This window comes from Rhinichthys klamathensis, unplaced genomic scaffold (assembly GCF_029890125.1).
Source record: "Rhinichthys klamathensis goyatoka isolate OS25496 unplaced genomic scaffold, OSU_Roscu_1.1 h1tg000401l_1, whole genome shotgun sequence".
In the NCBI taxonomy this organism is placed as follows: Eukaryota; Metazoa; Chordata; class Actinopteri; order Cypriniformes; family Leuciscidae; genus Rhinichthys; species Rhinichthys klamathensis.
This window is the reverse complement of record NW_026606902.1, coordinates 16,688-88,776: the sequence shown is the minus strand read 5'-3', so window position 1 is coordinate 88,776 and position 72,089 is coordinate 16,688. Positions and strand designations below refer to the sequence as shown.

Sequence of the window (72,089 nt, the reverse complement as noted above, 5' to 3'; positions counted from 1 at the left end):
TCACTCCTATTGCAAAGCTTCTGTCAGTACTGGGCACTCATGCAGCGTAAGCAATGACGCACATCAGAGTGAACGAGACGGAGGGAAGTTAGCGAGTGAAGGGCATGACAATTTTGGACTGGAACGCAGCCATTAACACTTCAGCTACTATAACTAATATAGAAACAAGCTTAACTAATCAGTAAGTAATATCAAATTTAGGACTAAGATAGTTTCTTATTAGGTAATCAATAATTACTTAATGAGATTGGCATCATTAAGAACAAATAGGTAATTGTGACAAATTAAAAAGAATTACCAATTAATTACTACTAATAACATTAACGTGTCTGAGACATATTTTTCACCTTAAATTAATGGTCCATTAGGAGTTCTTGAAGATTGTCTTTTTGTTACTCAGAACATGGTCATAAAATGCATCACTAATTACTCAAGTGTTACCTAGACACTCTTCAAACACTACAAGCGATCTGGACCATTATTTTAAAATAAAAGTTATAATTTGTCTGTTAGTTAATAGTTCTTAATGAGGCAAATCTCATTCAATAATTGATTACCTAATAAGGAACTATCTCCTAAATTTGATTAGTTAAGCTTGTTTTTATATTAGTTACTAGTAGCTGAAGTGTTAATGTAGTACTAATCATTAGTCCTGCATTTCTTCCTGCATAGTTACTTATTAATGACGTCGCCTACCATTATTTTAAAGTGTTACCAATAAATGCTGTAGAAGTTTTGTTCAGTCTTAATTCATGTTCAGAGAATAAAATAGAAATATATAAAGTAGGAAGAATAGAAAATATCTGGTCAACTTGTAAAGGGTTACAGGAATCACTTTTATTCAGTATATCACACTTGTATTATGTTGTTTGTACTGTGTGACTTTGTAGCATAACATCTATAAAATTGCAACTACATTGGCTTGTAAAGTCACTTTAATTTATCGAATATTCAAAACCCGAATATTGTTCAATATTATTAAATTTTACTTGCTTAATCAAAAAGTGTTTCAAAACAGTATTTTAAGGCAGAACTATTTACATTATTGAAATGGTGAGGTCACCAAAGTTAAAAACACTTCTGACAGATGCCATGGAAAGAATCAAGATAAATTAGTGTTGTGTGTAAGACATTCAAACATTCTGCACTTACCTAACCATGACCAAAGGACATACTGACATGATTTAATTCAATGTGTTGTAAAGCTTTAGTGCCTTAACTGTCTTTCAGTTGAAAGCTAATATTACTCACAGCCTTTATTTTTAATTAGCCAAAGACAGAAATTGTGGATGAACTCCGTTTTACCCCCTCAGTCAGTGTCACTGCCTGGAATAAGAAAAACACTGGTTTAAAAAAAAAAAAAAAAAAAAAAAAAAAAAAACTTGCAAACAATACCTGCAGCATAATTAGTGACATTTAATATAAAGCCTAACATATTTATTCATTGATTTATTGATTGAATGATTTATTATATATCAGCAAGGCTGTTTTTTTCCCTAAGCTTGTTATTATATTATGTATCTGAAGTAATTACATGATACCGAATATGTCACGGTTCGCAGGTTTGTGTGTTCATCTTGCTTGTCTTGTGTTTCCTGTCACCTGTTGGCGGCTGGAGTTGCTGGGCAACACTTCTCAGCTGATGAGCTAATCAGCTCAGCGCACCTGAAGCTCGTCAGTACTGCCTTTAAATGTGCTGTGTTTGCTCTTGTCTTTTGTCAGATCGTTTTGGTGTTTATGCCTGTTGTTTCTCCCTATCCAGTTTTGTTTCCAGTTCTCTGTGCTGTTTGTTTCGCTCCCTGTTTGTGTCTGTATTATCTCTGCGTCACTTCACTGGGTTTTTCATGGCACTCTACCAGCAGACGACGCTCATCCCTTTGTCTCCTCACTGCCAAGGCTGGCCATTCACCATCTTCTACCCACAATTCGGATCATCTTGCTTTCTGTTTATAAATAAGCTGACTTTTCTGCATTTGCTACTGGATCCTTTCATTTCCTGTCAGAATATATATTAATTATTCATTAATAACCTTTGGAGTCAAGATAGCAATGTCTAGAAGGGTAAAGTGTACATATTGTGGATATAATTTGTATTCTTTTTCTTTGCGACTCGTCTGACAATACAGGTATAGGCCTAACCTAAAATCAGTCAACCGATCTCAGGCAGTGCCTCCAGTCAAATGTTTCCACCCTGTCTGAAACATTTTGAGATTGCTGTCACCAGACATGCCCGCTGATCTCATGATGCCTGAAACTAAGGCGAGAAAAGTAACTGCCTTTGTCAATTCTACTTGTGCTCATGTCAGGCTTTTTTTACCCTGAGGACGAGCATTGGTGGAAGTTTCTCATGTGTACGAGAGCTCAACAGATGGCCTTGTGTTTGTCATTGAGACTGTTGGCTGTCCACCCATGGACAATCCAGAGACACAGTCCTGGAGTCCCTTCTAACCTTCATCCAGCCATCACTAACAGAAACTCTGGAATGGCCATACACACCCCTCAGAGAGCTCTGCTTCATGAAACATTTGGAAAGGATTCCCTTTCAGTAAAATTGAAATGAAACGTTGCGGCTCTCAACACTTTCTAGATCTAAAAAAATCAATTTAATGGTAACAGATTTAAAAAATAAATAGGGTCAGAGTGGGGACTTTAATGGGCTGAATGTGGGCCCCAGCTTAGTTAAAGGTGAGGGTTAGGTTGTCCATTATTGTTTATTTGAGGGTACCATATGCACTTGCATCACTTTTCCCAAGAGCCAAAATGCTTGGTGTATGTGCAAAATAAAACAAACAAAAAACAACGCCCCTCACTCACCACACTATCATCTGCTTGTCAAGGGACATGAACTCTATCAAAGTAAGATATGTACAGTATATTTCATTTGATATTAACCAAGTTTTACTGTTGCTTTTATATAATTGGATAATTTTGAAAGATTTTGGAATTCAGTAACGGCAGACTCAAGAATTAACAAACCTATCGAAGCCAGCCAAACTACTTCAGTTTAACAGCTATGTAAAGAATGAAAATGATAATATTGGTAGTTAACTAGCACATTTTGTATGTCTCTCTTATCTGACACACTAAATTCATGGAGCTCTCATCTAACAAGATGATCTGAATCAGGTGAGTTAAATAGGGGAGACACAAAATCGTGGTGGGTCACCAGGACCAGGATAAAGAACCACTGCATTCGAATAAATGCTTTATGCTGTTTGCACATTTGACCAGCTGAATATTAATAATTCAATGTATTTTCTTTCTTTACTCATAAAGCTGAGGAGTTGGTAAGAGCTTTTCATGCTGGTGCATGAGTTCAAAAAACATAAAAAAAAAAAAAAACAGATTCTAAGTTGAAGGCATTTTCTTTACAGTTTAAATATTTTATCATATAATTTTAAATGTATAGAGAACCACATAAAATAAAGTGAAATTAGGCATTTTTTGTTTGGTCAGCTCCAGGTGGTTTGATGTGAATTCTGTATAGTAGCTCATTGTCTCCGCCGCCCAGAACCAGTCGGAGGCTATACGGCATGTCCTGCATAGGAGGCGGCCTGCTGCGGGTCCGTCTCCTGTGGCTGTACAAGCCCCGGCTGCTTCCCGTCGCCGAGGTCGCCCTCAAGCGCCAGCTCCTCCTCCAGCGCAGCCTACCACCCCTGGAACGAGGAAGTCTGGTCGCAAAAGGGCGGCCCAGCCCGCTCAGACGCCCCCGGCCCCTTCCCGTAAAAGGAAGGGAGGGAAGCGTTCCTGAGACGGGCGACCTGGTGGAGGATTCCGGAGCTGCTTAGGAGGGTGCCCCTGCACGCCTCCTTCCCCCGGGGGAGGGCCGTGCGGAGAATTTTTTGTTTCGTTTAAATGTTTCTGTTCCGCCGCTGGCCACCCGGAAAGAGCAGTGGAACAAAAGAGCAGTTTCCCCTTCCTCCTCCAGGTCTTCCTCGGTCGAGACTGACGGGCACTCAGTCTCCTCCACCCAAGAGGGTCCGAACGACGGTGGGTGCTGTCTCCGAGCAGCATCGCTCTCGTTCCCCTCTTCCCAGTCTGCGGATAGCGGCGACGCTACCCCGGTTGCGACGCTACCTCGGTTGCGTCGCTCCGGTCGGCGGCTGGGCCCAGAGGGGCAGAGACCAGCTCACGAGGAGGCAGGGCCTCGTACCTCGTCTCTTCCCCTCCCCTCGCCACGGGGCAGCCCGCAGCAGAAAGCCTACGAGCTCTCTCTGCCGTCTCCCCCACGGTGGAAGCAGGTCTCACAGGCCCAAAAGGCCCACCTGAACCTCCGGCGTACCCGCGGAGGGGCAGCGAGGTGGAAGGCAGGGACCCGGCCAATGTAGCCACTGGAGCCGGGTCCCTGCCTTCCACCTCGCTTCCCCTCCGCGGGTACGCCGGTGGTTCGGGTGGGCCTTTTGGGACGGTACCTGGAAGCCTGGCTAGCACTTCCGGGTCCGTCCCGATGGCTCATCCGCACCATTCGGTTCGGCTATGCAATTCAGTTCGCACGCCGGCCTCCCAGGTTCAGGGGCGTCCACTTCACCCGTGTGCGGTCAGTGGATGCCCCTGTCCTGCGGAAAGAGATCGATGTCCTTCTGGTGAAGGACGCGATCGAGCCGGTCCCTCCTGCCGAGATGAGGTCCGGGTTTTACAGCCCCTACTTCATTGTACCCAAGAAAGGCGGTGGGTTACGGCCAATCCTGGACCTGCGAGTTTTGAATCGGGCCCTGCACAAACTCCCGTTCAAAATGCTCACGCAGAAGCGCATTTTCGAGTGCATCCGTCCCCAGGATTGGTTTGCAGCGATCGACCTGAAGGACGCGTACTTTCACGTCTCGATTCTTCCTCGTCACAGACCGTTTCTACGGTTTGCTTTCGAGGGTCCAGCGTATCAGTACAAGGTCCTACCCTTCGGGTTGGCCCTGTCGCCCCGTGTCTTCACGAAAGTCGCGGAGGCGGCCGTTGTTCCCATGAGAGAACAAGGCGTTCGCATTCTCAACTATCTCGACGACTGGCTCATTCTAGCTCACTCGCGGGAGGTGTTGTGTGATCACAGAGACAGCACTGCAACCGCTGCGTATATCAACCGACAAGGTGGTCTACGCTCCCGCCGCATGTCGCGACTCGCCTCCCACCTCCTCCTATGGAGTCAGAAGCATCTGAGGTCGCTTCACGCCACTCATGTTCCAGGGGAACTCAACCGTGTGGCAGACGAGCTTTCACGGTTGCCTCCCCTGCCAGGAGAATGGCGACTCCATCCCCAGGCGGTTCAGCTGATTTGGAGTGTTTTCGGAGTCGCACAGGAGGACCTGTTTGCCTCTCCGGACACGACCCATTGCCAGTGGTTTTACTCCCTGTCCGAAGGGACCCTCGGCACGGACGCCCTGGCTCACAGCTGGCCCCGGGGCCTGCGCAAGTATGCGTTTCCCCCAGTTACCCTTCTTGCACAGACACTGTGCAAGGTCAGGGAGGACGAAGAGCAGGTCCTGTTAGTGGCGCCGTATTGGCCCACCAGGACTTGGTTCACGGAACTCAAGCTCCTCGCGACAGCCCCTCCTTGGCCGATTCCTCTGAGGAAGGACCTCCTTTCTCAGAGACGGGGCACTCTATGGCACCCGCGTCCAGACCTCTGGAAACTCCATGTCTGGTCCCTGGACGGGACGCGGAGGTTCTAGGTGATCTACCACAGGCAGTGGTAAACACCATCACTTCTGCTAGAGCCCCCTCTACGAGGCGCCTCTATGCGTTGAAGTGGAACCTATTCGTCGAGTGGTGTTCCTCCGGTCAGGAGGACCCCCGAACTTGCCCGATCAGAGTCGTGCTATCCTTCCTACAAGATGGGTAGGAGCTAAGGCTGTCTCCCTCCACCCTCAAAGTGTATGTTGCCGCAATAGCCGCACATCACGATGTAGTAGAAGGTAAGTCCGTAGGGAAGCACGACCTGATCATCAGATTCCTTAAGGGTGCTAGGAGGTTAAATCCACCTCGTGTTTTGTACTCTGTATCCTCTTGGGACCAAACTCTGGTACTGAGAGCTCTTCAAAGTCCTCCTTTTGAGCCTTTGCTGACAGTGGAGCTGAATATCCTGTCCATTAAGACAGCGCTCCTGTTGGCATTGGCCTCTTTTAAGAGGGTCGGGATCTGCAGGCTTTTTCGGTCGACGAATCGTGCCTAGAGTTTGGGCCGTGTTTTTCTCACGTGATATTGAGACCCCGGCTCGGATATGTGCCCAAGGTTCCTACCACTCCCTTCGTGGATCAGGTAGTGAACCTGCAAGCGCTGCCCCAGGAGGAGGCAGACCCTGCCCTAGCTTTTCTCTGTCCAGTCCGCGCCCTGCGGGTTTACATTGACAGAACGCAAATCTTCAGGACCTCAGATCAGCTCTTTGTCTGTTACGGAGGCCAGCAGAAGGGGAAGGCCGTCTCCAAGCAGAGGTTAGCTCACTGGTTAGTGGATGCTATCACCCAAGCGGACTGCCAGCGCCAGGTCTACTACCTCTAAGGGAGTTGTTGTGTAGACTGGGTGTTATGTCCAGTGTTCTCTTCGGTGACCCATTATGCCATGTGCAGTCCAGCCGTGTCTTCCCCTTGACAGACTCGTTCTGTCGTCCCTGTTGAGTACGCTCCCACTCCCCTTGCAGGGGACTACCTCAGGGACTGCCATATGTTTCACTATCCCCCTGGGCTAGTACATATGTGTATTCCAGGCCTTCATCAGGTACCTGGCTTCCGCAGCGTTCCCTTCCCCTTTTTTACGGGTTGGGCACGCTTTCCCAGTGTTATCCTATCTCCACTGTGTGGGTCTTGCGGAACAGCAGTGTGACTCCCTTGCTAGCTCCCGTAATTTTTGATACTGCTTAGGGTAGCTTAGCTGGGCGCTGGAAGGGGCCAGCACCATGGCGTTTTGTTAGGGATCCCAATTCGTCAGGGAACTCCCCGACGACACGTCGGAGTTCCCAGGACGAAAGGGAACGTCTCGGTTACGGATGTAACCCTGGTTCCCTGAGTACAGGGAACGGAGACGTGTCGTCCCTTCGCCATGTGGCTGTACCTTCGCGGAGGTCTGGACTCTGTTCGGCTCCTCAGCGAAAAGCGTCAATGCAATGTTTACTTCCGCTTTTTATACCCGCGCTAGTAGGCGGCTCACGGAATGCAAATCTTGCATGCCAATGTTTATTGGCTCGTTTATAATTCTCTCTGAGGCAATAGGCTCCCTAGCCTGATCCCAATTCGTCAGGGAACTCCCCGACGACACGTCTCCGTTCCCTGTACTCAGGGAACAAGGGTTCCATACGTAACCGAGACGATTCATCTAAACGACACTGTTTGCTAAAGGTATATTGCTGGTCTTGTATTTCAAACTTCTTTTTACCCCAAAGTGAAGAATGAAAAAGAACTTTGCAGTGAGTATATAAGGGCCTTAAGTTTTTCTTTGGTCATAATATATCTTACACAATTTTGCTTTTCAAGTAAATTAAGCTTGTTTTATGAGAAAACTAAGTAGTGATTTTATTTATTTAATTATTATTCAGTGGGAAAAGTGAAATGAAAAATTTGAGCTGTGGCCTAAGCAACTTATTTGAGTTCACAGACTTCTCTAAATGAATGTGCTATAGAGGCCTAGCCTAGAAATCTAGACGCACCCTAGCGGCAGCAAAAATCATTTCGCTGCCAGTGTGGTCTAGCAACTCTCCATAGACGTTTTAGCTGGAAAAACCAAAAACTGGTCAGGCCAATCACATCGTGTATAGAGTTGGTGGGCGGGCTTAACACAATGACGGCAGAGTTGCGACGGTCAGAGCAAGCTCGGACATATTCGGTTTGAAGTCATTCATCCTCGGATGCGGCGCCGCGCGCGCTGTTACAAAAAAGCTGTGGCGAAACGATCAACTTGTCATTTTTGCCGCACTCGTGCGGACGCGTCGAGTATAAAGGCTTTATTTACTCCGTGTCAGCGCGCGCTCTGATCGGTAAAGGACCTCCGAATCATCTCCAGCACTCCGAAGCACCACTACTCCGCCTCCGTTTCCCTCGTAAGCTGATATTAGGATTTAAACATTCTCTATGATATTATTATTTTAATGACAAAAAATGTTTTAATGACTCTTTCTCTCTCACACACACACACACACACACACACACACACACACACACACACACACACACACACACACACACACACACACACACACACACACACACACACACACACACACACACACACACACACACACACACACACACACATACTGTCTCTTTCTCTCTCACACATAGGCTAGTTATAAACTCTTTAGACTTTTAATGATTAGTGTTTTATTTTTAAAGTTTGTGGGTCGTGTAAAAAACAAAAAAAATCCCTTATTTTGGGGATGGATTCCTGGAAATCTCCCTTATTTTCAATGTTCAATGTTGACAGCTATGGACTGGATACGGTAAAAGTTTAATATATCAACTTGCTCCGCTGACTACGTCCCCTTGTTCGTTGCTCTGATTGGTTGTAGCGCTATCCAATTGCGTGCTGAGAGAATTTGAAAGACAACCGTTTATCCCGCCCATCAGATTGAGCCCTGTCAATCAGGAGTTCCCAGACCTAACATCTTGATGTAGGTCTGGCATGCCAGGCTAATAGAGGCCCAGAAAAAAAAAAAGCCACAAAACCTTGAATTAAAAACCAGATCTTATGTGCCCTTCCAGACAGCACTTAACCTTTACACAATCTTAACCCCTTTTGATCTCAGTGATTTTATTAAAATACATAAAACAAAGCCCTAAAACCCGACTAGAGTGATAAAATTTTAATCACTGCATTTCAAGGTTGAGGGGAAATTAAACTTCTCTTGTGAGTCAGATAATTTTTCATTTCCCATTTTATTTTACAGCTCTTAAAGGAGTAGTTCACTTTTAAAAAAACTTTTGCTGATAATTTACTCACCCCCATGTCATCCAAGATGTCCATGTCTTTCTTTCTTCAGTCGAAAAGAAATTAAGGTTTTAGATGAAAACATTCCAGGATTTTTCTCCATAATGCACTTTACTGGGCACCAAACTGTCCAAGGTCCAAAAGACCTTGTTCAAAGGGCTTTAAACGATTCCAGACGATGAATAAGGGTCTTATCAAGCGAAACGATCGCTCATTTAAAAAATAAAATAACAAAGTTTAAGTTTTATAAGCTCAAATGTCCGCCTTGCTCTGTTCTGTGTGACTCTCCTGTTCGAACTCGTTCATCAAAATGAACGAATCTTTTTTCGAGTCATTTGATTCATTTAACGAACGAAATCGACGAATTGACTCAGAAAAAGATTCGTTCGTTTTGATGAACGAGTTCGAACAGGAGAGTCACACAGAACAGAGCAAGGTGGGCATTTGAGCTTATAAAACTTAAACTTTGTTATTTATTTTTAAAATGAGCGATCGTTTCGCTTGATAAGACCCTTATTCATCGTCTGGAATCGTTTAAAGCCCTTTGAACAGTTTGCAGTTTGCACTGAAACTGTCTTTTGGACCTTGCCCAGTAAAGTGCATTATATGGAGAAAAATCCTGGAATGTTTTCATCAAAAACCTTAATTTCTTTTCGACTGAAGAAAGAAAGACATGGACATCTTGGATGACATGGGGGAGAGTAAATTATCAGCAAAAGTATTTTTAAAAGTGAACTACTCCTTTAAAGGTTCTCTAAGCGATCCTGGGTGACGTCACTTCTTAAACAAAACGGAGGCTAGCTAGACCCTCCCTCCTCCTCATTCGCACACTAACCCCCCAAACCCTTCTTGTCGGTCATTGGCTGGAACAGTTTGTTATGTTTTGGGGAGCTGGTCGCCGCAATTTGTTTTTGTTGCTGTTTGTGGAGCCTGGACTGTCTACAGAGATCGCGTTTCTTTACAGTGTGTTCAGGGGACAGGCAGCCAGCGGATAGTGAGGAGATGTTTGCTGTATGTGACAAAAAATGTTTTGGCCTAAAAAACGCGTGACATCGCTTAGAGCACCTTTAATTTTTAGGCTGCTGGATTGAACGTATATGCGATGTGACTAATGATGCTACAGTTACAAGAAAAATAATGTCATGGCAGATGACCCCATGAACATGGTGATTATTCTGAACTGTTAGATCAGGGAAAATTAACTCTTTCCGTGCAAGCATTTAAAATAAATAAATAAATAAATAATGTTGCCAGCCACCGCCATGACCATTTTCATGGATGTCATGGCCCCCAGAATATTTTGTTGTATGAATATCTGAACATGGAATATGTCAAAAGAAAGAACAGAGCCTCTGCTTTAAAAACAAAAAACAAAAACAAAACACGGTTTCATTTTAGCTTTATGCATTATTTTTTTATTAACACTTGAATGTGGGTATGTTTCATAGAAAAGCAACATTTTGAGCAAAAAGCTGAGAAAATGGTGTTTTTGTCAAAGACTACATCCAGATCGGATTCAGAACGATGATCAAATCGAGTCCATCAACACCCCTAATGCTTGCACAGTCCTGTAGCTCGTCCTGGGTCGACATTTCATTCAGTAACATTTGGCAGTTTTGGTTTATATGTGGTTTAATGTTGACGATCATGTTATTTTACGTATGCATGATTACAGATGATATCGGTTGTTTCTGCATATTCTTCGCATTTGTTTTGATCTGGAGATTCAGTACTCTTTTCAGAAGATGTGTAATAGCTCCCCCCTACCATATAACAGTGAAAACACAGAAAGCCAGAAAATTATTCCAAGTTCCAAGTCAAGTGAGTCAAGTTCCAAGTCAAGTGAGTCAAGTTCCAAGTCAAGTGAGTCAAAGTCAAGTGAGTCAAGTTCCAAGTCAAGTGAGTCAAGTTCCTAGGTCAAGTTCCTAGGTCAAGTTCCAAGTCAAGTTCCAAGTCAAGTTCCAAGTCAAGTTCCAAGTCAAGTTCAAGTTCCTAGGTCAAGTTCCTAGGTCAAGTTCCTAGGTCAAGTTCCAAGTCAAGTTCCTAGGTCAAGTTCCAAGTCAAGTTCCAAGTCAAGTTCCAAGTCAAGTTCCAAGTCAAGTTCCAAGTCAAGTGAATCCAGCCAAGTGAAAGTTTCAAGCCCAGTGAAGCGCCAGCGCAGAAGGAGGAGGAGGACTCGTTTGGCTCGCCAAGCTCCGGAGGGCGTTCCCAGATGCCTCGCCCTGCCGGCCCCACCTCTGCGCCTCGCCCTGCCGGCCCCGCCTCTGCGGTGAGGAGACCATGAGGGCTGCGCCGCCATGGTCGTCTGCAGGGGCTTCACCTCCATGGCCGCCATCACGTCCTGCTCCGCCCTGGCCGCCATCACGTCCTGCTCCGCCCTGGCCGCCATCATGTCCTGCTCCGCCCTGGCCTTCGCCTCGTCCTGCTCCGCCCTGGCCTTCGCCTCGTCCTGCTCCGCCCTGGCCTTCGCCTCGTCCTGCTCCGCCCTGGCCTTCGGCCCAGTCTGGTCCGCCCACGCTCTGCGGCCCAGGCCCGCCTTGCCTAGGTCCAGGTCCCGTTCCCCTGCATGGGCCTGGCCCCCCATCCCTCCCCCAAGACCGCCCTCCTGGACTTTTGTCTGTTTTATTGGGCTTCAGGAGCCGCCCTTAAGGGGGGGGGGGGGGGGGGTTATGTCACGATGTGGGTTTGTGTCCTGTCATGTTCTTTGGTTCCCTGTCTTGTTCATTAGTTTTCCCAGGTGTTTCTGATTTTCCCACGCCCCCTTGTTATCCTGTTAGCTCGTTTGTACTTGATTATTTAAGCCCTGTGTTTCTGCCCTGTCTTTGTGAGTTGTTATATGTTTCAGGATTAACGTGAGTGTTGGTTTCCCAGTGTTAAGATTCTTGTTCCGCGTTCTGAGTTTCTGTTTGAGTTTATTTAAATAAAGCGTGTAAACTGCGTTTGGATCCAGCCTCCTATCTGCCTTCACCGCATCACGTTACAATATGTCACAATAGGGAAGAAAAGACTATCGTAACTTCAAGCTGATCTGATTATGTAGAATCACATATTAATAACAATATACACATCACCAAAATCAGTTATTAATTACAATATAATTATACATATATACAATTAATTGTAATTGTAATACAATACAATTAAATATTAGCAAACATTTGGATATTTCCCCACAGTATTTCATTATCATTTCGAGTCTTGTGATGCTATCACATTCACTTTTGTCAATTTTTTGAGGGATGTACTGGCCAAAGTTCCCACACGTGCAGGCATTTTAGGAACAAGACAATTTGTGAAAATAAAATTAAACTATTTGCTGTCTTCTGGGAGTCAGTGACTTCTATTTAACTTGATTTAATTAAGCATTATTAAGCAGATTTAAACAAACAAACAAACAAACAAAAGATACCAATGCATGGTTATGAGATCATTTTGGATGTAGAGATGTGTTTGAAAGAAATGTGAGAAAAGAAAGCCGGAGGGACAGTAATGCAGGAAGACACTTGAAACATTTTAATCAAGTAAAGCTTTGACATTTGTGCCCAAGCCTATTAAAAAAGCTTTTACTTACTTTGCCATCCAGGGCCTGGAGCGTTATTGCAAAACAAAAAAGTTTTGTTTAAGTTTGAAAGGTTTTATGAAAATATTTTCTGTGGGTGTAATTGCTCAAACTGCATTGCACTTTAGATGTTATTGTCTAATTCTCTGCGGGTTGATCCAGTATTGCCCTTGCATTGATTAATTTTAAACTAGTAATACAGCATTTAGTTCTGGTCCTCAAATTTCAATGGCTGGGCTGCGTTCCAAGAGTGCTGATATACAGTCCAGCATTAGGACTTTTCACCATTTTCACACTGCGCTTGTCTGTGTTTGCTGAATTCTAAGTGAACGACACAGGTTGGAAGTGCAGTGGAGAGTTTGTCTAAGTGGTATTAGAACAAAGCAATTATTTTAAAATGACTTTTGTTGACAGGGTAAATAAATCCGACCTGCACCTGTCCAAACAGTTCTAGTGCAGTCATTTCATATTCAACTGTGGTTATTATCTTACTTTACTGTGAAATCTTCTTTTATTTTCTCTCCACGTTTGGGGCTTTGTATCAAGCAGTCATGCCAGACCTGTTCTTTCACAAAGGCCCGTAGAGGAAGGAGCTGTGTTACGAAATAGACCCATTTTGGTTATTTCTTTTAAATGACTCGTGTTGTGTAATGATTTGCAGGGGTCCATGAACCTTTCTAAAGGATTTGAAATGCTTAAATACTGACAGCAATAACTGTTTATTGATAATGAGGCTATTAGTATAGCATAAGTAGAATATCCATAATAATTATATAAAAAATATTGATTCCTCTTAATTGAAGTTCAGCAACTTTTATGTAAAAAAAAAAAAGAAAAAGAAAAAATAACATCATAGAATGATTTTTAATGTAGGCCTATTTATTTTTTCAAGTGAAGTTGTATCAAGTGTTTTTTCAGCACTGAAAAAAATCTATAGGCGGATTTTCACTCTGAAAGCTTTAATGGGTAATATATGGAAATTTATGGATGTGTGTGATAGAATGTGACACTGTAAAAATGATAAGATACTCGAGGCACCATTTGGAGTTACTCAGATCATGGAGCAAATAGGTTACAAGATCTAAAAAGATGGTCAATGGTTCCTCCAGTAACTGCCATGAGCATGTTCGCGCTGCTTCTCTTTTACACCTGTTCTCACTTTAATCTCATTACTTTCTCTCTACCTCTAGTTTGTTCCCCTTGTTCTTTGTCGGATTATTTCGTCTGTACGTGAGTCATGCCTGTGTTATATGTTATCTCCATTAAAGGGGTCATATAATGGTACATGCACTTTTACAAGTTGATTGTACTGAAATGTGTGTTGGCAGTGCCTGTACACAACCATCATAAAATGATAAAAATCCATCCAGTGTTTTTGTTTTAATCTCCTTATATGTTTTCCCCTGCCTCAAATTGAGCCGTTCGATTTTGTGACGTCACACGCTCGGAAGCCCCTCCCACGATTGTTGATTGACAGCATCGTTTCAACACAGACCCGCCCTCGCTCGTGAGCCAGCTGTCAATCATAGTCTGCGCGGACCGGCGCGGTCATTGTTGATATGCTGGAGCACTGTCTATGAGCAGAATGGCGTCTAAGCGATTGTGGTGTTCTTTTCTTGGGTGTAATAACGAACACAGCAGTCATTTTAATGTTCCTAAATCCGAACCGCTGAAGACGCAGTGGCTGTGTTTGTTTTCGAAGGGAATATTCCCCACGAGCAACATCAATGCTTTCATGTTTGCGCAAATCATTTCTCACCAGACTGCTTTATAAACGAGGGTCAGTATAAAGCTGGATTTGCTAAGAAGCTGCTCATGAAAAAAGGATCGGTACCAGCTATTCGTGTTCCTGCTGAACCTCTAGAACAACTGAAGTGAGTGTAACGTTTTATTAAACTTTATATTGATATTTATATTAATCTTTGCAAATCGCTAGCTGCACGCTTCACAATGAATGCGTCTAAGGTTTACACTCGGGGTACATTACGGCATGTTTTCTATGTATGATGTTCTCAATATAATTCATAATCCCACGTTTATACTGAACAACGCGTTATGGTTATTGTGTTATTGTGTTACAAACGGTGTACGCACAGAACAGAGAGGCGGGGTGAGCAAAGCTCATTATCATTTAAAGTCATATGCACTGAAACGGCGTGCTGAAAACAGAGCTGTTTTTGACCACGTAAAATAAGTGTTTTCTTACAATACTAATGAGAATTTGTAATTAAAGTATATAACAAACTTTTAATTTAGACCCTAAAGAATCATACTAGCTTGTACAAAAATGGCATTATATGACCCCTTTAAGAGTTACTTTTTATTATCTTATCTTGTCTAGTCTAGAGGAGTTGTGCTCGTCTTGTGTGCTTTCTCTCCCTTGTCATCCTGCTGCTGGTGGCCTTCTACAGTCTTCTCTCTGTGGCTTTGAGGCTACTTACAAGGACTGTGTTACTGCCACACGAATTATCAGCTCTGCTAACTATTACCAAGACAGGAGTCTTCCGTTTTTGCTAACCATCTGTAAAGTACACTAACTTTGAGTTTATTCCAGTTCTGTGTCGTTGCTCGACAGACTGCCATATGTTACTTCTTCATTAAAGACTATTGTAAGAACTTGCCTTTGCAGTTGGATCCTCTGTTTCTTCTGACAGTAACTCCATCATAAAAGAAAATAAATTAATCATAATCGATCATTTGGAGTGGATTTGATTTGAGGTAATTTTCTTTCTATCAATTTTCTTTTTTTATTTACTTTTTTTTTGTTTCTTAAAGGCACACTGTGGAATTTTTGGCCACTAGGGTGCGCTCGACCTGTAATTTTCACGTCTAGTGCCCCTAGAGGCCACAAGCGCCGCAGCATTGTCGCATATTTCCGTTATTTGTAGTCTACAGTTTGTTTTTCCTTTTACACAAATACAAACATATATGAGCTGAAAGGGAAAAAAAAACATTTACATTTGTATACGGCAGTATGTTGTGACTTATATCAGTTTTGTTACACTATTTCGCAGTAAATATTACATTATATATACACTTTTATGCCGATGTTTATTTTAAACTCTCCCTTTTTCTTTTTTTGGTCTCCTCTGACAAAATCTTTGCTTTCTTCGCTTTCTTCCGAGTAGCTGTTGATTCAGCCATGACGACAACATACAGACGCCGGCAATCAAACGCGAGTTGAGCTCTCACGTTAGAATAGGCTTTATGCACAGCTTCACTACTTCCTGAACTTCAGCCAGCCCTTTGTTTCCTGTCTGTCATTATTGGATAAACTGATCAGTCCAGGTGTGCCTGATTATTGTTACTGAGGCCAGGCACACCTGAATTAATCAGTTTGTCCAATAATGACAGACAGGAAACAAAGGGCTGGCTGAAGTTCAGGAAGTAGTGAGGCTGTGGCATAAAGCCAATTTGAGGAAGTTGGGGTGGTGGGGGAAGTGACGTATGCCGTAAAGCGGTCGAATTTTGTAGTTCTTTTTGTGCTCAGGTTCCTACCCGAAACCCGAAGTTACATAGTGCTGGTAAAAGCGATACAGACACCTTCAGGCTTCGGCAGACGTGTCATTCAACCTATTGTAAGTCGATGTACCATCTCAATGGGTTTTGGTAATATATTGTAAAGGTTGAAAAGTTCCACAGTGTGCCTTTAAATTTTAGTTAAACACTGCTGGCTTTTTAAGACTAAAATGTAATATTAACCAAACAAAGACTCTTAAACAAAAATGGGCCTTTATTGATCATTTTATTAGCTGGGTGAAGGCCATATTGCAGTCCCCAGGCAGCCATTTCAACTAATGTACCAGACCGTTTTCAGATACTTTAGGGTAGTATAAGGCGAGGTCACCCCTTGTTCGCCCTCTTGGTTACCACCACAACTGAACCCTTGACTGATGTCATTAGTCCTTCACCCTCTTTGTATGGCGTGCAAGTTTGATGGCATGAATCACAAGATAAGCCAGAGACATCAATGCCAGCTCTGCTTAGCATTGGGGAGGTTTCATGGGGACCTCTGATACCCCTTTTCCACCAAAAACGAACTGGTTCGGAACTGGTGCTGGTTCAAAGTTGGTTCGGAGTTGGTTCAACTTGCGAACCTTCTCAGAACCTGTTTGTTTTTCCACTGACAAGAGCGCCCAGCGAACGACGTCGTTACGTCACTGTGTACGTCGCCATACATCTTAGCTAGAAACGCTTGCAAGTATAACATTACTTTGGGATTATCTCTAACTCGTGAACCAAGAAGGCTTTAAAAACAATTGAAATATGTAAGTATTTTAATCTTTTCCTTTGATATGTAATCTTTTCTGATTAGTTATGTACTCCTGTCTTGTGTATTTTTTTCTTTCCATTTATTTGTTCTATATTGTGACTGTTTTCTCCTTTGTTTACATAACGTTTTCAATAAAAAAAATTGATAAAAAAAAACTAGAAACGCTTGCGCTAACTTCAAGCATAACAATTACAATGGCGGACTACATCGTGTTTCTGCAAATGTTTCTCCTGGCTTTGCGATCCTATATTATGTCAGAAAATATGTTATCTAAACCCGCCCCCAGCCCCCGACGTAAGCATGACGTGGTAAAAGAACGGTTCTAGTCCAGCAAAGAGTTGGTGCCGCTTTGGAACCAGTTTTCCTGGCCGAGAACCGGTTCTTTGGCTGTCGAAACACAAAGAACCGGTTCGCGCGCAGGCACCGGCTCCGAACCGGCTCTCAAAATGCGTTGGTGGAAAAGGGGTATGAGATATCCAGGTTAATTTATAACCCCTACTGTAATTTTAAGTAAATGTCAAAAAAAACACAAAGGTTAAAGTTAGATGTGTGTTGTTTGGATTACACAAACAGATAAACATTAACTGGCTCCTTTGTGTACTGCTGTCAGCTATGGTTGACTACAATATTAGCATTAACATGTATGAAATTCAGGTATTGATATTAGTAGTTCTCATTTCTGTATGATGTATTACCTAATTGGTCAAATGCTATAATTACTTCTTACTGTGCCAAAAACTATATATAGGGGATGACTCATTTTCATTATGAAATTTTTTTGTTACCTTATCACCCAGCCTGGTTTCTATTTATTTTCATTTGACTGCATTGTTTTAAATAATCTGAACTCTGAAAATTATTCATGCTGCTGTCTGAGGTAAAACAGTGTTTTGTTGGTCATTTAGGGGCTGTTTACACCTGGCCACTTCATGCGTTTTCTGTGATCGGATAGCTATCCGATTGTGAAAAGACCAGGTGTAAATGCCCTCTATGGCTGCATTTACACTGCAGGTCTTGATGCCCAAATCCGATTTTCTGACTGTATCCGATTTTTTTGACGACCCGCTTACATCATCTTTTAAAAGTGACCCGTATCCGATTTTTGCATTTACACTATACACTGCTGAAACTACCAAATGTAGACGTTCTGACCCGGAAAAGGAAGTAAAACAGCACGAAATACAATGGATGCAGATGCGAATAAAATTATCCAGTGTTTTGCTTTCCACAACATTTTTAAAAGTCATTAAGATTTTTATCTTACGGTGGCACTGTAGCCACGAGCGCTTAAAACCGTGCCTCCCCATATCTCATGAAATGTCTTCAAACACGGATTTATTTCTGCAACAACCCTGCATTTTTGCCTGCACTGTCTCTTCGCCCCAAACACTCAAAAGACATGAAACCTCCGCATTGCTCCAATGTGTGTATCCTTCGTCCTCCATCGCGCCTATAATAAGTCATGTGATCTCAGTTGGTGGTGTCCACCTGAGTTGACGTCACTTTTTTAATGACGTACGACTCGCATTTACTGGGGAATATCCGATTTGTCTGCTTACATGGCACACGCAAATGCACGTATCCGATTCATATCCGATTTATTACCACATATGAGTGAGGCCTGAATCCGATCTGAGAAAATCGGAATCCATGCGTTTTTTTCGTGCTTACACGTTCATGGGTCATATCCGATCTGTGCCACATGAGAGGAAAAAATCGGATTTGGGTCACTTGAACCATGCAGTGTAAATGGGGCCTGAAACGCATTCGAGACGGATTTGAATCCGATCGCTCAAACCACATCAGGAGGTGGTCTGGGCTGCATTCCAGACGAAACTGGACAAGTGTAAATGCATCTGGTTGTTGAAACCACATATGTAAATTTTACTCCACCCAAAAATGCTAAAAAAATAAACGTGTGAGAGCGTACGGTTATATGTCATGTTATAGTCAGATATGACGACGCTACTGCAACACGCATTACCGCAGCTGAGCGTCTATTCATCAAGCCAACGCGCCGCTAACTATTGCAAATAAAAAAGTAAGTCGCAGACGCTTAACACACAATCATCTTCATTAAAAGTAAAGAAACGAAATTATCTTACCAGGGCTGTTGCCGCTCTCTCTTATTGCTGTCTTTGATTTTGAAATTAGCTGATGATCAATAAAATGCAGCTCATATCTGTTGCTTTCGGTGACGGGCACTCCATTAAATCTACATATAGCGCGGGAATTGAAGATCGGATTTATATCCGTTTTTTCAAAAACACATTTATGTGACCAGGTGTAAATGGAATCGTTTTGATAAATCAGATGGCTATCCGATCTGAGAAAACGCATGAAGTGGCCAGGTGTAAACAGCCCCTCTAGGGATCCTGCATGTGCTTCCAGACACAGTTAAGTGGATGGATGAGGAATGTAATTCCGAGTGACATTCTTCCAGATTTGTACATTTAATTTTTCATTCGAAAGAAACCATGAGGTTCAGAAATAGCTCCAACATGTTTAATGCATTCCACTGATGTTAGGAATATAACCATCTCAGCCTGGATCTTGTCTATTTTCCCTCTTTGAAATGTTCCATCATGAGGTATCTGTTGATGGAATGTCAGTGTAAGTCTGTGTGGTACTAAAAGCTGTCTGTCAAAGCAAAGCAACACACATGTTAAGATTTTTCATGAATATGCTCTGGTTTGTGTATATATATATATATATATATATATACATACATACATACATGTATACTGAGCATTTTACTATATAAAATAATATAATAATATTGTTTTTATGTATTTATAATTGTATTATTTAAACTTATAATCACTATGGTAAAATCAATGTAACGTATGGCTTTAAATGGCAACATGATAAATGAATATGATAAAGGACACCAATGTTCAATAAATAATGATAATTGTTAATTAATTATAAGAATCCCAATAAACAATTCTGCTGAAAAGTAATACAGTTCAGCATAACTGTTGGTTTGTTACAAATTTGCAGTGAAACTTGGATTAATATAGAATTCAATAGATGTGCATTAGATTCCAAACAAAGGTGTATCACTACTTTTTCAGTGCTGTTAAATGATTTTCTTGACCAGACCTGACTTCCCATGAGCTTCCAGCTCCTTTCTCAACAGCTCACAGCATTATCTGACATTCTCCATCTGTAGCTATCAACCAACCACAGCAATTTAATCTATGAAGCAGTGTGTATCCTAAAGCACAACCAGGGTGTTTGGGTGGTTGGACAGATAAGAGGTGGTTTCAGAGCAAGGCCTGCACCATGAGCACTTAACCTTATCTGGACCTGAGCTCTGTGCAGTGTGGAGCTGATGCGCATGTGTGTGGCATCGCTATGAACCTAAAAGTTGGCCTGCATTGGATGATGGATGAAAAACTGCAATAAAAGATCTTTAAATGTTTCGATGCTTTACTAACATTTGTGTACAGCATTACACAAATAACAAAGAACACATCAATAGCAGCCAGATGTTCTTTTAGTCACAATGGCCAGATTTATCGGTCAATGTGAACTGGATGTCCCAGAATGGACCTGGAATTTAATGTAAAAATAGTTGCAGGGCTTTTAATGTTCATAGCATCTGTAAGGTCACAAAAGTTTCAAAATTAATTTACCTTCTCAGGTCCTCTTCTGGGCTAAAGTTTAAATATAGGCGTGGGAGGTGGAGCAGAGCTAGCTATTTTTAAATCTGACTAGTAGAGGAGAAGCCTGAAATAACACAGCTCAAGGTGACCCTACTGAGGGAAAAATATATAGTTTAAGTTGTTCAGTGAGGATATTTTAAGCTATATGTCATCCCAGCCCATTCTCATCCCTAGGCGTCATGAAACTGACGCCTTGGGAATCATTTTGTGTCACGATACAATTTACAAAAGTGGAGAGGAGGACTCAAGTGCAGTGAAGGGATGATTTATTAACTAAATAAAACAAAACACAAAGCAAAAACCCACAAAGGGGAAAACACAATAAATGAAACATAAAACAACACTGAACTAGGAGAACCAATACTGACTAAGAACATGACGACCATCACAGGGAAACCGGGGTGACAAAAGACAAAGATCCGACAAAGACAGCAAACAAGAGGAGACTTAAAAAGGAAGGCAAATAAGGTGGGTAACGAGGATAACAGGTGGGACAAATAAACCAATAATCAGATAACAAGGGGGAGGGACCAGACAATAACAAGAGCACATGGCCCAACATAACAAAACACTCAAGTGCATAACCAAGACAGGACAGACATGTGACACTACCCCCTCCCTATGGAGCGGCTACCAGACGCTCCATAAAACCGGGGCGGGAGCGGAAGGTAACACCAGGGCGGGACGGGAGGGACAGACCAGGGCGGGACGGGAGGGACAGACCAGGGAGGGACGGGAGGGACAGACCAGGGAGGGACGGGAGGGACAGACCAGGGAGGGACGGGAGGGACAGACCAGGGAGGGACGGGAGGGAAACACCAGGGCGGGACGGGAGGGAAACACCAGGGCGGGACGGGAGGGAAAGACCAGGGCGGGACTGACAGACCAGGGCAAAACAGAGAGTCCATCGACGGCCAGGGCGAAACACAGAGTCCATCTGGCGGCCAGGGCGGTGAAGACCCCTCGGGCGGCCAGGGCGGTGAAGACCCCTCGGGCGGCCAGGGCGGTGAAGACCCCTCGGGCGGCCAGGGCGGTGAAGACCCCTCGGGCGGCCAGGGCGGTGAAGACCCCTCGGGCGGCCAGGGCGGTGAAGACCCCTCGGGCGGCCAGGGCGGTGAAGACCCCTCGGGCGGCCAGGGCGGTGAAGACCCCTCGGGCAGCCAGGGCGGTGAAGACCCCTCGGGCGGCCAGGGCGGTGAAGACCCCTCGGGCGACCAGGGCGGTGAAGACCCCTCGGGCGGCCAGGGCGGTGAAGACCCCTCGGGAGGCCAGGGCGGTGAAGACCCCTCGGGAGGCCAGGGCGGTGAAGACCCCTCGGGAGGCCAGGGCGGTGAAGACCCCTCGGGAGGCCAGGGCGGTGAAGACGTCTCGGGCGGCCAGGGCGGTGAAGACGTCTCGGGCGGCCAGGGCGGTGAAGACTTCTCGGGCGGCCAGGGCGGTGAAGACGTCTCGGGCGGCCAGGGCGGTGAAGACGTCTCGGGCGGCCAGGGCGGAGCAGGCCCCTCTGACGGCCAGGGCGGAGCAGGCCCCTCTGACGGCCAGGGCGGTGAAGCCCTCTCAGTACCCGACACCGGCTCGATAACAGACACTGGCTCAGGGACAGACACCGGCTCAGGGACAGACACCGGCTCAGGGACAGACACCGGCTCAGGGACAGACACCGGCTCAGGGACAGACACCGGCTCAGGGACAGACACCGGCTCAGGGACAGACACCGGCTCAGGGACAGACACCGGCTCTGGAACAGGCATTGGCTCTGCCTCCGGCTCTGGAACCGGAATTGGCTCTGCCTCTGGAACAGGCATTGGCTCAGGAACAGACACTAGGACAGAAACAGTCACAAGGACAGACACAATCACAGACACAAACACTGGGTCCGGAACCGACATGGGCTCCGGCTCAGGAACAGGCACTGGCTCTGCCTCCGGCTCAGGAACAGGCACTGGCTCTGCCTCCGGCTCAGGAACAGGCACTGGCTCTGCCTCTGCCTCCGGCTCAGGAACAGGCACTGGCTCTGCCTCTGGCTCAGGAACAGGCACTGGCTCTGCCTCCGGCTCAGGAACAGGCACTGGCACTGGCTCCGCCTCCGGCTCAGGAACAGGCACTGGCTCCGCCTCTGGAACAGACAGAATGTGATCAGTCTCTCGCTGGGCAGACGGGACGTGAACAGTCTCTCGTTGGGCAGACGGGCATTTCCTCCTCCTCCGTCCGTGACGGCGAGAAGTAAGTCCTGAGCTGTCCCTCAATGGCCCGGAATCAAAGAGGGCCCCGGATGGAGCGTGGTGTTGAACCACTTCTCGACCCTCTCGTCCTCCCTTACAACCTCCCCGGGTCCCTCGAAAAATGATCAGGCGAGTCCCCCGAAAATCTCTCCTCTCCTGCTCCGTGGCTGGGGAAGAGAATCTCGAAAACCCCCCGCTGGACCCAGGGTTAGGCGGAGTCCTTCTGTCACCATAGGTGGACGAAAATTGGGTTGACCCAAATGTGGCGATGGTGTAATCCGGGCAATCCAAGTAATCGTCATCCATATAATTGTCATCCAGATTCGCCCAGTCAAACTCCTCATCCTCCATTCTGCTGAGTCCTCAAGTGGTCGGATCTTTCTGTCACGATACAATTTACAAAAGTGGAGAGGAGGACTCAAGTGCAGTGAAGGGATGATTTATTAACTAAATAAAACAAAACACAAAGCAAAAACCCACAAAGGGGAAAACACAATAAATGAAACATAAAACAACACTGAACTAGGAGAACCAATACTGACTAAGAACACGACGACCATCACAGGGAAACCGAGGTGACAAAAGACAAAGATCCGACAAAGACAGCAAACAAGAGGAGACTTAAAAAGGAAGGCAAATAAGGTGGGTAACTAGGATAACAGGTGGGACAAATAAACCAATAATCAGATAACAAGGGGGAGGGACCAGACAATAACAAGAGCACATGGCCCAACATAACAAAACACTCAAGTGCATAACCAAGACAGGACAGACATGTGACATTTTGACCATGCTTCAATATTCGACGCTTTAGGCACCCTTTAGCGTCAGTTACATGACGCGATCCTAGGGCGTCATCTTACTGACGCTTTACCTTTAACGTCAGTTAGATGACGCTATCTAATCCTAACCCTACCCCAGACCTAAACCTACCCGCGTCATCTAACTGACGCTTAGGTAAAGCGTCAGTAAGATGACGCCCTAGGATCGCGTCATGTAACTGACGCTAAAGGGTGCCTAAAGCGTCGAATATTGAAGCATGGTCAAAATTGTCATTTTAGTGACGCCTTGGGGTGAGAATGCGTTGGTCATCCTGTACCACACACCTCAACATTACAGTAAATGCAATTAAGACCCCATTGTTAAAAAACTGCATTAATTCATTATTATATTTACCCTAATGCTCAAAATAATTAATTGGTTTAAGTAAGATACATTTAAATTTAAACAAATTAGTTCTATTAAATTAACTTTTATGAATATTTATAACTTTCTTTTTATTTTAAATTCACAAAACTGACACATTTTAAGTAATCTGAATTGTTTCATTGTTTTGAGTTGTATGAACTTTGAACTAACAAAATTCAATTTAACTGAAACTGGGCTGTGATTTGTATTTCCCAGCATGCTTTGCCAATGCCACTCGAAAGGGAGAGTAAGGCTGTTATGTGGGGTTTTTAGGGGGTTACTAACATGGTGACGAGCTTAGTTTGAGAACGGTACGTGTTTAATTTGTTTAATGCCATTCTCATTCAGCAATTGCAATGCTATGCTATGCTTTACTATGTTATGTTGTTTTGTTATGCTATGGTAATGCTGCTATCAAAGCAGTGTGTTACTATTTAGTAAGTTAACATTTTTTAAATGATCTAATTAAAGCTAGACAAGTTACCACAACTAAAAATAGTTGAGATTAGTTAAATGTGTGAATTATCTTATACTTCAAGTTGAGCAATTCAAATGTACAGCGCCCCACAAATTTCCAATGTAAATCTGTGGTGAAAAATGGAACTGCCATTGGGGCAGATTTCTGGCTGCCTCGCTTATTTTCACATTATATAAACACACGTTATGTAAACCTCGCTCCAGACCAAGACGATATCAGTCCGCTTCAGCTATGTGCATCAGGTCAGTATAGGTGGTCTGTTCTTCCTATGTGGAGTAGCAAATCAAATTAATGAACGTGTTACGACCCTAAGGGTCATGTGTTTGGTTGGGGTGTGTTTCTTCTCTCTCAGGTGGTGGCCCCTCCATGTCTCGGCTGCATGTGTGAGTGGCAACAGGTGTGCCTGATTAACACTCAGTACCTGGAGGATAAGAAGACTGTTGTTTCTCATAGTTTGTTAAGTGTTGTGAGGAGTGTGTTTGTTCTGTTCATTCCTCTTCCTTCCAGTTGTGACCACATAGCAGACCAACGTTATTCAACCGGTGGGTTGAACAGCAACTTGCATCGTGTTGTAAGTTTAGAACAGTGTTTCGTGTTTGTTTGTGTGTTAACCTCCTCAGTGGAGCGAGGATTGTTTAGTAGGGGTGGGAATCTTTGGTCACCTCACGATCCGATCCGATTCCGATTCTGGGAGTCACGATCCGATTCCAGAACGATTCTTTATCTACCTTCCAAATTATTAATTAATTAGTTTACATAAGTAATTAAGTACTTTTTAAAAAATAATTACAAATTAATTTGTTTTTATTAAAACAGTTGTATGTTAAGAATGTTAAACTAATATAACTAATATAACAAATAATAAAGAGGAGCATAGAAAAATATAAAAAACAACAAACAAAAAGTGCTTTCAGTAGCCTATAGATGATCTGAACGTTTTCCATTCAAGAACTGTGAGTGATTTTTCTTCATCTTTACTGTTGTTTTTTACTATGACATCATAGACTGCGGGAGATCTATTAAGCTGCATTCACGCACGCATCTCTTTTGAAGTAAAAGAAGTAATGCGGTGTGTCCTGTCCGTTTAATCCCCTAAGATATAACTGGCTGTGTTTACATTAATTTTGCACAAGTACATTAAACCACTACACGGAGTCGCACAGCCGCATGCGCGAGCAGTCTCACAAACAAAGCGCGCGTCAGCATTTGAAATTGAAAGCAGCCTTCTGTTAGTGAGGTTCATATTTTAAATATATAAGTCCACTGCATTCCAAACCACATAAATGATGACTTCGTAGAGCATTTGTAAGGAAAATACCGACGGGCGAGACAGCACACTTCAAGTGTAACATCAAAGAAAGCGCGCGTCTCTCACAGCGTATCCTGTGCAATGAAGCCTGTGAATGTCCTTGTAATTCGCTTCAACCTATCCGAACTTTATGAAAGATTATTTTACGGAAGGTTCGAGTGGTGTATGTGTGTGAGGAATTGGAAGCAACCAGAATACGGGTGTTTCTAAAGTCAACTCAACGTCATCGCACATCTGGTTAAAAACTAAGCTCAGAATCGATTCTGGAATTCTCAGAATCGATTCAGAATCGTTGGAGAGAGAATCGCGATGCATCGATGGATCGATTTTTTCTCCCACCCCTATTGTTTAGTAGTTCAGTTAATGTTGGATCTTGTTTTTCCTCAGTTATTTAGTTTGTGTTTATTGTTTGCCTTATCTTGATTGTCTGCTGTCTCATCGTGAGAGAGTAGTTTTGTATTGGTTTTTCTTTGTCCCTCTTATAATAAATACACGTTTCAACTGCACATGACTCTGACTTCCTGATCTCTTTTGCCCTGGTTATTTTAAATTATTGTTGCTTCCCCTTCCCCTGGATTTACCATTTTGGGGGAACGTAACAATTTGGGGGCTCGTCCGGGATATAAAGGAGACTGGAGATCAGAGTTTTTGGTGCTAGTTTGTATTGTGTGGTTGTCATTGTCCAGGGTTGTGAACACATGATTAACTTCCCTAGTTTAGACTAGAGGTGCCCAGCTGAACTGTCACAGTTCTTCCTTCGGACACCATTTGTTATTTTGCCTTTTTAATGTTCGGAGTAATCCTGGGTTGGGATTAATTCCCTGGCGGGGGTAGGCGTTTCGGGGTTTCGGCCACCGAAGTTGTTGCCTTTAAAGTCGCCTCGAGCCCGGCACGCTCCAGAAGATAGACTAGGTAAAGAATTGATAGGCAGGATCTGGGGAAGTTGTGGTGTTGCACAAAGTGCTGGATAGTGAGTATTGTAAGTGTGTGTGTTCCGTTTGCATGTGATTTAGCTTGGTGGCTAGTGTGGTTAATAGCGGTGCTAGTGGGTGGCTAGCATGGCTGTCTTTAATCGGGAGGAGTTTTTAGTGAAGCCCACCTTAAATCAGCTTGACTTGTGTCAGAAAGTTGATTTATATTTTGTTGCTAAACATTTTAGTATTCCTGTCTGTAGTAATCTAGTGAAAAGAGAGCTGAAGGATGCTGTGGTGAGTGGATTAGTGCAGAGGGGAGTTCTTAGCTTGGTTGTAGGTGAGACCTCCTCAGATGGTCATGTAGAGGTAACCGACAAGTCAGAGCAGGCTGATGTTGTCACGCCCAAAGTGAAGCAGGGTGAGGTTGAACGGCAACATTTTACTTTGCCTCGTTTTGTACCACATTCTGTAGAGTCCTCTTCCTCGCCACAAGATGACGCCCGACTGAAAGTTCGATTAGCTCGCTTACAGTTGGACAAGGAGGAGCGGGAGCGGGAGTTCCAGCTGCGTAGAGAGTTACAGTTGAAACGATTGGAGGTGGAAACGGCTCTCAAGATGCGTGAGCTTGAGCTACAAGCTAATGCTGCCGTGCAGAGATCAGTTCCCCCTGAGACTCGGTCGTCATCCAACACTACTTTTGATGTGAGTAAAAACATAGCACTGGTGCCTGCATTTAGAGAATCAGAAGTAGAAGGCTATTTTAGCGCTTTTGAACGAATCGCAGTAGCTCTTCATTGGCCAAAGGACGTTTTGGCCATTTTGCTTCAGTGCAAGTTGACTGGCAAGGCTCAGGAGGCTTGTGCTGCACTATCAGTGGAAGACAGTTTGTGCTTTGATAAAGTTAAAAGCGCAGTTTTGCGGGTCTATGAGCTAGTGCCTGAGGCGTATAGACAGCGGTTCAGGGGTCTCAGTAAGGCTGTTAGCCAGACATACGCAGACTTCGCTAGGGAAAAGGTAACTCTATTTGATCGCTGGTGTGCGGCTTGCAAAGCTGAAGACTTTTCTTCCTTACGTGAGTTGGTATTGTTGGAAGAGTTCAAGAACTGTGTGTCTGAGAGGATCGTTGTTTACTTGAACGAACAGAAAGTGGCTACCCTACAGCAAGCGGCGATGCTAACTGATGAGTTTGCTTTAACACATAAGGGTGTCTTCAGTAAACCGATCTCTTCCTCTGTCTCTCCACCATATCTTAGTGCTAGCAAGAAGCCTAGTGACAGACAGGTACCTCGAGTGGGTTTAACTAACTCTATTTCAAGTGCTAAAACAGATGGAATATGTTTTTTCTGTCATAAACCTGGTCACCTCATAGCAGATTGTATAACTATGAAACAAAAGCAGCAGGGTCCAGTTATCAAGCAGCCGAAGGGAGTGGGATTAATTAAAACGGTCACTTCTGGAAGTGAGCCTACTTTTTTGCAAGAGCCAGATGAATGTTTTAAACCGTTCATCCTTCCTGGTTCTGTATCACTCACAGGGCAGGTTGAAGATCGGCAGCAGGTCAACATACTACGTGACACTGGTGGTTCGCGGTCTTTTATCCTTTCTAGTGTCTTGCCTTTAGATGCTAAGTCAGCCTGTGAGGTCAGTATGGTAGTTCGAGGTATTGGTATGTGTTATGTCCCAGCCCCACTTCATCGTATCCACATCCAATCTAAGCTTGTTTCTGGTTGGTTCCCTGTAGCTGTAAGATCATGTTTTCCTGTTGATGGAGTACACTTCATCATGGGTAACGACATTGCGGGAGGTAAAGTGTACCCTGACCCTGAAGTTGTGGATGTACCCATTTCTGAGAGTGAGTCAGATGATCTGGTTTCAAAACACTCAGGACTGTGCTCAGTCAGTGTGTTGACTAGAGCTCAAGCTCGGAAAAAAGATCAGGAGGTAACTTTGTCTGATTCCATGTTCCCTTCTGTTTTTTTCTGAGGACAGGATGTTTGCTGGTGGAGAGTCGGCAGAGGTGTGTGAAACAGTGCCAGAGACTGTTGCCACTCCTGAAGTACCATTGCCGCTGACCCGTGAAGGACTCATTGGTGCACAGGAAAATGACCCCTCACTGACAAAGTGCTTTGCTGCAGTTGTTGCTGACTCCAGCGAGTGTAGGAAAAGTCAGTGTTTTCTTGTGGAAAACGGAGTACTGATGCGAAAGTGGTCTTCGCATACAGGTGCAGTAACTGATAAGACTGGTGAGGTTTTCAACACAGTGTATCAGATAGTAGTTCCGGTTGGTTGGCGTAAGCATGTACTAGGATTAGCTCATGAACACCCGTGGTCTGGTCATTTAGGCATCACAAAAACCTATGACCGTGTCCTTAAACACTTCTTCTGGCCAGGAATGAAATCTCATGTAACTCGGTTCTGTAACACATGCAGTACATGTCAGATGGTAGGAAAACCCAATCAAGTTGTGCATCCAGCTCCACTGCAACCAATTCCTGCAGTTGGTGAGCCATTTGAACATGTTTTAGTGGACTGTGTGGGTCCGTTGCCAAGAACAAAAGCTGGTAACCAGTTCTTACTGACCGTTATGTGCATGTCCACTCGTTTTCCAGAGGCAATCCCTCTGAGGAAAATAACAGCCCCAGCCATCACAAAAGCATTGATTAAGTTTTTTACAACATTTGGTTTGCCCAAGATTGTTCAGACTGATCAGGGAACCAACTTCATGTCCAGAGCATTCAAACAGTCCCTGCAGTCCTTAGGAGTGTCACATTCTGTATCCAGTGCTTACCATCCAGAGTCACAGGGGGCATTAGAACGCTGGCACCAAACTCTGAAGTCAATGCTAAAAAAGTACTGTTATGACACAGGAAAAGACTGGGACGAAGGTGTGCCGTTTGTATTGTTTGCCATACGGGATGCCAAACAAGAGTCCCTGAGTTTCAGTCCTTCTGAGCTTGTGTTTGGCCACAATGTCTGTGGGCCGTTGAAAGTGCTGAAGGAGCAGTTAATGGCTGGCTCCTCCCCCAAGTCTAATCTGTCTAATTTTGTTTCACAGTGTAGGGAACGTTTGCATCGCGCCACTACCTCGGCTAAGGAAGCCCTCTCCTCTTCTCAGGCCCGCATGAAACAGCAGTACGACAGAAATGCTGTTGAGGGCAAGTTTCAGCCTGGTGACAAAGTGTTGGTGTTACTGCCTGTGCTCGGTTCTTCTCTTTCTGCTCGCTTCTCAGGTCCATATGTAGTGGAGAGCAAAGTCTCAGAAACCGACTATGTCATCCACACCCCTGAGCGCAGGAAGAAAAAGCGTTTGTCACATTAACATGTTGAAGGCTTATCATTCCAGGGAGAATTCTCAAGGGGAGCAGAAACTTAGCGTGGAAGCGGCTGTTCCTGACACCAGTTCTGCGTCCCTGGTTTATGGTGGGGTCCATTGCTGTTGAAGAGGATGATGGTTTGACCGTGGTATCCGAGGAGCAACAGTGTGGTAGGCAATCTAATACAGAGATCTTGGCTGATGTGGGGGCACAGCTTTCCTACCTTACTGACACTCAGCGGGGAGACGTATTTACCTTGTTCAACTCATTTCCCATGCTTTTTAGTGATGTACCATCTCGTACAACTGTGATACAGCATGATATTGATGTTGGCTCTGCTATTCCAATCAAGCAGCATGCTTACAGGTGTCCTGTTGGAAAAAGAGAGTTGATGAAGGAGGCTACTTATCTGCTAGAAAATGGTTTAGCAAAACCTAGCAGTAGCTCATGGAGTTCACCCTGTTTATCATGGTTAAAGATAACTGTGTTAGGACTATTATTATATAATAGGGTGAATGATGGTGATTTTGGTTAACAAAACCTATGGTTTTGATTTTAAGTGAGGGGGTGTTATGACCCTAAGGGTCATGTGTTTGGTTGGGGTGTGTTTCTTCTCTCTCAGGTGGTGGCCCCTCCCCCTCCATGTCTCGGCTGCATGTGTGAGTGGCAACAGGTGTGCCTGATTAACATTCAGTACCTGGAGGATAAGAAGACTGTTGTTTCTCATAGTTTGTTAAGTGTTGTGAGGAGTGTGTTTGTTCTGTTCATTCCTCTTCCTTCCAGTTGTGACCACATAGCAGACCAACATTATTCAACCGGTGGGTTGAACAGCAACTTGCATCGTGTTGTAAGTTTAGAACAGTGTTTCGTGTTTGTTTGTGTGTTAACCTCCTCAGTGGAGCGAGGATTGTTTAGTAGTTCAGTTAATGTTGGATCTTGTTTTTCCTCAGTTATTTAGTTTGTGTTTATTGTTTGCCTTATCTTGATTGTCTGCTGTCTCATCGTGAGAGAGTAGTTTTGTATTGGTTTTTCTTTGTCCCTCTTATAATAAATACACGTTTCAACTGCACATGACTCTGACTTCCTGATCTCTTTTGCCCTGGTTATTTTAAATTATTGTTGCTTCCCCTTCCCCTGGATTTACCATTTTGGGGGAACGTAACAGAACGTATAAACCCTTTAGTTGCCCATAGTAAACCCATAGAGAGAATGGCTCTGGTTTAAACGTGCTCATGTGAATAGCTTTTATATACAGTAGTTCTGTTGTGTTTGCTTTATGTTAGTTCTGAGAATAGACATGACTTTTTTTCCTCACTGGAATTCCTACACAACTTGCAACATTCTAAAACAACATTCGGACGCAATAAATACAATAAGGCAATTCTAAGATGGCATTCTATGCATTTGTCATGTGTACTAAAGTCTGTCAATCATCATTAGAGCGCCTCCCTCAGGCTGAATACCGCAAGGACATTAGAATTCTGCCAAAAGTGCTCTGCATGTGTTCAGCGATAAGAATATAAAGCTTACAAAATGTTTATTATAAACTAGTGCTAAGACGCAGAATCGGCTCTACCTAAATTTATGCCCAGGAGCCGCTACTGTGTATGAACAAAATAAAAATCTACCAGTTCTGCTTAATTAAATTTAGAATTTCTTTACTTAATTTTATGTAACTGATTACCTTTTTTTTGCCAACTTATTCAGGTTTACAGTAAATACACACACACAATCTGAATCAATTCCCATCAACAAATATATATCAAAAACATTCCCTCTATACTGTTCATAGACAAAAAGACTGAATAGAACCAGAAAAAAACATTGCCCTTAAAATGGCATAAATTAAGAAAATCTGATGTTTTTAATCATCTTTATTTGAAATGAAGTCATTTGTTGAACAGTGGAGATCAGAGCATTGCGTTAAACTATAATAGAGGTATTTACATGAATGAACATGAGTGTTTGTTTATTGGCTTTGAGACCCTCTAATTTCTGCCAGCTTTTTACAACAATCTGATAAAGATGAATAACGATGAAGTAAACAGGAAGTGAGCATCTTCATATCTGGTAGTCTTAGAGGGCAATGTGCCCTTGGGCAAAGTCATGACGCTGTTCCTAACATCAAGCAGGGACCGAGGGACTGTTAAAAGCATTGCTGCCGCATTAGAGCACATAAATGTGTCACAAATGCGAGCTGTGATCTCCCAAAGCTGCCATCATCTTCAGCTATTAAGTGAATTTATGTGAAAAATGCCACATCTATTAATTGTTTGTGCATACTTAATAGGTGACAGTAAACTGTAAATATGCAATTTTCCTCAGCATTAAGTTGACAGATATATGTAGTTTGGTAACATGGGTCAAATCCCATTACTGTAACTCAATGTCAAGTTCACTCCATCTGTAATAAATATTCCAGCTCATTGACTCAATCACAAATAACATTTGAAATGAAACAAATTATGCTTTTTTGGCTCCAGTTTTAGTTAGATGACTCTACAATTCGCACAATATGCTCATATTGAGTTTGATGTGGAGTTTGAGGTTACTTACCAATTCAGGTAAAGAGATAACATCAATTAGACAAAATGTTTTGATGTGACTTTCAAAATACATTTCTCTCCATTCTCTCCAAAATACAAATGTGCATTCAAATAAAAGACTTTAGAGTTTAACGAAAAGCTTTTGAACCTGCATTAGACATGTCAATCTAAACCGAGAGTTTTTGCATACACACTTTTCAGCTTACAATAGTTAACGAAAGTGACCTTGCTGTCAGTTTTAATGAAGTTTTTCGCAGCACAGAATAACTGGCCTTGGAGATGTGACATAAGTACGTATTATGAAACTCATTACATTTGTACTTTGGTTTGAGAATGTCTTTCTAACACTGTAGTTGCTCTGGTAATGGTTAATAAAATGTATCACGTTCTTCAAGATCATGGGATTTATGCACTTATATGTCCTTCTCATTTGTCTCTGACATTATTCTGAAGATTTCTGCAGGATTTTGGTGGTCATGAATGAGCTGGGCAAGCTCTACATGCTCAAAACCAATTTCTTCTGTGGTCTTTCAAGACTTATTGAGGTCATTGTAATGTGACCCTCTGCTCTGACCTCTTTTTTTTTTTTTTGCTCTATGTGGAAATCTAAAGTTATTTAAAGGAATAGTTCACCTAAGAATGAATGTTTTGTCCTTATTTACTCACCCCCATGTCATTCCATGCAGTATGAGCTGCTTTCATTGTGTGTATTTGGTGTTTTTTCCTGTTGGGAACTTGAGAGCTTGACAGCTGTGATCACTATGAACTGTCATTATATGCCAAGAGCAATGTACTTTCATGCACGGAAAAAATAACAGCGTATGGGTTTGGATTGACATGAGGGCATAAATGGTGTGCAGATATTAGTAAAAAAGCAACATAGGCCTGCTGAATATTTTTGCATCCATTTGTTAGGTTTTACATTTATTATGTTGATGACGTTCTAACAATGTCCAGGACAATTATGGCAATTGCTCTGAAGCAGATTGCTTTCAAAAGAATCATTGTAGCCGTAATCCTGCAAAATGAATCCATCTCACAATAGGTTAATCAAACTAATAAAAATGTGTATCCATTTATGCATTTTATACTAATGCATCCTGATCCCGTATGCATTTATCTTGTTTCAAATGAAAACCAACCCAAAATGTTCCATTATATATTATTGTTCTCTTTGATTTATGCAATGCTGATGTTTTCAGGTTTTTGTCTTAAAACTATGGTCATAGGAAGAACTTGCTCTAAGAAAACACACACACACACACACACACACACACACACACACACACACACACACACACACACACACACACACACACACACACACACACACACACACACACACACACACACACAGTATATCAATCAATTGATTTCATTGCAATGAACACGGTCATTTTTACTATACGTCATTGGAAAAGCATTAAAGAAGCTGAAGGTGAAAGTCTACAGGACGGATCTGAAAGGGGTGTCAAGGTAATCAAATGCTTATCACTGTAATGAGAAACAACAAGGGAACTTGAGCAGGAAACCCACAATTTGAAAGAAATGCTATTTTGAGCTTTTCAAGCCAAATGAACCAGATAAAAATAGCTTTTTTTTCTATGAAACGCGAGAACAAGTTTTTTCTTCTCAGACTGAGACAGATCAACTTTCTCCCTCTCACATTGTTCTGGCTCAGATTACATGTTATTTCAGAGCTTTAGAGCATATCCTGAAGAAAATATATCAGCATTTGAATACAGATAGCTCATATGTCATGTTAACCCAAATAAGGCTTCCAAACATTTCTGTAGGATTACAAAAAACATGATGTAATTAAAAGGAAACAACATGCTCTTTCAACGAACTCGATATCTTTGAAGTGACGTGATGTTGCTATGCACAGCATGATTTGAATGTCTTGAACTTTTAATATTGAACATGTGGACGTAAACACACCACAAAAGAAAAGGATTTTAGAAAAGAAAAACAATTTAATGCACATCTTGATCAGCACAGTACTATATGCCTTCAACATATGACTTTAATCTTTGTGTAGTTGATTTAATATAAATTTCTGTACAGTTCTGTCAAACATGAAATCAGTCATAAAACAAAGAGGAACAAATTAGCTAAAGTAATAAATAGAATGTTCTTGAAGCACTGGAGGAAATGACAGAAATGATGGCAAAGATTGTCTCACAGAATCACAAAAAGCAAGACATACAAGATTACATTGTCTTCACACATTCTGGACATTAATGTTATCGATATATTGATATGAGTCACATAGGCTTGTGTTTTCTGACCTATTTAAATAGTGAGATAAATATATAGATTTGTTTTTCTTCTGTGCCATACGTGTATAAATAAATATTTTTTTCTTTGTACACTTTCACATCAGCGACTAAACACAACATAAAATACCCGAAAAAAAATTACATATTGACATCTTTGTCACAAATACAGCTACACAGCTTGTACTTGTTCGGACCTTCTGTACATTTCACAACTTTGGAAGAACTTCTTCACAACCTCTAAAAAAGGGAAAATAAACTTAGCAAAAATCTTTAATTAGTTTTGTGTTGTTTTCCAGTGAAGAACTTAAACATCTTTAAAACAAGATAAATCATTCTTTTAAATTATTATTTTAAGAATAAACCTAAGCAAATCTTGTTACATTTATGCTTAAAGCAAAACAAAACAAGATTTACACAATCATACGTTTTAAGTAAATGTATGCTGTAAATGTATTAAAATGTATCAAATCTTTACTGGAAAACGAGACAAAAATAGTGATGAAGAAAACTATTTTTTTGTGAATAGAAGAAAACAAAAGAACACAGTCACCAGTGTTGCTTCTCTCAGATATAGAAAATCAAGCTCACCAACACAGAAAAGACAGCACTAATAGAAATGACTGAACTAATACTGATATACAATTCCAGCTGGAGGATGGCGGCCAACAAATCTGATACAGACACTGACCTTACCAAGAACGGTGAGTCTGAACATTTTTATCTTTGAGCAGTAGAAGGTATTTGAGTTATGTAGAGATGAAATGACAAGTCATAAGCAGAGATTGTGTTTTAGGCCTTTTTTGAGGCACGTTGGCGGGGCACACAGTGTGTGCCTTTGGAATATCGCATATGTTCGAGGGTATGGAGAATATGGTTTGCTTTGGAATGGTGACTTTTGTCTGACTTATCAACAAAAGCCAAAGGGAAAGAGGGAAAGAGAGATACAGTGAGTACTGAACAGGTGGTATTACTACACACGTCACAAAATCAAATTACAATTTTTTTTTTTGTGGTTTAAAGCTGAAGTGTATCATTTACGTGCCGCTAGTGCTTGCTAAGGTATTCTGAACAAGTTAAGCACTGGGTGGTTGCTAGGCCAAAGCCGAAAGAGATATGGCTCAGGTGCCTCCTTAAATGTCAGTCTATGGGATTATTCACTCGTGTTATCACCTGCCAGGAGAAAATCAAGAATCTGTTCATCTAGAAAACTAACAGCACACCAGGCAGTATCACCTGAAATTTAATGGCTGAATCAAATCCACTCGAGCAAACAGAACAATGTTCACAGCGCCATAGTGTTACACATCTTTCACAACTATAAATGGCTTACAATTGTCTGCATATTAAAATGGCATATACATTTACACACTTCACCTTTAAAGAAGAGCTTGATGTTCTGAGAAAGAACATAGTGAAACCATCAATTCGCATCTAATGCCACTGACTGTAGAACATGGTGGCAATACTGTCCAAAAGTGATTGATTAATGATTTGTAAATAATATACATCACTGGATTATGTCTTATGTTGTACATGAATGGTTTAGGTACTGTTAGACACTGCAAGTACTAATAGACACAAGAATATGGCTCCAACTAACACCTAATTCACTAGACATGACTAATTTAACTCTTTAGGAGGATAATACACTATAATATCATTCTATGTTGTATAGATTGTATGCAACTCTAAAGGGCCCTTCTACTAGTACCCCCTTGAGTCTGTATACTAAGTGAACACTTGAGCTGTTTACTGTCAAATGGCTATAAATAGTGAGGCAAAGGCTGATGGAGTGTGTCTGAGCAGTGCTGTGAAAGTCTTCATTCCCACGATGCTAAATCAGATCCCTCAGATGACACGATTTCACATGCACCAGCAAACAGATCTGTTTGACATAAATAGTAACCTAAGCTTCTCTCATTTTTGTACACATCATATCACTGTCTGTGGAGTTTTGCTATTCAGCATCCAGCTTGGTTTCTTGATTTCTCTGTTTTCCTTACATGGTTTTCTGGAATACTTGATTCTAATTGGTCAGTTGCGGTCAGATATTTTTGACCACTTTACTTCACAATTGTCCCTCAAAACTAATTTCTTGTGTTCTAGTTCAATAGCTTAACTTAAATCAATATTATTTCATATCCATTTATGTATTTAAAAGGAAAAGCAGACATCTAATAATGTAAGACCATTATCTATAAGGCCATTAATCTCAAAATAAACCCATAATGACTGGCTGACAGTACATACTGATATATTGTTGTCCACCAGTATAATGTGCTGTGAGGATGGGATGGGATGATTCACTTAGTTTTTGATTATTTTGATCTTCCTTATTTTTTAAATAAACTAAGGCCATTTTACAGGCTTTAAAAAAATATGTAACCACAGACGAAAAAAAAAAAAAAAAAAAAAAAAAAAAAAATTTCCGTATTTGTTTTGAAAACATTAAAAAGGGGTCATATGATGCGGTTTCTTGTTTTTCTTGTTTTTCAAACACTCCCCCATAAATCTATACGTCAGTATGTGGGGGCAGAGTTTCAGAACACCGCCCAAATGTATACGCGAAGAAAGAAGGCGTAACGTTTATTCTCGCTGTGTTATTGTTGTTGCCGGTGCCGCCATGTCGTGGAGACACTGTGTTTTTCGTTGCGAAAGCCAAACTACTTTGTTTGGCCTTCCAAAAGAGGACACAATTAGAAAACAGTGCTTAAGCTTTATTTACAACACTGTTCCAGAATATTACAGCTAAAATTACAACAAAAAATTTGACTGTGTGCTGCGGGGGCATAGGCGTGCAACAATAATGTACAGTATGTGTAAAATAATGACTTTTTTTTTTTAACCTAAAACCGCGTAAACACATTGGGGCGGCAGTGGCTCAGTGGTTCATGTGGGTTGTCTACAAACCGGAAGGTTGGTGGTTCAATCCTCGGTTCCACCTGACCAAGTGTCGAGGTGTCCATGAGCAAGACACCTAACCCCAGCTGCTCCCGACGAGCTGGATGGCGCCTTGCATGGCTGCCGTCGCCCGCCGGTGTATGAATGAGTGAGTGAATGGGTGAATGTGAGGCAAATGTAAAGCGCTTTGGTGGCCATTGGGTCTGTGAAAGCGCTATATAAATGCAGTCCATTTACCATTTACCATTGCATTAAACCAAATACACAAAATGATGTTATTTTTAGAACCATCATATGACCCCTTTAAATCTGCGTTTCAGTCAAAATGGTCAGATCCGAAAATATATATATATATATAGCACCCCGAATATATATAAATTATCATTCGGGGTGCTACATCACATACCATTCAAAGGTTTGGCGTTTGCAAGATGTATTTGAAAAAAAGCCTCTTATGCGCACCAAGGCTAAAATAATTTGATCAAAAATACAGTAAAAACATTAATATTGTGAAATATTATTACAATTTAAATAACATATTTGAATATATTTTAAAAGTGTAATTTATTCCTCTAAAGGCAAAGCTGAATTATCAACATTTTTGTGGAAACCGTGATACATTTGTTTTTTTAGGATTCTTTGATAAAGTTTAAAAGAGAGGCATTTATTTTGAATTAGTTCTGTAACAATGTAAAAGCCTTTGATGCAATTTATATCAATTTAATGCATACTTGCCGAATAAAAGTGTTAATTTCTCGCTGACCTAAAATATTTGTATATCATACAACAACATTCTCAATATCATCTTGGGTTGTGTCAGAATACACTCTCTCACTCTTTCCTCATACAGTATAGCGAACTATGAAAGCCTTCACTATGTGGTGAATAGTGAACAAATAAGTGGTTTTGGACACGGTATGCATGAATGGCCATGGGTAAAATACCCATCACTAATGTTTTCTAATGCGCCTTGTGAGTTCAGCACAGCGGCAAGATGTCATGATAGACACAAGCAGAGGCAAAATTTCCAGCCTTCCATCCTCTTTCCGCCAACAATTCTTGGATGTTGTATGAAAAAGCCTCTTGGCATCCGGATATTTACTACATTGTCAGAACAAACGGATCACATTTCACTGCAAAATGACAGTGTGCACAGTCTAAAAACAGATTTTTTTAACGTAGAATCAACACTAAAACAAACCTTGTGTTTATGTTTTCTAGCAGTGAAATGAGCTTGGTCCTCGGTTTGTCAGGAATACACACTGCTATATGGTAATTCGCAAACTCCACAATCCTACATACAACTAGATGTCTAATGGACATGTACACAACAAATGTGGAATCTGCAGAAACCTTTGCAAATGATTCTTGCACAAGTACTTCAGGAAGGTCAGAAGAGGACAGAGGCATAGATGGAGGTCCTGAGTCAGTTTTTTTAACAACCTTGCTCTCCCTATCAGATGTGATTGATTGGATGTATGTGGCACAAAAGCTAAATCTGCTTCACTGTGCTGAGTCAGCAGTGAGCGGTCACAGGACTCGGTCATTGGCGGCTCAGCTTAGCGAGGGTTTTAACACATGGATAAACGTTAAATGACCCTGCAAGGCACGCAGATCTCCCTTGACTCTCTAAAGATAACGAAGCAGATTTTGCTGAGGTGATTCTTTTGACTGATTCTGTTGGGATTTAAGCTGGTCCTAGATCAACACAAAAGCACACTACTCATCTATATGTTAAATTTAGAGATTTCCTTCCACACAAAAAAAGCTGTCCAGAGAAGCTAGAAAAAAATATATGGTCCACCAATAGCAATGTTGAAATACACTTCGTTTGAAATAAATCACTGACATCTTTAAAGGAACAGTTTACCCAAAAATGAAAGCTGCCATCAGCTTTAGTCACGCTCATGTTGTTCTGAACCCATTCGACCTTCAATCTTGAAAAGCACAAACCCCTTGTAAACAGATCGTTGTTGAGTCAAATCTTTTTGAATCATGAAATGAAGGCAAGTTTGCAAAACCAGTCTGAAAGATTCATTCACAGATCAAACTGATTCAGTTTAACTCAGTGACATTAATTTGTTGAGGTTCTCAAGTGAATATCTTACTGGAGAGGAAGATTATTACATTAAAATAAGTTTGTTCTATTTACATATATTTTAAAATGTAATTTATTCACGTGATCTCAAAACTGAATGCTCACAACAGTTCAGTGTCACATGATCCTTCATAAATGCTGATTTGGTGCTCAAGAAACTTTTTTATTATTATCAATGTTAAAAACAGTTTATGTGATGTGTTAAGAAAAATCAGGATTCTTTGGTGAATTGAAAGTTTAAAAACATCATTTATTTGAATTAGATTTTTTTGGTCTGTCTTTTACTATTACTATTCTGCCCTACAAAGCAAAAAGGCAGTAACTACGCAGAGTGCAGAACAGAGAAAAATGACTTTAAAGTTATCCTGTCATCCAGCCTAAGTAGTTGTAGGTAGATTATTGGACATGTGGCTGTTTTGTTACTTTATATTAGCTTATTCTTTGTACATATCAATCCTCATATTTAATTTGATATGTTACCCCTATTTTGCAGTTACTGTATTCTTGCTTTGTTTTACTTACCAAAAACGTGGCACCATACCAAGGAAAAAGGCAGTAACTACAGATTCTCCAAAAACTATTTTGCCACAACTTGGGCTCTGGGTGTGTTAGAAACACTGTATTTGAAATAATTGGAACCATTTGGACAACATTTTTTTTCCAACATTTTTGTGTTGCGAAACTAGTGTTGCTGAGCGGGTGTGTTACGGATACGTGGTGTAAATTTTTAGTAATCAAAAATCATGTCTAATTAATTGAAATCATGAAACTTTTATTATAAACTATTATTAAACTTATACAATATTTTTAAAATATTCTATGAATATTAAAAATAAAATATATTACAATTCTAATATATTATTAATTACATTTCTTTTAATCATATGAAATTAAACAAACATTTTTGGTCAAACAACATGCTGCACAATGAGCTTTACTGTTCAAATTAAAACATTGAATAAAAATTAAGTTTTAATCTTATTACATTGAGACGTTTCTAAATTCTACTGTACAACAGTAGCCTAATATATTTCTGTCAAGTTAAAACAAACTTTTAATTTGACGGGTTGCTGTGAAGACCTTTGAGTTTCTGTGTTTATGACATGACGATAGTTTTTCTCAAATGAAGCAGTTTGGGTAGTTTGGTAAGGGAACAATTAGGGGAAGTTAGAAGGGTGAAATCGCAAATGTTAAAATCGTCCCGTGAGGATGCCCGAAAATCAGCTGTGTGTTCACCATGGCAACAGTAACTACACTGCGCAGAAACACGGTTATTTTTTGTTAGGTAAAACATAACAAGAATACAGTAATGGATGTTACTGTACTCTTGCTTTGTTTCACTAGGGCTTTTTGCAGTTACTGTACAAACGACTACCATTTTTCTCCAAAACGACACACATTTGAGATAAGATGTTTTGTCACATAACAAAGGATGCCTTGAATGTCATGAAAATTATAATAACTAATTTTGACCAAAAATGCAGTTACTGCCTTTTTGCTTTGTAGGGCAGTATTGATCAATGTAATGCATTCTTACTGAATAAAAGTAGATTTCTAAAAAAAACAACACTTTCTCATTTTGTGTCATACAGGTCAAACATGTTTGGAACAACATGAGGGTGAGTAAAATATTCAGCCTTGTGCAACAATAACAACTTCCAGTCATGTGTGACTAGAATTAGTCTTTTTTTGAAAGAGTCTCCTGAATCGGATTTCCCAAGTGTTTAGTACTATGATCATCTTGTAAGCCTGCATGATAACTAGGAATTTATATGAAACTGTGCATGGATAAGAGAGCTGGAGTGATTAATTGAAATACATTCAATTGCCTGCTTGGCTGCAGCTCCAAATGCAGGATAAAATCAAAATCCTTTTTGTTCTGAGACAAACACCTTATTTAAAAGATTGTGTTAAGTATTTAGCATCGGAGAGTGTCGTCTTCTACTTTAGCAGGCATCAGAGTCTTTCATGATGTTGTTCCCTTTCCTATGAGCTTCCTTCCTCTTTATCTCTGGGGTTCAGATATATCCTTGAGTCCCAGGATGCAAACTGGCTTAGAGAGCATTAACACGTACCTTTCGTCTTTGTAAAAATTGTTTACAGTTTTTCGCACTTGCACTGCATGATGTATGCAGCTATAGATGTACTCATAATTTCATAGCAAAAAGCATCCATGTTGAATGAGTTAGCTCACAGAAATGTATGAGAATCAGAGGAAACTATTACTAGCTGCAGTAATGTGTAGAGCAGTAAGAGTAAAGAGTGAGAAAAAGCATAAGGGTCACAAACTGAACAACTCAGAGAAAACTCCTTACATTTATCTCCAAAGTATCGAGTCAAAAGATTCAATAACAATAATGAAAGTTCACATTGAGATCTGTCAAAGATATTCAGTTTGTTTTCTGATTCCAATATACTCCCAAACCCTAAAACCAATACACTATATGACCAAAAGTTTGTGGACACCTGAAAACCAAACTCACACTCTTAAAAGGTTCCATAAGGGTTCTGTCAGGTGCTTGATATATAGAACATTTTAGGGGTTCGCATCATGGGATCATTTTATGGATTTAGTTTTAATTAATTTAGTTTTCATTGTAATAAAATGTTATGAATTAAGCAGCTCGTAAACATACTTTATTAAACATGAAAGTATTATGGAATAGTTTAAGACATTTCTCCTTATAGAGTCATTTTGGCATAACGGTTTCTTTAATCTATTAATTTAATCTAATCTATTTATAACCCCATTTAACCTTTTTTATATAAGAGTGGATATGTGCTTGCTTGCCTTAATTGAAAAATGTTGGCATTAAAAAGTTTATCCCCCCTAACAGCTTCCACTCTTCTGGAAGGTTTTCCAATAGATGTTGGAATATGGATGAAGGAATTTACTGCCATTCAAACATAGGTCTCACAATCACACTACGTTTGGCCATGTAGTGTATATTCAATATTATCCTACTCTGACAGTTCTGGAGACAAGTTAGGAATAAACTGAGGTCTCCAATCAGAGAAGATAGGTAAGCAGATCAGGAGGAGATAATGTGACATATAACTTTAGCTATTGAATGAATACACTCTGTCTGTCTTAATCAACCTTTTTGTGTCTGCTATCATTGTCTGAGACCACCGATGCTCTAATCTGTTTCTGAAACAGATTCTTCTTCTCGGTGTTCGGCAGGTGGACCTCATTGTTTGTGTATATTTCCACCCTTCATCTATGTTTCAGCTGAGGATCATACCCTGTTTGGCCCATAGGTGTTATCCCTGGGTTTTGCAGAGGACATGGATGATTAGTTGAGGACGGAAAGAGCGGAAGCAGAAGAAACGGGGATGGGCGCTTCGCTTCTGTTAAGGTCAGACGGCCGACGACTGCTTGATGCTGTGGAAACTGACCCGCGTTGGAGAGGTGGGAATAGACATGGCCCGCGCTACCCGCGCCCGAATGGAGTGCTTATCCTGCCAGCGATGCCACCGCTTACGAACGGCTGAGCGAACCTACGGACAAAAAGAAAGACACTTTACTAATAATATTAATAATTGAATGTAGCTCAACTATAGATAAAAAGGTTTCACTGCAAGTTAGTAACAAAATGTAGCTAACGCCATATATGAGGGGAATAACATTTAAATTACATAATTATCAAATGATATAATTCACATAAAATAGCAGTATTGATCTGTCACACACACACACACACACACACACACACACACACACACACACACACACACACACACACACACACACACACACACACACACACACACACACACACACACACACACACACACACACACACACACACTCTCTATCTATCTATCTCTCTCTCTCTCTCTCTCTCTCTCTCTCTCTCTCTCTCTCTCTCTCTCTCTCTCTCTCTCTCTCTCAAGAATATAAATCATTGTGGCTGCATTAAACCTAGTAAACATTAATTTACACTAAACACAAGTAAAACCCTAATATATACATAGTACTACAAGAGGCACGGTTAGTGTTGCTGGTTTTTTTTTTTTCAAGAAAGCTCTGAATATCAAGTCAAATTATGTGAAAATGACAAATGACATAAAAATGGTCAGACAAGTTATGAATATGTGATTTAAACAAAAAAATTAAGTGACTTTAAAGCCATTCGGCCTAATTTATTAATTACACTAATGTTGTCACATATATGTTCTATTTTGGCTTAGTTTCTTTGTGTTTTAGCACTGTTCCTGTTTGCCTGTGTGCCCTCTAATTTGACCCAGTTTCCTAGTGTGTTGATTAATCATTCCGTTCACCTGTCTTTCGTTAATTACCTAATTTAGTTTGTTCATAATGTACTCCATTTCATTCAGTTCTTGGTCCGGTCTTGTCTTTGTGTAGTGGATGTGTTACCCTGTGGATTATTGAATTTAAAATACTATTTCCTTGAATTCTTCATCTTCGTGCGCTCTAGTCACACGTGACAAATGTATAGTTCTGTCATTCATTTGTCAAACATGGCAACAAAGAGCAGCATGTATTTTCTGTCAAACCTGTCACCCGTCATGCTACTGCTCGTCATAACAGCGCTAGAATTTGCATTACATTAACCTTGTCAGATATCCTATGCTTTAAAATAACAGGAGAGAGAAGTGACAGTTTTTTTTTTTTTAAATAGACAGATCAGTGTTCTTATATTTAAATATAAATTCATCCAAATTTCTAATACAAAATGTAAAATTTTTAACTTTTGTCTTTGTTCAAAAAGATTTAATGAAAAAACAAAAATGTGGGAAGTTTTCAAAATATACATTTTACTCTTCGCAATGAAGTTATATTGAAATGCAATGTGTGGGATTGTTATGCACATGATGGAAGAAGTTTTTCTTTTTGATTACCACACCACTGTATAACTCATCTTCATTGTGGAGATTAATATTAACAAGACTAATAATGACTTACAGTATATTCTGACTTTCCCACGTGTGTGAGTGAGAAAGAGCGAGAACAGGTGTATATGTGCTTACGTGGGCAGGGAAAGAGGAAATAAACATGTGAACCTGCGTATCTGTCTGGCTGCGTGTGTGCGTGTGTAAGAAGCATATACGTCAGAGAAAAGAGGTTTAATTTACAGCTAATATAGAGAAAAATATGGACAAAGTGGGTGAGTGAGAAAGAAAGTGGTATAATAAATATATGTATTATAATATTTATAACATTTAAAAATAATTATAAATAATAATAATAAAGTATTATTATTATTATTACATTATGAGTGAAACGATATAATCTAATATATAAATATACAATGCCAGTTCTGAAATGGAACTCAACACTACGTCTTGGATTGACACTATAGGGAACATCACCAGCATGACCGGTGTCTGAAGCACGTGCGTAAACATGACAATTTTATTGGCCGGCGACAGTCCATGACAACGTTTCAGCACATTTTCGATTCGCCATGCATTTTCGTAAAAATGCCAATATTGGAAATCTACACAGTCGATTTCTCGCATCAAATGTTCTCAGAAGTGAATTTAGTGATGAAATAGTGTACAAAATTGTAGAAAAATTATTTACTGTATTAACCTGCCTCTCCTTCCTCGAATGCCGAAATGAATGCTGGGATATTTCTGCCGTCAAGTTCATACAAGTTACCAACCGATTCATCCTCGGTAAAATGGGCGTGTCAAGAACACTTCCGGGATTTTTAACCGTTCTTGCCAAAATGCAAACTTGTGTATTGGGACAGTACTTGGGCCACAAAAGATGACGTGTCACAAGAACACAAGTACAGACAAGAACACAGATTGAAAAAGGCCCTGTGTCTTCAGCTTTGTCTTCTGGAGCCGTTTGCTTGTATTAGCATGTTAAAGGCGATCATCATCTATTAACATTTGAGCAAGTGTTTCAGGAAGTGTGTGCCTCTATGTCCCAGGTTTTGTGTTTGGGTGAGGAGCATGTGCATTAATTTCTAGATGGTTCTGAATGCACCCATTGTGAGAAATTCACAATGAGTATGCTCTGTACGCACTTGGTCCTATTCTCGAGGGATATAGGACAAGTGTTTGAGCCCCGCAGCTTGGGCCCCTGAAGTTGTGGGGATCGCAGGTCAAGCTGGCTGAGGAGTTCGAGAAAGGTATGGCTAAGTCACTGGCTCAAGTGATCAACTGGATCAGGATCTACTGTCTCTTAAACATTCTGATCCAGTAGATAGCATGTTGCTGCTATGTTGCTGGTATCATGTAGCCAGGACGAGGCGGATGGTGTTGAGGAGGGCGAGGATATCGCTTGTAGTGAGCTCTCAGCCTGCCAGCCATGCATACTAGGAGTTGATGGAGATGATGGCCCATGCCACGACTAGATTGGATCTAGTTTGGTTGCGTCACAGACAGGAAGTCGCTTGTGTCAAACAAGCAGTTTCTGTCAGGCCATAACCGTCCTGCAGGTGGAGGAGTCATGGAGGAAGCCATATTCAGCTCGCATCTATCCCTTTAAGCATTCAAATTATTTGAATGTGGAGGGATTGCGTGAGCGGGGAAATGTGAGGATGCCTCCTGTTGAAGAGACGCTTGCGGGTTATCTTTCTCAGGGTGATGCATCCTCTTTGAAGGCTCCAACCCTGCCATCTAACCCACTACGGACTACCTCGCACGTGAACATCAGGGTGTGTGTGGCAGCAGATCAGGCCAGGGGTGCCTTACACACGATGGCAGTGCTGCAGGCTTAACGACAGATTTGCTTCAAGAGTTGTATCAGAAGTGGTCGCTGAGCTGCACTGCACCACACAATCAAACAGTTGCTGCCACTGGTCGTTCAATGGCAGTGATGGTGGCAATGAAGAGGCATCTGTGGTTGAACTTGGTGGACATCAAGCAGAAAGAGAAAACTCTCTGAACTTTGAGAATCTGTAGAGACGGAGGATGTGAAGTTTAGAGAGGCGAGGGCGTGGTCGGCAGTACAGTATCTTTGGGTGGATTGCAGAGGCAGATTGCCGGCAACAGCCATTTTAGGATTGTTTGTGATTTGGTCTTAGTGACTTAGGAGTCCTCTTGACTACCTTTTCACAGATTTAGGAGCTAGTTTTAGTGCTAAAATGCTTTGTGAAATACTCTCCAGAGCAAAAATGTAGGAGTCCTAAAAATTAGAAATGACACGCCCATTCATTTTAAGATTTTCTCCTAAATCTGCAAGTTAGGAGCTACTTTTAGCTTTTAGCTACTTTTAGCTAAAATACATTTTGTGAATACGGCCCCAGATCTGGATTTGGATCAGGACTGGTCAAAGGTTAGCAGCAAAGGTCTGCTCCCAGCACAAAAACAGATCATCAAATAATTAACATTTAAATCATACCAGTGTTATATATGCCAGTAATGAAACCCTGCATCGTTTGCATACTCGGCGTAGTATCATAGCAACCAGGGAACCCTCTCCCTAGCAACCAAACCTATGACATTTCCTTAAAGGCCCCCTAAAATCAAAATTTTTAGCTAAGTAAGTTTTTTTAGCTCTTAGGATGAATATGTTAGCCTTAATGTTATAAATAAGCTGGTGTGTTCCAAAACAATGACAAAATTCACATTTAGGAGATATAAGCATTCAAAACTTACAGTCTATCACTTACGCTAAAATAGATTATGGATTTTTATGACGTCACCGCGGACTTCAGCTTCTCACCACATCTTCTGTCCAATCAAATGCTCTCTAGAATCTGAAGGGTCCCGCCCTCTATGCTATAAATACCACCTGGCCAAAGCGACCGTGGCTGTACCTGATTGTACGTTCGGTAGTAAACACATGCTCAGTGTCAGCTGCTCGTGCTCATCAGTTCCATCAGTTAACTGTCGGAATTACTAGAGTAACATATACTCCGGGGTATTGTTTATTTCAAGTCGGAGTGACTGTCAGGCACGTCCAAAAGCAATATGGGTTGGAGGTGTGTGTTCGGTTGCTCAAACGCTCAAGTTTTATTCCGTTTTCAGAATTAAATGGCTAGAATTTATTCACACCTCTAACATTACAATTGAATCCAACGTATCAGTGCTCGGATTCGTTTCCATGGTGCTGTCAAGTACGACTCGCTGTCTGTGAGGTAAACTAAACGCTATTGGCTATTTGAAAAGGCAGAGGAGCCATTCAATATGTCCCACCTTAGCTTCCTGTTTCAGTGGAAATTATGTAAACGCATCATACAAAGCTGCATCATTCAGGGCACTTCAGTGGGCCTTTAAGCTGTGCTGTCAGAAAAGGTTGAAATTGTTATAGTCCTTTGACAACTAAAATGCCAAATACAGTTTAAATGCAGGGGAAGTAACCAGAAGCAGGTGGTCGAACCAAACGTATAAGAAAAATCAGTAATTCGGAGAGGGGGGTGGGGCGTTTTACTGAATCAATGTGTTGGCTTTCAGAAAGACGAGTCTGAGTACTGTAAAGGCATCTCTCCACAAATCAATGAGATGGATGTCAGAGTAAACATTTACACTTCCTCTCTGTCTTCACCTCATTTAATATACTTCTTAGGGGGCCTGTCTTCGAAACAGTCGACGGTCAAATATCTGTTGGCGCTCCAATGCGCAATGGATAGCGCACAGCTTCCACGCCGGTTGCTCTCTCACCAGATTGAGGTTTTGATTCGTAGTCACCAAAGCATGTGTCAACAATGCTGCCTGCACTGGAATTTATACCAGTAAACACTTCACAAGCCGCTGAAGCAGTAAAATATGGAAAACTTCCAAACATGTTTATAATTCAAGTCACTGTTATTAATGCTCAGGAGCGGAAGGATTTTATATTGAGTAGACTTGTGTGTGTGTGTGTGTGTATGTATATATATATATATATATATATATATATATACACTGTATATATATATAATTTAGTGGAGTACAAAAGTCTGAGATTACTAGTGAACTGAATTATCAAAAAGATCAAATATTTATTCTGCATTCAAGGTACATCATTGGCTCAAAAATCTGAGGGGCCGCGGTTTGAATGGGCATGAAATAGTTGCTGGCAGCCCATGGCACAGCATGCACAGTTGCCCATGCCTGTGAGGCTCAAAGGTCAGTCTCCACAGTTTATCAGAAGTGAACATTAAAGCTCTGGTGCTGTATGCAATTAACTTCTGTAGTGGGTGTCAAGTGGGGGGTTCAGAAGATCGAGGAGGTCAAACTCAATCGCGATCGAAAATTATCTGAAAAGAAACTTCTTACTTTGCTCTAAGAGCTTGACTCTCTCTCTCTTTATGTTTTTCTGTAAAAACTTAAAACCCCATGGGTCAGTGACTGCTGACACTTAAAGCAAGGTTTCAAATACAGCTTTCAGAGCGTTTGCTGAAAATAATCCCTGACATTCTTTTTTTCTTTCAACACGATAAACAAACTCTGCTTTCCCAAGTACATGTACAAGAAGGATGTAGTAGCATGAGCCATTAATATCCAAAACCTTACAAAAAACTTAAAGGTTTACAATGATTTCAGTCATTACTAGAGTTATCATGCTTTTCACTTTAGAATACTGATCCAAATAATTTTTTTTGTTAGTTAATAGTAGTTACTAGAGTGTTAATAATGCAATACTCATTTGTTCCTGTGTAGTTATTAATTAACAGTATTCTAAAGTGTTACCGAACCGGTCAAAGCCAAGCTATTAAAGCTATACTCAAACTTCAGATTCTCATGTGTTATTTGTATACCTTATGTTCTGATACTAGAGTCTTAACATGTGAATAAACATCCATTTTTATTCCATGCAAAAAAAGAAAGAAAAAATGGACATTTTGTTAAAAATCTGCAACGATAGTAAACTACAATAAACTATCCTTTTAAATAGTTTTAACCTTAATAAACTGCAATGCAACACGTTGAGATAAAGTGAACAAATGAAAGAAAGTGCTTTATTGTAGTTCCAAGCCAGATCATTTTGACTTTCAAAAAACTTGAGGCAAGTGTTTATTATTGTAGCTGTAATTCAGTACCACGGGCCTTTTAGTTCTGAACATGTTTGCGTAGACACATTGGAGCCAAAGGCCCCTTCTTCATAACGTCATGCATCTGACATTGCGGTGTCCCTTTCATGTACCGGGAACAGATCAATGTTATCACTTTGACTTTAAGCAACACTGTACGCTCTGCTTTGCTTGTGTATTCTGATATCTATCTGTGATTCAGGGTGACCTCAGATCAAGCCCCACACTTTTCTGCTTCCCTTGAACTTAAAATGACAAACAAAACAGCCCAGACGGATCCGATCCTGGATGCCTTTACCTTTAAGCATGTTCACTTAGGGGTACAACATGATGCGTAAGATGTGCTTACGTTTGAAATCTGGGCACAACGCTAAAGAGTAATATTTTGGCTGGAAATTCCCAAAGGTTTACAGTTTATTTCAAAGGTCATGTAATACAAGCCAAATTTAGACTTCACAGGAATGAATATTTTATGAGTGAAGAAGGTTTTTAGTTATTGGCTGCCAAAAGGGTGGCTTTGGGTTAACGGAGAGGGTCTCGATGTGATTCTTCTTTTGGTCAGGTCTCATCGGGCTGCCATGTTTGAGGAAATCTGAATTACCCGAATTAGACTGTTTACGTTGCCCATCGCTGTTGTAGAACTACGAGTAGTGGGGACATTTGTGCAAAAAAGCCTGTAAACAGAAGATCGGGAAAAGAGCTTTCTTACCTCACTGTTCAAAAAGCAGTAGAACACTGACACAAAGAAGCCCTGTAAAGAGAACGAGAGACATTTACACTTTATGAGATCTTTTCTAAGTAACACTCAAATTTCACTTACAACTATATTTCAAAGTCACCATTCACAACCCATTTTATCTCACATATTGTCTCAAGTTAAATAGGATATTCAATGTGAAATGGAACAAATAAGAATAATTTCAACCTTGCCTAAATTATTAGCTGTCAATCCTAAATTAATTAATTCTAAAATCATTTTAATGCTGCTGGTGACTGAGTTACATTAACAAAACATGAGTTTGTAAAATATAATGATGAAAACAAAACAAAAAATCCTTTCAAAATAAACTTCAAGAGGGAAAATGAAAATATGTGAAAATTACATCAAAAAAATAAACACTCCAAAACACTTGTGTAATACACAGCTCAACAAAAAGCCAAAATTCATATGCATATGATTTTGTATAAAAGAGAACCAATTGTCAATATCTCCCTTCTAAATCTTATTCATCAAATGATGGAAAATGCATAGACTTATGTGAGATGGATAATCTTAACCCTCCATGGACGATTCCTAATAAAAGTCTTTGAATGAACCAATAAAGAGTTTTATTGTCAATATGGTCACATTATATCCTGGTGGTTATTTTAAACTCATTTTCTGGCATGGCACATGTTGTGGAGGACAATGGAAATTGTATGACAATAATGCGCCCATACGCATTTTTCCACCCATTAAAAAAAAATTCAAATGAGTTAATTCATTTCCTTTATTTTAAAACATTTGCAGTTAAATTAATTATTTGCAGGTTATAAGGAACTGTTAAATTTGTTTGTTGCCTAATATTGTGTGACAGTGGAATGGATACGGATATGACTGTGGACAATATTGCATTTGTTATATTATGGGTAACATTTTAATAACAGCATGCTATGAATCATTAGTTAAGCATTAGTAAATCGTTAATTAATCATTTATAAAGCATTGTCACTACATTAATAGACATTAGTAAGCAGTTTATAAATACAGCTATACATGCTTTATTCTTGATTTATAAGCATATCTATAATTTGTTTAATAATTGTATTTTAATTCTTTATTAATGATAAATTTATCATTTCTAAACTAAGTATTACATTATTTACAAACGAGTAATTTAGGAGTTGTCAGTGGTTCATAAGATTTTTTAGAAAGTGTAAGTAAATGATTAAACTATTTAAATGTACATTTATACTGACTTGTAACTGTTTTGTAACCAAGTAACTATTACTATAAAAAATAAGATGTTAAGTATTTTGCGAGCTCATTAAATGTGAGGATTATTTATGCCTTGTATACAAAGGAGATTTAAAGTCTCAGTTAAAAATAGTTAACATCTTATTATTTAGACATATAGTAAAAGTTACTTAGTGTGTTAACAAATGCTTTATTAACAGGTATTCTTGCTGTAATCCGTGATTAATTCAGGTAGTTATAAAACATTTAGTAGTTGTCAGTAACAGCAACCAATCAGCTGCACTATGTAGATGATGATGCGATAGCTACCAAATTGAGTCAAGGACCTATCAGCCAGCGCCATCTAGAGTTTCATGCCAGAACTTGGTGGGTTTTATTTATTTATCCATTATTAAATTATCTGCCTTTTTAGTATCTTCATCAACATTTGCTGTTTTTAACATTAAAGGGGTCATATAATGGTACATGCACTTTTACAAGTTGATTGTACTGAAATGTGTGTTGGCAGTGTCTGTACACAACCATCATATAATGATAAAAATCCATCCTGTGGTTTTGTTTTAATCTCCTTATATGTTTTCCCCTGCCTCAAATCGAGCCGTTCGAGCCTGTGACGTCACAAGCTCGCACGCCCCTCCCACGATTGTTGATTGACAGCATCGTTTCAACACAGACCCGCCCTCGCTCGTGAGCCAGCTGTCAATCATAGTCTGCGCGGACCGGCGCGGTCATTGTTGATATGCTGGAGCACTGTCTATGAGCAGAATGGCGTCTAAGCGATTGTGATGTTCTGTTCTTGGGTGTAATAACGAACACAGCAGTCATTTTAATGTTCCTAAATCCGAACCGCTGAAGACGCAGTGGCTGAGTTTGTTTTCGAAGGGAATATTCCCCACGAGCAACGTCAATGCTCTCATGTTTGCGCGAATCATTTCACACCAGACTGCTTTATAAACGAGGGTCAGTATAAAGCTGGATTTGCTAAGAAGCTGCTCATGAAAAAAGGATCGGTACCAGATATTCGTGTTCCTGCTGAATCTCCAGAAGAACGGAAGTGAGTGTAACGTTTTATTAAACTTTATATTAATATATTAATCTTTGCAAATCGCTAGCTGCACGCTTCACAATGAATGCGTCTAAGGTTTACACTTAGGGTACATTACGGCATGTTTTCTATGCATGACGTTCTCAATATAATTCATAATCCCACGTTTATACTGAACAACGCGTTATGGTTATTGTGTTATTGAGTTACAAATGGTGTACGCACAGAACAGAGGGGCGAAGTGAGCAAAGCTCATTATCATTTAAAGTCATATGCACTGAAACGGCGTGCTGAAAACAGAGCTGTTTTTGACCAGGTAAAATAAGTGTTTTCTTACAATACTAATAAGAATTTTTAATTAAAGTATATTACAAACTTTTAATTTAGACCCGAAAGAATCATATTAGCTTGTACAAAAGTGGCATTATATGACCCCTTTAAGTAAGCTTTGAATCACTTTTAGTCTTTATTAAATTCAATCATATAAAATCTGTTTTTGATGAATTTCTTTCCATTGTCAAAGTGTTGCCTTCAGGCAAATACCTAAAAAGTACCTCCTCAAATCTTAACTTTCAAAATAGTTATTTTATTAAGATACTTTTCAGCATAAGATCCGTTTCAGCATGTTTCAGACTAATAAACCGTTCAGCATGTTTGTCTAACGAGAGTGCCCTAACATTCAATTTTCTGCCCAGATGAATTATCATTCCCATGAGGAGTTGGACAGATGTGGGGCCAGATGAATCTGTGGAAAACATGGCTTCAACATTCATGAGAGACCCCGGGGTTACACCAGGTAGCAAATGGTGCAAAACAGGGGATAGAGTTGACCTTGTGTGCTTCGAGTGACATGAACAACTGTGGATTGATGTGAGAAATGCACAAGGAAATGGATTGACGATTTCCGAACACGTGGGCGAGACGTCATAGAAAACAAAACATTATAAAACATTTAGCTGTGCAACTAGTTTGCAACTGGTTTTTGCAAAAACAAATGCATTTAGTGACCACTTTAGCATGTGATGTTTCAGCACAAAACCTGCATCTTATTCATTAAGCTGCCATCCAGTTTAACCAAGAGCTAAATGCACTTAAATAGCACTGACCCATATATATAGATTCTGTCATTGTCATTATATTCAATGCAAATTAGGCTTATTAGTTACTTATTCATTAACGCAGAACTTTTTTTTGTAAAAGATAGCATGTGCAAATAAATAACTTAGTGGGTACAATTCATTCTCAGAATTTTCACCTCTGAGTTGTAAAAATCAGATTCAGATCTGATTTATCACAATTAATATGGGTCAAAACTGTGCTTGTTTACCTGAAAGGACTCAAGGAACGAGTTGAAGTATATGAAGACAATCTGTGAGATCTCATCCTCGCCAGGGTTGACGAAGAACAGCATGTATGTGATACCGAGCAGGGGCAGAAGAACCAGTGTGGCTTTTACTGCTTTCCTATGAGATTCAGAGAAGAAGAGATGAGAATATGGAAACCAGACTTATATAAATAAAAGTCATGTCTTCAGATATTGCAATATTAAAAATTGCAGTAATTTGTGCCCTACTAGTTTTAATAAAATAAATAACAAAACATAATAACCATTTCAAACAGGTTTCCAGAACGTTGTGTTAAAAAAATAGACAGCTTTAATGTTTTAAAGATATATTAAGACAGGCTTTAGAGGAAATAAGTCTGGTGTAATCTAATCAACAAACAAAAAACAAACAAAAATAACGACTTTATTCAACTATTCATTTCTGTCACGGTGTGGGTTTTGTGTCTTGTCCCTTGTTCTTGTCTGTCATGTGATTCCCTGTTTGTCATGTGATCCTGCCATGTGTCTTGTCCCATGTTCAGCTGTTCCCCATTATGTTGAGTAGTCTTCCCAGGTGTTTCAGTTTAACCACGCCCCCTTGTTATCTTGTTTAGCTTGTGTTCCCTTGTATTTAAAGGAGTAGTTCACTTTTTAAAAAACTTTTGCTGATAATTTACTCACCCCCATGTCATCCAAGATGTCCATGTCTTTCTTTCTTCAGTCGAAAAGAAATTAATGTTTTTGGATTTTTGTCCATATAATGGACTTCAATGGTAGCCAAACGGTTCAAGGTCTAAATGACCGTTTCAGTTCAGCTTCAAAGGGCTTTAAACGATACCAGACGATGAATAAGGGTCTTATCTAGAGAAACGATCTGTCATTTCAAAAATAAATAAAAAAGTTAAAGTTTTAAAGGCACAAATGCTCGCCTTGCGAACTCTCCTGTTCGAACTCGTTCATCAAAATGAACGAATCTTTTTTCAAGTCATTGCCTCGTTCATCAAAATGAACGAGTTCGAACAGGAGAGTTCGCAAGGCAAGCATTTGTGCCTATAAAACTTTAACTTTTTTATTTATTTTTGAAATGACCGATCGTTTCGCTAGATAAGACCCTTATTCATCGTCTGGTATCATTTAAAGCCCTTTGAAGCTGAACTGAAACGGTCATTTAGACCTTGAACCGTTTGGTGCCCAGCAAAGTGCATTATATGGAGAAAAATCCTGGAATGTTTTCATCAAAAACATTAATTTCTTTTCGACTGAAGAAAGAAAGACATGGACATCTTGGATGACATGGGGGAGAGTAAATTATCAGCAAAAGTTTTTTTTAAAGTGAACTACTCCTTTAAACCCTGTGTTTTAGTTCAGTCCTTATGAGTTCTTGATGTTGTAACGTTTGCTGTTGTCTCCTTGTTCCTGGTTCCTGTTCTGTCGTGTACCCAGGATTACCTAGTTGTTTGTTTATTAAAGTGCTTGCGATTGGATTCACTCTCCGCTTCATTCCTGCCTGCACCGTTACAGAAGAACTCACCAACACTGAATCCAGCAGTATGTTCGCCAGTGTCTCTTCCCCAGCCACCGAGCAGGAGAGAGGACAATCTTTTAAGGGGACCCGGTTGGTCAAATTTCGCGGGACCCGTGGAGGCCGCAGTAGAGGAGGTGGTCGAGAGGAGTCCCGACACCACTCTCCACTCTGGCCCCTTTTCGACCCTGGGTTGGTGATGTCCAGCTCAGGGCCCCATTCGCAGGGCCGGTTCTAGACATTTGGAGGCCCTAGGCAATATTCATGTTGGAGGCCCCCCACCCCCAATAAAAAAACTCTTGAAACAAATATGATTCCTAACCTTTTAATTTATACAACATTTAATTTTAAATGTTGTATATTTTTACTTACACAGTACATAAGTTTGGACACATTACTATGTTTAATGTGTTTGAAAGAAGTCTCTTATGCTCATCAAGCCTGGATTTATTTGATCAAAAATACAGAAAAATATATAGTGAAATATTATTACAATTTAAAATAATGGTTTTCCTATTTTACTATACTTTAAAATATATTTCTGTGATGCAAAGCTGAATTTAGTGTCACGTGATCCTTCAGAAAACTTTATAATATTCTGATTTATTATCAAATGTTAGCAATGGTGCTTAATATTTATTTTATAACCTGTGATACTTTTTTTCAGGATTTTTGGATTATTAAAAACTTGTTTGAAAAAAGTCTTCACTATCACTTTTTATATATTTAACACATCCTTGCTGAATATTCTTTTTTTTTTTTTTTTTTTTTTTTTTTTATCAAATAAATGCAGGCTTGTAGAGCATAATAAGAAACTTCTTTCAAAAACATTCAAAATAGTAATTGGTCCAGACTTTTTACCAGTAGGCTACTGTATGTAGGCCTACATATTAATCAAACTTTATCTAAGGTAATCTCTTTTTTGTTTAATGAAGATGTTATTGTTATTTTGCTGTTTTATTCAATTTATTCACAGTTCCAGAATACCACTTCAGGAGATGAACATAGCCTAAGCGCTTTTATCATTTTTTTCATAGCTGCGGTATGGGCAGGGTTTTTCCCTCCCATATTTAATCAATATTGACTGCAGATATTGTCATATTATTAATATAAGTAATATGATATTATGCATTGCATTGTTAGCTTAAATATGCTATACACAAATCAAGTGGAAGAGAAAGACACGGTCGCTACTGATTAGAAAAAAAGAAATTCTAAACTGAATTTATTGGCGATATTATTGGCGTAACTAAGTAGACTATGATGTCAGGGTATAATCTAATCATCAGCAGAATTTAGAAGATAGACCCGAGATCCTTTATTTTAAACATTTAAAAATGTTGTAGTGTGTTGGCTTTTTAACTTTGAATACAAACGTCTTGACTTTTACTTTTGTAGCGTTTTTAGTCATCTCCCGGCGCGATGTTATTCATTGTACGCGCAAATTCAAAGCGTTTTGGGCACGTTAATGACGCACGTTAATGACTGGTTCCGTCCAGCCACGTCCAGCCAGAGCTTCACGTCAGCCACGTCCCGCCAGAGACCGTCCATGCTTCTCTGGAAGACACTGTGCTCATTGTGGGGTCCATGGCTGTTTTGTGTGTATAGGCTGCACACACATTCGATACAGCCCATGAACCCAGCTCACAGCCTTCTTCGCCGCTGGTCCTGCCCAGCTCAAAGCCTTCGCCGCTGGTTCCGCCAAGCACTGGCCCTTCACCGCTGGTCCCGTCCAGCAAAGAGCCCTCACCGCTGGCCCAGCCAGAGACAGTTCACGTCACGTCTGCCCAGCCAGAGACAGTTCACGTCACGTCTGCCCAGCCAGAGACTGTTCACGTCACGTCTGCCCAGCCAGAGACTGTTCACGTCACGTCTGCCCAGCCAGAGACAGTTCACGTCACGTCTGCCCAGCCAGAGACTGTTCACGTCACGTATGCGCCGCATGTCTCCTTGTTCCCGGTTCCTGTTCTGAGTGTTCTGTCGTGTACCCAGGATTACCTAGTTGTTTGTTTATTAAAGTGCTTGCGATTGGATTCACTCTCCGCTTCATTCATTCCTGCCTGCACCGTTACAAATTCCTTCTCTGTTGGCCTACAGAGAAGGAAATGAATAGTTGAATAAAGTCGTTATTTTTATTTGTTTGTTTTTTGTGCACAAAGTATTCTCGCCGCTTGATAAACTTAAGATTGAACAATTGTAGTCACTTGGACTATTTTAACAATGTCTTTTCTGGGCCGGCAAGTTTCGATCCTTTAAGAAGCCTATGGAGGAGTGAGCCAGCTCTCAGATTTAATCAAAAATATCTTAATTTGTGTTCCGAAGATGAACGAAAGTCTTACGGGGTTGGAACAACATGAGGGTTTTCGTTTTCATTTCGGGGTGAACTATTTCTTTAATGCCAGCATTTACATTTACAGTGTAACTTCTCAGATTTTCAACCTGCTTTGTATTGTTTCAATGTCGGTCGCAGTGGATTAGCGTCTGGGTATGCAGGGTATGCATGTGCATATGGGTCTGGGTGCATTGGCGCCTGCATCCATAAAGCTTTCACGTCATTCGCTTTCACAGAGATCGTGCAGCACACACACAGAAACATTTAAGAGTAGAGAAACCTTGTCAACGCTTCATTACTGAAACTACATGCTACATTATAACTGCATGCTACATTATATTTCACTGCATGCTATGCTACATTATATTTCTCAGCATCGAGATGGAAGCATTGCTGTTTTGTGATTTGTAAAAAACTTTCACAGTACAGTATTGACCAGTTAACCCTTTCCAGAGTGCCTAACTTCACTATTCTGATTTGTAAAAAAATAGCACTGAAAAGGCATGGAAAGTTTTATTTTTACAGCTGACCTTATTGCATATGCATTTGTATAAGTTTGCCTTTCAGACACTAAATTTATGGGAGGAGAGTATTTAAATAATCAAAGTGATTTTCTATGGTTTTTCTTCAAGACTGGTCCTTACATTGTAAAGTCAGTTACATAAAAAAAAAAAAGATTGTTCTAATTTGTAAGTAAGACAGATTACCTCTTGTCTAACTGCTACTAGGTCAAACTTGTTCTTAAGACTTAACTTAGAGGCTAAGTTTATGGAACCGGACCCTGATTTCCATTTGATTGACAAAATAGTATTAGATTTAACACACATTTAGCATTATATTCTACATACAATTTTATTAATATAGTATTTTTAGCCAGGTGGTGTCTGAATAATGATACACAGAGTAACGTCACAGTTGCGCTATGACATTGAGATGAATTTGGTTTAATCAGTATGTATTGCATTTGCTATGGGAAACTGACTGTGACTGTAAAGGACATTAGTCATAGTTGAAGAGAATATGAGTATCACACACACGCACGCACGCACGCACGCACACACACACATCTTGTTTACTATCTTTGTGAGGACTCTCCATAGACGTAATGGTTTTTATACTGTACAAACTGTATATTCTATCCCCTTACACTGCCCCATCCCTAAACCTACCCATCACAGGAAACGTTCCGCATTTTTACATTTTCAAAAATAAAAATCATTCTGTATGATTTATAAGCCTGTTTACCCATGGGGACCTCAATTTAGGTCCCCACAGTGACACGAGTCCCCATGAGTCTGTGTGCATTCAGGTTTAAGTCCCCATTGGGATAGAAAAACATGTACACACAGAGAGAGAGAGAGAGAGAGAGAGAGAGAGAGAGAGAGAGAGAGAGAGAGAGAGAGAGAGAGAGAGAGAGAGAGAGAGAGAGAGAGAGAGAGAGAGAGAGAGAGAGAGAGAGAGTGAGAGTGTGCCTTCAACACATCTATCCCTTCCTCTCTTTTTCACACAACAGTTTGGCACAGCAACTAACAGCTTATTATAAAGTTCCAGTACTCAGAACAGACACAAAACATGACTAAATTCAGTATCTCAGTCTGCTCATCCTCCTCCATCTACTCAACAGGAAAGCCAAATCACAGTGTGCAATGTTTTTTATGTTAAAATTTTAATATGCAGAGCAGAGGCAACTAGATGTAAGCCATTTATATGATTTACCCATATAGTGTAAACACTGTGTACCTATTAAAACTGCTCTGTTACTCTGAGCCTCCGAGCAGCCCAACACTGCAACATTTGCTTACACAATAGAGTTATGCTTTCCAGATTCATATTCTAGCTCTAAATTCTTACTGTATGTCAGCAGTTGTCTACTATCCTATCCTTTTGTATTCATTATTATTTCACAGAAGGAGTTTAGGATAAGCGTCTGAGGTAACGTAACATTTTCTACACTCATTTTGAGGGAAATTATCCAGAAGTTTGGTGTCATCTTTTACTCATCAAGGACGTGCTAAATTGATCAAAAGCCATCTATAGTAATACTGTTCTTTTGAACTTTCTATTCATCAAAGGATCCTGAAATAAATTATCATGGTTTCCACAAAAAATATTAAGCAGCACAACCTTTTTCAACATTGATGACAATAAGACATTTTTCCTGAGCATCAGTGCTTAGAATGATTTCTGAAGTATCATGTGACACTGAAGACTGGAGTAATGCTGCTGAATATTCAGCTTTGCCATCACAGGAATAAATTACATATTTAAATATATTCCAAAAGAAAACAGCTTTTAAATCATAATAATAATTCACAATATTACTGTTTTACTCTTTTTTTTTTATCAAATAAATGCTAATGCAGCTTTGGTGAGCATAAGAGACTTTCAAAAACTTTAACAAAAAATCGAACGACCTCCAACTTTGGAATGGTAGTGTATATTGCTAAGAGTACTACTAAACTCATTTGGTAGGTAACACCCTATTTTAATTAGCCAACATGTTTAATAAATTAAACCCTACGTGGCAGGGGCATTTTATGTTTCTGCATGAAGTCACCTATCCCAACAATGAGCAACCTCTGTGCAAAACCTTTCTTTTGGGATCTGTCTGTGCTGAATAATCTATCTCACCTGTACTGAATGGTCTCTGAGGTAGTGGAGGCCCTCAGTTTAGTCATCAGGATCCTCACAATGTTGAAGAGAAAAATGAAATTAATCTACAGATGGAGAGAGAGATAGAGAGAAAGGGCACTCGATTTTACACACTATAATGGCAAATATGAATTATCATCAATATGAAATTACACACATAAATCATGGAAGACATAATAAGACTCATGCGAAAGAGGAAGGCACCAAACAAATAAAAAATGCTAAATTACTTGTACGCTCTAAATCTCATGAAACATTTGTGTAAGTGGACATGAATCAAGACTGTGCTGACTCACCAGTAGGACCAGGATCATGGGACCCTGGTAAATATAATCAGTGTAAATGCCGGCCCGCTTCCCAAACCAGCACCTGCACAGAAAGAGTAAGATACCTTAATTTATGATGAAGCACCTACAATTATTATAAAGTATATATAATATTTTGACCCTATTTCTTCAGACAGCTTAACTGTTTATCCGTGTAACAATAAAAATGGATTTGGAGATAAATGTTTATTATTATAGTGCAATGATTAAACAAGCCTAGTGAAACAAGTTCAGTAAAGTGATTAAAGACGATCCACTGGAAAATATATAAATAGAAGCTTTTCCATAAGAAGAAAAGAAAGAAACAAAGCAAGGAAGAGAAGGAAAGTGTGTCCCTAGGGCAGATATGCACCAGATTTGTTAATCTTACCGTTTCAGTTGGGTACACGGCATAATCAAGACTGTCTCGGCTGAGTGTGTCAGTTTTACAGGAAGGGAGAAACATCTGGCTTTTGGGGATACGTCTGAATGGCAAAATGCTGTCATTTGTGGAGCTCAACCGAAGAGATGCACAAATTCATCTAGGTAAAACAAGCCTCAGTTTTTTTTTAAATGCGCATGTTTAAAAAAATACTTTTCTGGGGTCATCTACATCTGGTTTGTGACAGTGAGATGAATTAGGTTTAAGCAGTTGGTTAAGGGCTAGGTTAATCCGGCAAGCCTCTACCAAGGGATGACTACATTTTCAAAACTGAACACCCGATAGATGTACAGCCATTGATATTAACCACATAATCTGTGTACACTTGTATGGTTAGCTGCATTTTATAATTAGCATTTAGCATTGTTTTTTCCCTTTCTGTGCAGAGCTGTGACCCATTTTTGGCCATACACAATGCACCAGTGGAGAAGCGCTGCTCCACAGTGTTCAGCAGATGTAAGTGAGAAGGTAAATTAAAGAGGTGTTAAGGATTGTTAACAGAGACTTTTTAATTATGTGAAAATTAGTTTGTTTAGTTTGGTAGCACTCCAGAGGCTCCGTTTAACAACAATTCACACATTAAGTTTAAATTTGGCATATACTTTTCTATACACAGTCTAAAGGAAATAAAAAGTCACTTTTTATCCATCCATCCATCCATGCATCCACCCATCCTTCCATCCAATAATCCATCCAAAACATCTATCCATTCATCCATCCATTCATCCATCCATTCATCCATCCATTCATCCATCCATCCATCCATCCATCAATCCATCCATCCATCCATCCATCCATCCATGCATCCACCCATCCTTCCATCCAATAATCCATCCAAAACATCTATCCATTCATCCATCCATCCATCCATCCATCCATCCATCCATCCATCCATCCATTCATCCATCCATCCATCCAAACCATCAATCCATCCATCCATCTATCCAAATCATCCACACATCTACCCAACCACCCAACCACCCAACCACCCACCCACCCATAAATTATTACACACTCCCTACTTACTTGTGACATAATGACACAATAAATCTAATTAATGTAACTACTATTTAATTCATATTATACATGGTAAAACTATTAGTATTTCACATACAGAAGACAGTAAATCTGCAAAAATGGTGAAAATATTTTCATATATTACAATAATGGCATATTTCATGCATTTAAACCTAAATATAAAGCCCGGACAATGGATATTATATACCCCTCTACCCCTATTTAATATGAATAAATGAACATTTTTCACAATGAAACATCGTTTCTTTGTAGTGTCCCATCTTGGGACTAAAGCAGTTAATGTGGGCTTTAGTTTAATGTGTTAGTCATTTGTTAGTTTTTATTATAAAGAGTCTTTTTATTTAGAAGATCTTTTAACTGTATATATCAAGTCTTGACTACTATTGAACTCTGGGATGTTTACATCAGTGTCACTCATCAATTTTGTGAGTAGCAGGCGTTAATTAGCATCACTTACAGAAAGCTTCTCTGGCTTTATCGTGAATCGATTGTTTAATGAGCAAGACGAGGGTAGATGATGGAGATAATTGGGGTTAATCTAACCTTTAATTGCTTTTATTGTAAATTAGGTGAGGGAGTTTGTGTGTGTAGAGTAAAATGCAGATATTATACAGAGATAAAAAAGGAAGAAAATGACAGAAAGCATCAGCAAACTCACTTTTCATTGTCATAGTACAGCTTGCCAATGGCCCATGCGACGATAATGGGGAATGGAATACCTTCGGAAAAAAGCAGAGCAAATTTCTACTCACTTACTTTGAAAATCAAAGACATTGTACAAACAGTATAATTGATACTATTAAGGGACTGTGTGATAAATCCTCGGCAATGACTCATTTGCAATGCATTTTTAATGAGGAAAATCCAAGGCTTGTTTATTCGCATAATAACTCGTCCATGGTTCAGAAGAGAACCTGATCAAATTGCAATCCTCATTAGTGTAATTATCTACTACTGTAGCTGTGTCTCTTTTTTCAAGTTACTAATCAAAAGTAATTTAATCAATGATGTACTTTAAAGGCAACATAAAATCAGAGCTGACCTTTTTTTGCTTTCTTAGTTCATGTAATGCACAATCCTGATCTTGCTGTGTTTGTCTTAAAGGGTTAGTTCACCCAAAAATGAAAATTCTGCCATTAATTACTCTTTTTAATTAGGACGGTTGCCTCCGCCGAAGTCCATTAAAACCTAGACAATGGACACCTCGAAGGACAATGAACCTTTTGAAGCGTCAAAGTGGTAGTTGCGTAGCTATCAATGGAGAGTACAGAACTGGCTCAGATTTTATAAAAAAATATATCTTAATTTGTGTTCTGAAGTCTTACGGGTTTGGAACAACTCAAGGGTGAGTAAATGATGACAGAATTTTTCAATCTTTAATCAAAACTACTTTCCTCTTTCAATGATGTCTTAAATCCAACCCTACATATGCTATGTGACACAGCAATACTTAAGATTATGTACTTAATATGGGTTGTGTATTGTGTATTGTGTGTCACATTAACTTTAAAGTAAACGGACATGTTCAGGGTCATTTTATGAAACAGGTACAGTACATGATCCAAAACTGGATAATTTCCAGAGTTGTGCATCATGGGATACTTACACCAGCCTATACATATGAACATCCATTTCCTCAGTTTGTCAGTGGAGTATGTCAGTACTATGGCTGTGTGCAGATAGCAGCCCTCTCCAAACATCCAGAAGAAGTTGGTCACATGGAAATAATTATACGCTGCTGTGACCAGCCTGCACCAGATCTGAGAGCGATGAGAGAAAGAGAAATCAAGTTAGATGTTTAGAAACTGTCCTAAATTGTACCCTAGGAGATCACCATGCCACTTCTTGTAAGCATTCTCTGTTTCAAAATGCTTTTATTTTAATAGCTTGAGGAAATGAAAGCTTGTGCGTGATTACGTGTGTGTGGAATGTCTACTCTTTATGATTGAAGCTGAGTTCAAACACCAAGCAGGGGATAAAACCGTTCTACTCTAAAAGAAGGGACTTTACAGATGGGTGGGGGGTGTAGGGGTCTGAAACATGGCCCAGAGATGGAACAGATTTAGATGAAAGTATGATAAAAGCCAGTGGGTTATCGCTTCGCATGACAGGACTATCAGAAGTACAAAACCTCTCAGATGGTCCTGAATATCAAAATATTTATGGGTTTGACAGATCAAACATAGTAGAAAACACAGCAGAAGGTTAACTGCAGCACAAATCATAATGTTTCATATATAATCTTTAAGGTGTTAGTATTTTTTTGTTGTAAATATTTAGGTGTATGAATTAAATAGTTCCTATGATAGTTTATCAGTTAATACTGAAGTAATAATAACAACAGTGTTGTTATTATATATATATATATATATACATATATATACACTGAACAAAATTATAAACACAACACTTTTGTTTTTGCCCCCATTTTTCATGAGCTGAACTCAAAGATCTAAGACTTTTTCTATGTACACAAAAGGCTTATTTCTCTCAAATATTGTTCACAAATCTGCCTCAATCTGCGTTAGTGAGCACTTCTCCTTTGCCGAGATAATCCATCCACCTCACAGGTGTGGCATATCAAGATGCTGATTAGACAGCATGATTATTGCACAGGTGTGCCTTGCATATATCCCAGAAGAGAAGTCTGAACATTGGATAAAGCCTGATTCAAAATTCAAAAATAACATGTTTTAATTTGTTGACATATTAGAGTCAAATGTTTTTACAGAGGGGATTTTGGATATCTCTTTTTATAATTCCATTAATCAGAAAAAAACTGTCAACAGAAAAAAAAAATTCGCCCCGTTTTTAGGTATAAAATGTTGTATAAATCAGAATCTGAATGACATATGAACAAACCCCTCTGTAAAAACCTTAAGAATATAGCCACTGTAGTCACTTGGACTATTTTAACGATGTTTTTACTAACTTTTACTAACTTTTCTGGGCCGGCAAGTTTCAATAACATAGAAGCCTATGGAGGAGTGAGACAGCTCTCAGATTTAATCAAAAATATCTTAATTTGGGTTCCGAAGATGAACGAAAGTCTTACGGGGTTGGAACAACATGAGGGTGAGTAATTACTGACAAAATTTAAATTTTTGGGTGAACTAACCCTTTCGGGATTACAGTGAAGACTGTGTTGCCGAAACGCGTAGATCTACTTTTAACTAGTTTTAATGGTTTAACCAGTTCATTAAAGGCTGTTTACTTTACCACATGCGTTATTCTAAATTTACGAAAAAATATAGGAACAACTGAAACCACACGTACGCAAAAAGCACTTACTCTGTACGGCCTTATAATCGTGTTATAAAAGTTATATTTCATCCTAACAGGATAATTATATTAAAGTATGTTGCATTGATACGTCCATAATTTGTAATCCATATATAAAATTATATAATAAAATTATTAAATAATACAATTTAATTTAATCTTAAATACATTCCATCATATAGTTTAAGAGTAAGAAAAGCTGCGTTATAGCCTTCAGCTATACGCGTATGTAGAACTGGCTAATGAGAGGTCTGTAATCTGGGTATATTTATTGTGAGAACTGGTGAGAATGGCACACTTGGCATTGCTCGAGGATCGGGCGAGAGCGCGTCTGCAAACAGCGTCAAGTTTGACGAGTGTGAAGAAAGGCTGTAAGGAAAGCGTGTGCAGAAAGCTCTTATATGAAGATGGTTTGGGTGTGTTTTATGCAAATGACTAACCTTGTACATGGCCGCTCATTTAGAATACTCCAAATTCACTAATAATAGAACGGTGTTAAGAACAAATTCATGTGCATACGAATGTGTTGTGAATTAAGCGGATATTTTTCGTGAGAAGTTCTCCTGTGCGTACAAATGCAAAATAATCCACGCTATTTTTAGGGAATGAGACCCAATGTTCTTCTGCAATATAGGGTATATACTTTTTGTATGCACATAGAAACAAGCTGATTAATAAACCAACTGACAGAGAAAAAAAATCTAAAACATGTGAATGACAGATGTTTAATGTTTAACGGACAGGACAGTAAGACAGTACTGCACCTGGATAAAAGCTGTGACGCTCCTGACATTTGCAAGAGTCACACTGGCTTCAGTGTGTGTCAGGGCCCTGTTTAATCCTAGCCTCCGCTCTTTTGTTTTGGCCATATTTCATAGCTCTGTCATGCTGTTGTCTCACGAGAAGATAAGAAATCTGTCACTCTCGACTCAAGATTGAAAATCACAGTTGTGAGTTATGACTGAAGTGGGAATTCAAGTGTCACTGAACGATTATAAACTTTCAGACCTGTGGCTTCTCGTTAAAAGGGGTGACTTTTCTCACAATCTGTAGGAGAAAGCAAAATCTCAGTCTAACACTTATATCAGCCTTATGGGCTTGAGAAACTATTGTAGACTCATTAATTCCAGGCATTAATCAGCAAACTAATAGTCCATAGACCATTACATGTATTCTGTGGTAACGATTTTATTTCAACATGTGAAATAGTGGGAAAAAATTTAAAGCTCTCTTAGTCATAAAGCCTTCCAGCTCTCAGAAGTACTTCTTTTGAATTGTACAACCCTCTTTCATAATAGGCCCCCTGGTGTGACAGGAATTTAGGACCTTGTAGAGATTACAAGCTTCTGTAGGATCTTTATTGCTAATTTTGCAGTTATTTACAGAACAATGTCTGTCATTAACTGGCATTGTGTAAATTATCCACAAAGTGACACTTTTCACAATAAATGTGTCATTTTGCGCTATTAAACTCAATGAAAAGCAGTTGGCTCTGACTTGTGAGCCTTTCCTAAACGAATGCATCTTGTACATACAGCTAAAAAGACAATGCAAAGCTGAACCTCATTAAGCGAAGCGGATCGAATGAGTCAAGATGTTCTTTGTATAAACCACAAAACAACTGGGATCACTTGCTTGAACCGTAATTGAAACGATTCAACACAAGTGCATCAATGACATCGTGTATTTACACAATTTTATTCACAGTTAAACAGACAGCTCTCCATTTTGTCCAAGAAGGCTAATTTGATTTCATCTAGAGAGGTCAATAGTAAGCATTTGTCTTCAAAAAATTTCTTATCACTTTTAAACATCTCAAAGGAACTTTACTTGAATCTAAACAAGGAGAATTAGGCCACTGCTTTCTATATACAGACCTGGAGGAATGTGTAATAACCACTTCCTCCTGAAAACACCTTGCAAGTTTTTCTCTAGGGGAGTTCAGAGGTAGAATTAATGTGCTGCTGTGCAAAATCTTAGCATGAAGAGGCAATTAAGTCGGCCCTTGCAGATAAATAGATACAAATTATGCTTTGGCAACAGCAAAAGATAAGTATCAAGGACAAACATGGTGGAATCGAACTCTGATACCATCCGAAACGCCATGTGCATCATAGAGTATGAGGTTGAATTTGAAAGTAAGATGGAAGAGCCCTTTGGGACTGATATAGACGTGGTGGTAGATGAATTAATTGCTCGACTCAGATGAGTTGATTAAGAAAGCACAGAAATGTGGAGGGTAATTAATTCTCAGAGAAGCATATTGGACGATGAGCTGTTTGCATTCCTCCCAAAACACCCACAGATACACGTCTAGTGCCAGTTAGATTTCCACGCCTGTAATGAGTGCAGAAACGGAGACCCAGCTGTCAGGGGCAGTTTTTGAATGCAATTAATAAACTTGTGTTTCTCTGCATGTGTGCCAACAGAATGAGGGAATAACAGCGGGTTGAAGAGAGGGAAATAGTGAGAACGAACAATGGATTGAACAAAAGAGCGGGTGTGCACATCATTTGTGAGAAAGAATAACAGATTATGTGTGCACTGGTTGTGTATTTTGAAAGGAAAGGTAATAGGAGAAGGAGAGAATATTTGTCATCGTATGTGTTTACTCACCACATTGCTCTCATGCACCTCTGGATTCATGGTGAGCTGCACCACAAACCAGGTGGCATTTCGCAGGATAAATGCCGTAATCAGGTTCCAGTGGATGATATTTCTCAGACACCGGATACTCCTGAGAATGGAGGGGAAGGAAAGATGGAGGAGGCGAAAGACGGAAAGAAAGAGTTAAGATGTTAGATGAAAAACACTCTTCTTATCAAGGCTTTTAGTTGTCTTTTTCACAGGGTGTGAATACACTCGCAGCTTGACTTCATTTTGTTGTAGATCCATTGTGTCGTTGAGTTTTCTCAGCATGCAGTCCCAGCAGAGCACATTATGTTTATCTTTAAATGGCACACCAACTGTGTGAAGCGGTTGCATCTTCAAGTATGCAGAGTTCATATTCAGAACTCGTATGATATATACAAAGGGAGTCAATTGATTAAAAACCGACTGACTTAATAAGCACAAAAGACGTATTTTTAAAAATGTTGCTTTGGTGCCCATTGACTTTGGACAAAAAAACCAAAAAAAAAACCTGATACATCTTTAAAAATATTTTATTTTATGTCCCACAGGGGATAGAAAATCATACCAGTTTGGTAAATAATGACCAAAGTTGAATTTTTTGTCAACACTTCACAGTGAAATGTGTTGTTTTCCCATCGTCATTCTTTTCGTTTCATTCATATCCATTAGAATTTTGTTGTCAGGGTGATAAAAGCAATGAAAAATGGTTTGGTCCTGAAAACGATATTAAACATGGTGCCTAACAGTCCTTCTTTGTGTGTTTTATACTGCAGAAAATGTCACCAGTGCCTCAGGAGAAACATTTGGATCAAGCTGCTGCTTTGAAAAGCTACACTCCAACATTTCAGCATTTTACAACAGGTTTCCTGGTTCTGAAAGGCTTCAGCAGACAGAAGAAGCTGCTCTTATAAGCAACACACTAAACTGGCAGTCTGGATAGTGTTTTAAAGAATTAAAAAAATTAAAGCAGGTCAAGAAGTTAAAGGCTAACTCAATGCACTTTGAGTGAACTTGGTTTTCAGACTGACAACCCAGATTTGTGTCATCAAGCGCTGAAAGGTTTTGCCCTAATGGAAATCACAGCATAGCAGAAAGGCTAAATAATATTGTATGCACACAATTCTTTGTTATCATGTTGTATATTCTCATGTGTGCTGGTACAGAACAGCATCAAGATGCATTTCTCTGTACACTTCTATTTTTAGCAACACATTTGCTTAAAATTTTTATCAGATGTTTTGTTTTACCTTTGCCTTAAAATGGAACAACTGAGCATTTGTTATTAAATGACCTTTATTTAGCTTCAGGACTGTTTATGTGATATGTGACATCTATTGGCGTGTCATACTGCTTTTTTTACGAGGGGACTTCAGTGGCAGTTTTGGCCCAACTTTGTGCCTTGGCAAGATAAAACATGGTAAAGAAAAAAAAAAAAAAAAAAAAAAAACGTTTTAATAGTTAGAAGTCAGATGTGTCGGTCAAGTTTTCGATCAGAATGCAAGAAGACTAGGGTTCAGAACCAGACCAAAGATTTTCTGAAATAGATGAATCAAAAACGCATCTGATCTTGACATTCAGTGATCCTCATGCATTTTTATTCTTTCACAGCGTGTGTTGTAATTTACCCTTTTTTTCTGCTTCTTTCTGTTATTATAGTTATTGCATCCATAACAGAAGTGCGATTCAGAGGTCAACTTGTTTGTGATATCAGCTTCAGGCTGGAGCCGGAACCAAAGACCAACAGTGACCTCCAAATCAAAGCTGTCATCATTATTAGATAAGCAGCAAAACTTCCCAGATCAGAAGAATAAAAGAATAACTTACAGAAGGACGAGAATTTATGAGCCACAAACGAACACCAAGTGAAACGAAAATCAATAGAAAAACATCATGAATGGTTTTTGTAACAGCCAAAAAAATAGAAGAAAGCACCATTAAAAAAACTCTATTTTTTTTAAATGTAGCTCTCACTGCAAAGGACAGACGGGTCATAATGATCACATGTGACATATTACCAGTTCATACGGAAAATGGGCTGACGTTCTCTATGCATGTTGAAAGTTGAGTTATGCCAGATTAAGTGATGATTAGACACATGGCATTGATTTTACATCACTTATTTAAACCAGTTCATAATATGTCATTGATTAGTTTAAGTTCCATTGGCTGCTGAAATGTTTATGCTCATAAGAGCTGATTAATATCCATCTTTCACTCTCTCTATGAACTTCTGACCTCTTTTCCAAATAATTCTGACAGCTCGAAGAAAAAAAAAGTAAAACAGAGAGATGGAGATTTTGTTGAATTGACCTCAACCAATCAAAAATGTGTCATTTTCATGTTGTCTCCGACCAATAACATTTCCTGTCAATTGACAAAGAAATGGGAGTTTCAATTACTATGTGATACGCTGTGATAAAGTAAAAAAAAAAATATATATATATATAACATTCTGGAATGTGTATTTTTGTAAATATTAAACTAATGCATTTCACATTCACTACAGATCTATGAACACATTTGCACTTGCACAGGCAAACACACAAATCCCATAAACACACAGTTAGCAGTTGCCTCAGTTGTGCATTTGTGTGTCATCTCAGCAGGAAGATGCAAGTCATGGGGAAATTCATTTATTGCAAGGGATGCAAGGAAACAAATGATGACATTGCTCAGCACCAAAGCCTTTCTCTCTCTGCCTGTGTATCATTAGCAGATCAAACTTAACCCTCATGTGGTGTTCGGGTCAATTTGACCCGGAGAAGAATTTCTTTTTCCCGAAAATACTAGTTAATGTTATCGCTTTGGACTGAAACTTAGTGACTTTGTTCCCAAACGGTTTAACTAAATCTCAGGTTTTTTTTGAAAAATTTCTTATTTTTTTGTGGGAGTTTTGTTACATTGTTACACTTGTGGTGTTCCCGGTCAAAAATGACCGGCCTATAAAAAATAGCTTATAAGTCACTCATTATACCATATTTTCACCCAATCTTGGATTCAATCTTTTTGTGAACTTGTTCTCTTTCAATTAGGACTGGTTTTATATTTCTGTTTGCATCTGATTAATCGGGGGCCTCATTTATCTGAAAGTAGGCATCTCATTTTGTGAGTAAAAAACAAATAATTTATGAGTAAATTTGGAAATATGAAAAAAAAAAATGAAAAAAATGGCTACTGTTGATCACACTAGTCTACTCTAATGATTCACCAGGAATTTTGTTTTGAAACTTTTGTTTTGTAAAAAATATGGCACATAGTCACACTTGAGATGTTCCCGGTCAAAAATGACCGGCCTATAAAAAATAGCTTATAAATCACTTATAATACCATATTTTCACCCAATCTTGGATTCAATCTTTTTGTCAACTTGTTCTCTTTCAATTAGGACTGGTTTTATATTTCTGTTTGCATCTGATTAATCGTGGGCCTCATTTATCTGAGAGTAGGCATGGTCAAAAATGGTCACAATGGCCGACCATTGAAAGTGAATGGGAGAGACTGAAAATAACAGAACAATTTAGTTTTCAGGAGCATGTTCATTATTTTCATGTACACATATGAGCATGTGTGCTTGCAAACATCGAGCCTTTGGACCTGTGCATGTATCGATACATTTATACACACGCTACCCAGACACACACGTTAAAACACACAAACTTTTTTGAGTATTACACACATTCTTTTCCACAGAGAGAAATTTGATTCTACCCTAACCTGCATCTAATATACATTTATCCATCTGACATTACCACACACACACACACACACACACACACACGCACACACACGCGCACACACACACACACACACACACACACAAACTGGCCGTGACTGCAGTGACCCGGCTTCAAAAGAATCTTTCTTTCATGGTCTTGTTTCATCACAGCTTCCAGACAAAATATTATGACATTTTGTTTTGGAACTGTGAGGTTCTCACACAGAACTAGACAATATTTACA

The 72,089-nt window shown here is 40.0% G+C and overlaps 1 protein-coding gene across 1 annotated transcript; it reads right to left on the bottom strand.

Moving 5' to 3' along the window:
- Window positions 1-42,794: 42,794 nt before the first annotated feature.
- Window positions 42,795-68,232, bottom strand: LOC130070322 (corticotropin-releasing factor receptor 1). Its single transcript, XM_056234686.1, has 8 exons — window positions 68,113-68,232; window positions 63,821-63,974; window positions 62,873-62,933; window positions 60,726-60,798; window positions 60,409-60,494; window positions 53,927-54,062; window positions 50,307-50,348; window positions 42,795-43,160 (listed from the first exon to the last, which is right to left on the bottom strand). The coding sequence occupies exons 1-8, from the start codon at window positions 68,140-68,142 to the stop codon at window positions 43,020-43,022; spliced, it is 723 nt and encodes a 240-aa protein (XP_056090661.1). The 5' UTR covers window positions 68,143-68,232; the 3' UTR covers window positions 42,795-43,019.
- Window positions 68,233-72,089: the final 3,857 nt, after the last annotated feature.

Bases quoted from the DNA above. Each gene is read 5' to 3' on its own strand.
- LOC130070322 (XM_056234686.1), bottom strand. From the start codon at position 68,142: ATGAATCCAGAGGTGCATGAGAGCAATGTG. The intron at 60,799-62,872 runs GTGAGTTTGCTG...CTTTCTGTGCAG, and splicing joins CTGTACTATGACAATGAAAA to GTGCTGGTTTGGGAAGCGGG. The intron at 50,349-53,926 runs GTAAACAAGCAC...TTCTCTTTACAG, and splicing joins CGTTCCTTGAGTCCTTTCAG to GGCTTCTTTGTGTCAGTGTT.